The sequence below is a fragment of the Zalophus californianus genome, chromosome 4 (assembly GCF_009762305.2).
Source record: "Zalophus californianus isolate mZalCal1 chromosome 4, mZalCal1.pri.v2, whole genome shotgun sequence".
In the NCBI taxonomy this organism is placed as follows: Eukaryota; Metazoa; Chordata; class Mammalia; order Carnivora; family Otariidae; genus Zalophus; species Zalophus californianus.
The window spans coordinates 24,848,004-24,902,850 of record NC_045598.1 but is presented as its reverse complement, the minus strand read 5'-3'; the positions used below and the strand labels follow the sequence as shown (position 1 = coordinate 24,902,850).

At 45.3% G+C, this 54,847-nt stretch overlaps 1 protein-coding gene, 2 non-coding genes and 1 pseudogene across 6 annotated transcripts; 2 read left to right on the top strand and 2 right to left on the bottom strand.

Moving 5' to 3' along the window:
* Positions 1-2,459: 2,459 nt before the first annotated feature.
* Positions 2,460-3,234, bottom strand: LOC113926921 (annotated as a pseudogene).
* Positions 3,235-7,885: 4,651 nt separating this feature from the next.
* LOC113917232 lies at positions 7,886-7,990 on the top strand. The gene has a single exon (XR_003518172.1). It is a non-coding gene; the product is annotated as a U6 spliceosomal RNA (small nuclear RNA).
* Positions 7,991-12,354: 4,364 nt separating this feature from the next.
* Positions 12,355-35,521, top strand: RNF19B (ring finger protein 19B). Of its 4 annotated transcripts, XM_027607178.2 has the most exons (10): positions 12,363-13,164; positions 22,360-22,565; positions 23,744-23,888; positions 25,303-25,465; positions 25,908-26,022; positions 27,064-27,204; positions 28,168-28,375; positions 31,058-31,189; positions 31,979-32,480; positions 33,773-35,521. In XM_027607178.2, exons 1-9 carry the CDS (start codon positions 12,533-12,535, stop codon positions 32,439-32,441), a joined length of 2,205 nt encoding a protein of 734 aa, XP_027462979.1. In that variant the 5' UTR covers positions 12,363-12,532; the 3' UTR covers positions 32,442-32,480; positions 33,773-35,521. The 4 variants fall into 4 exon arrangements, with proteins under 4 accessions (XP_027462996.1, XP_027462979.1, XP_027462973.1 ...); XM_027607172.1 differs by lacking the exon at positions 33,773-35,521 and having other exon boundaries at positions 12,364-13,164; positions 31,979-32,798; XM_027607187.1 differs by lacking the exon at positions 33,773-35,521 and having other exon boundaries at positions 12,365-13,164; positions 23,747-23,888; positions 31,979-32,798.
* Positions 35,522-47,409: 11,888 nt separating this feature from the next.
* LOC113917783 lies at positions 47,410-47,569 on the bottom strand. The gene has a single exon (XR_003518355.1). It is a non-coding gene; the product is annotated as a U1 spliceosomal RNA (small nuclear RNA).
* Between the last annotated feature and the right edge of the window lie 7,278 nt (positions 47,570-54,847).

Sequence of the window (54,847 nt, the reverse complement as noted above, 5' to 3'; positions counted from 1 at the left end):
TCAGCACTAGGAGAGCAGGGATCCTTGTACTGTTCACAGAAGAGTGTGTGTCACATAGTGTGTGGTGAGTGTAGGTGCTCAAAAATATTTGTTGAATGAATATAAATAACTTCCCCAAGGTCACACGGCTGGGAGGCAGCATGGTTGTGATTTGAATCCAATTTTTTTTTTTTTTTTTGGCTCCAAAGCTATAGAATCTTCTTTCTAGGGTTGTTATGAGGCTCAAATGAATTTGCGTGTATCAGCCACTTAGCAGAGTGCCTGGTACAAAGGTTAATGTGCCATAAATGTGAGCTATCATCATCATCACCATTATTATTATTATTATTATTATTACTGTTGAGCCTCCCCCCATCCTGGGCTCATTTTTCTAAATTCCATAATAGTTAAGTCAGCTTTTTGGGATGGGACTTCAGGCGGACTCTGGCAGACACACTCACATGACCCTCAGGAAAAATGGGGTCATCTCTTGCCAGCCCAGGCAGCAGAGAGCCCTGCCCCTGCAGCACCCAATCCTCTATGTGGCCCTACCCACTTAGTAACAGACCTGAAATTGTTCTCCCACCATTACAAACAACACAGACTTCCTGTGTTTTCCGAAAGGGGAAGTCCAGTCAGCAATTTACCTTGAGTCATTTGTTTCGAGAAGGAAGCCTCCGCAATTGGCAGAAGGTAGCAGAAGAAGGAGGACTGCCAGAAAAGGGAAAGGAGATCTGATTCTAGGAGTGCCCCTACTTCTCAGCTGACTACACTGAACAAGTCCCCTCTCTGGCCTTGATTTTCTCACATGGAAAACGGGGCAATGATTTCACCTCACCTGCTTCTCTGCACAATAGTAGTGTGGATGCGTGTGCATGTGCCTGTGTGTGTGTGAAGAGCTGGGAATACAAAAGCTCTGTGCCACTGGGAGGGTTCTATAAAATGGATCCTTGGTTTCCTCAGCTGTGAAATATTAGCTTATCTCCTAATCTGGCTTTGAGGGTTAAGTGAGATATGCACATCAAGGGCTGGGAAGAACCGAGGCTCAGGAACAGTGGCTCTTGTTTTTAATCCTCGATGACCTCTCATTTCCTCCTCCCTCCCCTCGGTGATGTCCTGTCCAGTCCTGGCTGTGCTCAGGGCAAAGCTCCTTGTGAGATTGCTTCTAATAGACCCCCTCCCACACCTGTGAGGCCACACATGCTTGTTAAAATAGAGGATAATTTCATTTATATTTTTCCTGATTACAAAAATAGTAAGTCCATGGTAAAAAAAAAATTTTTTAAGATTTTATTTATTTATTAGAGAGAGTGCTAGCTGGGGGAGGAACAGAGGGAGAGGGACAAGCAGACTGGGCTGAGCAGGGAGCCCCACGCGGGGCTCGATCCCAGGACCCTGAGATCATGACCTGAGCTGAAATCAAGGGTGGGACACTCAACCACCTGAGGCACCCAGGCGCCCTCCTGATTTCTTTTTTAATGCATGTGTCCCAGGGTGTTAAATGCAAGTGTCCTGTCACTTTGCCTTTAGAGTAGAGGCAACAAATACCGAGGACCACCCAGGCAGGGCATGCCTACGGCTGGAGAAACTGGTTCTACCCGCATGAACCCATCACCTGCCTCTTGTCACCACGGAGTGTGTGTGTGTGTGTGTGTGTGTGTGTGTGTGTGTGTGTGTGTGCGTGTGTGTGTGTGTGTGTGTTAGGCAGACACAGAAAGAGACACAGAGACAGAGGAGAGGCTGCTTGGGAGGGATTTCTTTTGGAGAGGATTATTGATTATTGTCTGTTCCTATTGTAACAATCCCCTTCAGCCAGAGAGGAGGGATGAGGGTGTGTCTCCTCCTCACTTTAGAGCAGGAGGCTTGGAGACCACTTGGCAAGTTTGAGATGTGCCTCAGTGGTCCATGGGCCAAAGACAAAGGCAAATCTAAGGCAACAGCCCCTCTTCTCTCCCCCTGGCAGAGAGCTTGTCATGCTGAATCGTGTCCACTGAGTTGTCTACCTCCCCCACTTGACCTGGAAACTTCTTTCAGACTGCCTGGGTCTTGTATCCCCTGCCCCTGCAGAAGGCCTAGCACTTGGTTGATGCTTGATAAATGTTCTGGTGAATGGAGGAAAGACTGACTAGAGAGCAGAAAGAACAAGGTTTTGGAGCCACCCAGGTCCAAGTTCCAATCCTGCCTCTGCCACATTCCAGCTGTGTTCTCTTTGGGGAAGTCACATCATCTCTCTAACCTCATTTTCTCACTTGTAAAATGAAATCGAGTGTCTGTTCATAATGAAACAGAGCTTTTTCCCTGCCCCGAACCCTCATTTTATTCTGACACAGATCAGAGGTGCCCCCCAACATGCTGCCCAGCAAGCAGGACCCTCGTACCTTCCCTCAGCCATGGGTCCACTGGCAGGGGTGCACGGGTGCTAGGCAGCCCAGTGGGCACAAGCTTTTAGTAGCCAGAGCCAGGGACCTGGACCAGGCCTGTCACAGCTCCTTCTTGCAGGAGCAGAACCCCAGCTGCTCCATGCGCTCCAGCTGCTGGAAGGAGTGAACCAGGAGGCTGTTAGGGTCAGGCAGCCTGTACTCCAGGGCCCTCGAGGCCTGGCTGTACAGTGGGGACCAGCACCAGCTGCAGCTTCTGCTCCAGCACATCCAGTCTTGACCGAAGTATCCACACTGTCCATTCCTGTCGTGGGGTTCGGGGCTACCCTGGGAGGCCTTCACTTGGGCAGGCAGAGCACACCATCTGCAGATGGGCTGTGCCCTTCCCGACACTGGCACCAGTACCTACCCGCAGTGTTGACACAGTGCGGGGGACAGGTGCCCCCTCCAGCACCGCATTCGTCCACGTTTGTCTGGCAGGTGTCGCCCTGCCATCCTGCAGGGTGGTGACAGCGGCCTGGCTGGAACATAGCCCTGTCCATTCTGGCATGGTGGCTGACATATTGTTGCTCCACAGGCCCTGGGGAGCCTGCTGGTCCTCTTCCAGCCAGGGCAGCAGGCGGAGCGAAGCCCGGTGGAGGCCGGCCCAGGGCTGCGGCACTAGGCAGTCCTGTAGATGGTGCGGTAGGTGCTGCAGGCTTGGTGCCATCACAGATGGTGAGGGAGGGTTGGTACATCTGCTGCACGAAAGACTCAGACTCGGGGCCCCTGGGAGCCCCGATTGCGTACACCCTGCGGCCAGGCCAGTAGACATGCTCAGTGCCATCCACTGCCAGCACCAGAACCACACCAGAAGTAGTTCCCGGGACTCACACATGGCCCATGTCTGCAGGTGAGATGGCCTTGTCCTCAGCATGGCCACCCAAGCTGGGAGCACACTGAGACAGGGTTTTTAATGAAATGAGATCAAGCATTGGCACACAGTAGGTGTTCCAGCAATGATGAACGAATGAAGACACAGTAGTCTTAGCAACTGCAAACTGGCAGGGCCTCCTGAGAATTTCGCATCTGAGTTGATACAGGGCTGGTACTTCCAGATCCTGGTTTCCTTCCCTGCTCCTTCCTCTGTCCCCACCATCATCATCATCTTTAGCAGCAACAACAGCTGCGGGTTGTATGGCAAGTTACAGAAATTCTATGACTTGGTCTCGTGTAAATCCCACAATAGTCCTGAGGTCTGTATTATAATTCCCATTCCACAGATGGAACCTAGGCCGAGAGAGGGTGTATGATGTGCCCGAGGGCACAGAGATCTGAGACTTGAGGGCACTGCTTTTGGCCTTCCTTGGATGAATTGATTTAACATGTACTCAGCACCCACTGTGCGCATGGTAAGTGCTGACACTATGACAATTTCTTTTGGGGGGCGCGATCGGTTGGAGAGCAGGTCCAGTCCACTTTTTCCATCTCTGTGACTTTGGGCAAGTCCCTTCACTTCTCTGGGACTTAATTTCTTCATCTGTAAAATGGGCACCATGATCATAGTCTCATAGGAGAGAGTATGACCCTCTCATGCAATCACTGCAGGGAAAACAGAGATAATGTATTTATGTAGCACAGTCGTGCAAGCAAGCACTCAGTAAATTGTAGCTGATTCTTCGTTGTCACCTAGATGTCAGCCAGGGGCCTCCTGACCCCTTGAGATCTTCGCAGGATGAGCCCAAGTAACCACTACAAAGCCCTCTCCAAGATTACTGCAAATTCCTGGGCGATTTGATTTCTCCCAATCCAGCTCTGGCTTCAGCCTATACCGTCTTTGGTCAACACTATACCAAAATAGTTGTAAAACTTGGCCCCTTCTACTAGTTCCACAAACACCCCAGTCAAGGCAGCCTCAGTGAGTATTGGAGACTTTTTTTTTTTAAGGTTTCTAGGTATGGGAGACAGAGAAGGGGATCACATCATACCTACAAAAAAAAAACCTCACGGTGAACTAAGAGTAACCCAGTTCCCAAGATGGCCTCAGCCTGCTCTTCTGCTTCTCTCCCCATTGTCCCCAGACCCTCAGCCTTGGGACAGTTGCCATAGTTTGGCTATGGTTTCCAATTCTCTCTTCCTAAGGAGCTCTCCAATTTCCATTCCAGGCATTATCCCACTGTGTGAAGCCTTAGAGGTTGGGGGTGGGGGGCGGGCTGGTGGTGGTGTGCTTCCCCTCCTATCTCCCCCTCACCCACCCACCCCACCCCCACAAGTAAAACACTGCAGAGTGCTTCTCAGGCCTTCAGGAAGCCCCAACAAGGATGGGAAGAAATGTTTGCTATCATTCATGCTAGTTGATGCTGGTGGGTGGGTGACCCTGCCTGGCTGCTGGCTGCCACAGGGCTCTCCCATACTCCCCACCCTTGGTTCCTGCCCATTTCCCAAACCCAGTCCTCCAGTTTCTGGTAAATTCTCTTGGGCACTCAGTAGCTTAAAACATCCCGTGTCGTTTTAGGAACAAATTCAAATCCTAGTCCACTTCTTGTTGCCTCCAGAGCTTCAACAGCAAACCTTCACTTTCAACAGTTTTTCAAAGTGTTTTTTCAACGAAAGCCATTCCTTCCCTAGGACAGGAAGTCACGTGCTGAGGATCTACAAGCTGTATCTGGTCCACAGGGATTTTTAAAAAAAAAATCAAATGAACATTAAAAAATTGAGAGATTACATGTGAAAATCTGGATTTGTGCCTTTTCTTGTAAACTCATAATATCTGACATCATAGGACTCACATTTCCCCCCAAGGAGCATGTTGGCCTGAATGGAGAGCAGGGTCCCTGCCCTTTAGACAGGTTTTTCTTATGCTTTCACCCACTGGCCTTATTTCTCCAGCTTGATCCCTGTAGGCTTTGAACTTTGTGACCTTTGCTAAAGGGCATTTCGGGACCGGTTTCCGCCCTCCACTGCATCATTGCAATCAGATTGGGTCCATGAATTTGCTAGGTTCGCAAAGGGCACCGTAGGCAGAAGATACAGCAACAGTGGTCACTTAAGCACGTGAGCGGTGACTGTTCCTGGAAGGGCAAGGGTCCGGAGGGACTGGGTCTCTGGTGCGAGGGGGCGGTGGGGCTGGAAAGGGTTAACCTGGGGCTTGGTTCTGAAGGGCCTTAACGCTGTCTTACAGGACTCTGGGAGCCAGTGCGGTGTTGAAAGCAGCGGCACAGCATGAGGTGTGCGTATGACAAAAGAAGCTGGGAAGCTCGTGGGCAGGATGGATTGAAACCCTCCCATTCCCCCCCATCCCCCCCCCACCCCCCGCTATCCCCGCAGCAAGCCCAGCGAGAGGCTGAGGCAGTGGTCCAGGAGGGCCAGGGATGCTGCGGCCAGGCATGTGGCAGCGGCGGTGGGAATGGCTCGGAGGATGGCAAGGGAGGGAGTCCAGAGACTGGGTTGCCCAGGCATGGATACGCTTGACCTTGACAGAAGACACTGCGGGCGCTGCGGCGGCAAAGCGCTCGCCTCCCCGCCTTTCCCCACCCCCGCGCCGCAGCGGACTGCGGCGGAATCCCGGCCCCTCGCCTCTGCGCCCTCCCGCGCCGCTGCGGCACGCGAGGGGCGGGGGCGGCAGGGTGGCGGGGATGCCCGTCTTCCCTGGAAGGCCGGAGAAGGGGGTGGGGAAGGAGGTGGGGGAGGGAGGCCGGTCACGTGGCGCCGCCACCAGGCGCGGCCGGATTGGAGGTTCCGCAGCCGATCCTGCCCGGCTGCTCGGGTTTCCAGGCAAGGAGCAGCCCCTCCCGCGTTCCCGCTTGCAGGGGATGCTCTGGCCCAGCGCAGAACAGGGTAGGGCGGGGGCCGCGCTCTCCCCGCCCTGTTAAACGCTGCCAGATCCCTGGCTTCTCGCCGCGATCCTCACTGCAGCTTGGGAGGTCTGATTATTGTCTCCGTGAACACATCCCTTCTCTGCTTCTCTTCTGCCTTCCCCCATCTGTCCCTCTTCCTACTGTGCTACCTGAAGGCCAGCTTTGTTGGGACTGGCTGAAGCAGGTTTCTGTTACTCGCCAAGATTTTGTAGCTTTCGGCAAATCAGTTAACCTGCCTGGAGGTGGGGAAGATTCAGATAGAAATCTCACAGACACCTCAAGCACCACACATCCGAACCAACCACAGTTTCTCCCCAAACTGTTTCTTCTTTGTGTCCCCATCTCTGTTTTAAGCAAAAACCTGATAGCCATGTCCCTCTTGCTGTCCCCCATCAAATCTATGACCGAAACCTATTAAATTTACCTCCAAAATATTTCTTAAACCTCAATATCCAGTATTTTCCCTTAGCATTTATCCCAATTTGTAGCTGTATGTTTATTTGTGATCGTGTTTGTACAGTAAGCTCCATGAGAACAAGGACCTTGTCTTTTTGCAAGCCATTGTATCACCAACACAGCACTGGCACACAGTAGGTGTTTGATAAAATTTTATTAAATGAATAGATGCATGGCTAGTCCTGTGCTAGGTACTAGGTGTGGAGGCGGACACAGATTTTAAGATGGGACACACAGTTCTATCCTCATGAAGTCATCTATGTAACAAACATGCACCGAGGCCTTCTAGGCTAGCCCCTCAGCAGGACCGGTGCACAAGCTGAACAAGACACCATTTCTACCTTCCTCCTTCATCTTGGAGGGACCACACATGACCAACCTAGACAAATAAGACTCTGGGGTTGGAGGGGTCAAGTGTAGTAGTATATAATAACCTCTACAGTCAGAAGAGTCCAGGGTTTAGAATCTAATGATTCGGCTTCCCAGGCCAGCTTTGCCTACTTCTGGCTGTGTGACCACAAGTCCCTTCTCTCTCTGAAGCTCCATCTTTTCATCTTAAAAAAATGGGAAATAACAGTACTGTCTAAAAGGGCTGAGAGATATGAACAAGATAAATGAAAACACTAAGTGCCAGGTTTTACAACAATGCTGGGTGTAGGTGGCTGACCATGCCTCCTCCTTAGCCTGGAAGAGACTAGCTGACACCCGTTGAACCAGGGCAATTAATCATGGCATTCCCTTTCGTTCTCAGAAGTGTCCTGGGTTTGCACCATAAATTATGTGGTCATCCTAGCAATAAGTGTGACACTAGAGTTATCTCCATTGTGCCCTGGAGACACAAAGGTGGGAGGGTGGCGGGGCTGACTGGAGGAAGGGAGGCCGTGACCAAGGAAATGAGTCTGGAAGTATGCAAGTGATTACACCAAATGAAGAGAGATAGGAAAGGCATGAGAGGCAAAGGGACCAGCATTTGCAAAGGAAACAAAACTTGGTAATTTGGGGCATGTTTAGATAACATCAAGAAGGCCCAATGGTGCTCTCTTTGGCAGCACATACACTAAAAATAGAACGATACGGGGCACCTGGGTGGCTCAGGTGGTTGAGCGTCTGCCTTCAGTTCCAGTCATGATCCCGGGACCCTGGGATCAAGTTCCACGTGGGCTCCCTGCTCAGCGGGGAGCCTGTTTCTCCCTCTGCCTGCTTACTTGTGATCTCTCTCTCTGTCAAATAAATAAGTAAATAAATAAAATCTAAAAAAAAAAAAATGGAACGATACAGAGAAGATTAGCATGCCCCCTATGCAAGGATGACATGCAAATCTGTGAAGTGTCCCATATTTTTAAGGGGCACCTGGCTGGCTCAGTTGGTAGAGCATGTGACTTTTGATCTCGGGATCATGAATTCGAGCTCCACGTTGGGTGTAGAGATTACTTTAAAAAAAAGAAAAAAAGGCCAAATGGGTCTATTCTAAGAGGCATGGAAGGAGATGGGGCTGGCAATGGGAACTGTAGAAGGGATTGACATGAGCTGGTGGCTTCACAAAAGAGACCAATTGAGGAATTGGGGCCAAAGTCCAGGCAAGAGAAATAATGAGGCCTGTAGCCAGGTAAGATTCTATAAGCACTTTAGAAGTAAAATGGACTTGGATGTGGGAGTTGGAGGACAGATCGGGGGCAGGAGAACTTCCAGGTGAATGGGGAGGCCATTCACTGAAGCAGGTGGGGAGAAGGGAGGGCCAAGAAACCTGGAGACAGGAGGCGACCCAGGTTGGATTTGTGGCATTCACCACTCTTGATCCAGAGGGAAAGAGTAGGGGTCATAAGAGGTAGAGGTCACTTCTGAGGCCAGGGGAAGGAGCTGGGGGTCTAGTCAGTATTCAGGTGACATCTGATTGAAATTAGCTTTCAGAGCAACCTTGAAAGGCATGAGAAAGCTCAAAAATAGAGCCTCAAGTAAAGAAAGATCAGATTTTGCAGACCAACTACATTGCATATATTGCACTCCTTGATTATTATGTTCCCACAGTGCCCCACTACCTAATAGAATAAAAGCTGAGGTCCTCAGCCTGGTGCTCAAGGCTTCTAGTGACCTGGCCCCAACCTATCTCTGGTGAATGATTCATATTTCGTCTGGTCATGTTGGGCTCCTCCCTTCTTCTGGAAACACAAGAATTGCTCCTCCCCTGGTCCAACCATATGGTCCAGGTGGGGACTATCAATTTTGGCACCCCATTCCCCCTGATCAAGGGTGTGAGTGAGCATGTGACCAAGCCTGGTCAATCAGAACCCTCCTGAAGGATTCTGGGAGGTTTGGAGCAAAAGGAAGAGACTCTCTCATCTCTCTGATGAGGAAGCTAGGAGGCGTGAGCTGGGGATTGCCGTTGGGCACAGTTCCAGCCTGGAGAGGTAAGTGGTCTGAAAACATCAAAGTAGGGAGAAGATTGTTTCATAGGTACAGGGTTTCAATCTGAGAGATAAAAAAGTTCTGGAGATGGATGGTGGTGAAAGTTGCACAAACAATGTGACTATAATTAATGGTCACTGAATCCCACACTTAAAATTGGCTATAGTGGTATTTTATGTAATGTACACTTTACCACAATTCAAAGAAGAGGGAGGAGGAGAAGGTGGAGGAACAGTTGCCGGCAGACAAGCAAAGTTGAAAGCTGGAGGAGGGCAGGTGGCTCCCGGGTGTGGTTGGTCCTTGGGCCCAGTTGCTGTAGTACTTGTCTATAAGAGTTGCATGAGCCAAGAAACGTGCTCTTTTGGCATAGGCTAGTTCACGTTGGGCTTCTTTTCCTTGCATCTGATGGAGTCCTAACATAGGAACTTTCCATTCTCTCTTCTCTCTCACATCCTTTCAGACATTCTCTTCTCCTGTTACACCCTGCTGCTCACATTTCCTCAGACCAATCCTGTGCCTCTCCTCCAGGCTCCCTCTGCCCTTTCCCCTACTTATGAGTGTCAACTCCTACTCATCCTTGGAGACCCAGCTCAAAGGGCTCTTCCTCGGAAAGCTGTTCCTGACCACAAGGCTTACCATGCGTTCCTCTATATATGCCTTCCTTTTTGTACATGTCTTTGTCACCTAGGATCCCAGTGACCTGCTTTCTTGTCTGTAACCCTCATCAGGCTACGTTGTTCATCTCCATGACCCTCATGCCTGACAAACAGCCCAGCACAAAGTATCCTAAATGTTTACTGAACGGGTGAATAGATGAGTAAGAATCCTTCTTTCTCTCATGCCATCTCCCTGAGTCACTACTCAGTTTCTACCAAGTAGGGACACAGAAAAAAAAAAAAAGTGGGAGGAATTACTTTAGTCCCTCAATTCAAGGGTGAATGGATCCAGAAGGGAAGAAAACCCAGTAGAAATGGGGCCATTGCAAAGTTCAATGGCATTTATGAGAGGTCAGCTTTCTGCCAAAGTACCGATGGTGGCAGCTTTGAGCTGAGGCAGTTTGTTTGGGTGCCAGTGCCAAGACAAGCAAACATTCAGTGTGTTGAGCTTTTCAGCAAGCTTGGATTCTGACAGCTGCACCGGGAGAAGCACCTAAAAGCCATCTGGGTCTGCCTGGAATCAGGGGATCCCCATCTCCTTCAACACAATCTGACCCAAGGAACAAGGCAGCCCTCTCCCCCACCTTTTGTCCCCACCACAGGCACACACCTCCTCGAAGGGGGCCCTGCAGCTGATGAGGACATTTGGCACTAAGGATAGAATAAAAAATAACTACAGGGAACCGTGGCTTTGATAATACTGGGTACTTACTAGTCCATAGCTCCCCTCTACAATCCCCAGCCTCCCTTGCAGTTAGATTTGGCTCATATGACAAATTCCATTTCCAGGCTGGAGTATTTAATTGCCAGTGCACAACCCTCCAGCAATCTTTCCCTCACTGAAGCAATCCTGAAAGCCTTGTGTGCAGGTTGTGGAGGCGAGGATGGAAAAGCCTGGATCGCTGAGTTTTCCAGTGGAGTAGAGGATATGTATCTTGGAAAGTGCCTTGACCCATATCAGGCATTGCTTGAGTGAGAAAAAATAGACCATTGTTAGGTTAAGCCATTGAGCTATTTGGGTTGTTACCGTAGCAAAGCCTAGCCTATTCTGACCAATATATAGAAATTGTTTTAGCCATCCAGCATCAAACCTCCTTATTCGAAGAGAACATTCCCCCTCCTTATGGTTTTTGCCAAATCCAGTGGTCGCTTCTCTATTCTTTCCTGATTTCTCAGCAGCATTTGTCACAATTGACCACTCCCCGCTGGAAACATTTTACCATGGCTTCTGTGACATCACACCTGCCTGGTTTTTCTCCTCTGACAGCCCCTGTTTCTTAGCTTCCTTTGCTGGCTCCTTTTTCACTATTTTACCTCAAAAGTTTGAAGTTTCTCAGGGCTTATTCCTGGGGACCTTTCTCATGGTTTTACATTCCACCCATGAGAAAGACACCTGGTACCTTCCAGTATTCACTCTACCCTTCTCTGTTAATCACAGAGCCCCTATTTTTAGCTGAGCACGTTGTGTCCAGTTAAAAGACTGTATTTCTCAATATAGCCATGGGACTAGTTCTGGCCAATGAGATGTAAGCAAAAATGTGTGGGACTTCCAATGCAGTATCTTAAAAAGAAAGGGTGCACTTTTCCCCCTTTCTCCTTTCTACTTCCAAAGGTGGAACATAATGAGGTGAACTTAAGATTGAAAAGCAAGTGCTGAGTGTAGCAGAGCAGTCCTGGACTGCCTACCCCTGGACTTCTTTTTTTGAACAGAGAAATAAATCTCCCGGTGCTTGGGTAGCTGAGTCAGTTAAGTGTCTGCCTTCAGCCAGGGTCATGATCCCAGGGTCCTGGGATCGAGCCCTGCATCCGCTTCCCCTGTTTGTGTTCTCCTCTCTCTCTGTCAAATAAATAAAATCTTTAAAAAATAAATAAATAAATTTCTATTGTAAGTTTTTTTTTTCCTTTGGTTATGTGCAACTGAACCTAACCCTAACAGACCATTCCTATTGCTGTTCTAGTTGTGTGTTTGCCTCCCATCAGGAAGGCTGCCGAGAGCACAAGAATGACACATACGGGGGGGGGGGGGGGGGGAAGGTGCTAGGCCTCCTCCCACAAACTGTAAACAACCAAGCTACCAGGAGGATAGAGTGGGAGGTGGGCCTAGCAATACAGTTTATTAGCTCACAGAGAGCACTGAATGCTAGATTAAGGAATTCGGGCTTTATTCTGTAAATCCCTTGCAGATAGGGGACCCTGTCTGTCTTATCTAGTAATGCCTCCACTTTGTAGATGCTTAACGAATGACTGTATTCTTTATTAATTAATGCTGTTAACAAAAGAAGTGTCGGAAGGTGGACCAGTTGGGAATCACCATGTGATCTATCCTGGCCTATGTTTTAGAGATGAACTAACCTCAGTACCATTTGCTGTAAGGGGCAATCATCCTATTCGTGAGCAAAGGCAAACCGAAACCACCACCCTGGGGATGAAGGCGGTCGGGGTGACAGAATTGGGGGAGGGGGCCAAGAAAACCAGTTGGGTTAGCGCCTCCACAAGATGGCTGCCCTGGAACCCCATGACTGGCAGGAGGCGGAGCTCCGCCCCAGCACGCCCGGCCCCACCCCGCTCGGCCCCGCCCAGCACCCCCCTCTCGGCGCGGCGGTGGCGGGGGGCGGTGCGGGTTGTGAGGTGTCTCCGCGGAGCGCCTGCGCAGTGGGCAGCGGCGCGCGGGGCGGAGGCTTTATAATCACTTCGACGCCGCCGCTCGGCTTCTATCTCGGGGAGGGCGGCTGAGGCGGCGGCAGTCGCCGCGCCGGTTGAGGGGGCGCTGAGGCGGGAGCTGTGGCGGCGCTGGGCGCCCCTCGCTCCTCGGCCTCTGGGGGCCATGGGCTCTGAGAAGGACTCCGAGTCGCCGCGCTCTACATCTCTACACGCGGCCGCGCCCGACCCCAAGTGCCGCAGCGGCGGCCGGCGCCGGCGCCTCACCTTCCACGGTGTCTTCTCGGCCTCGGCCCGCGGTCGCCGCGCCCGGGCCAAGCCACAGGCCGAGCCACCGCCCCCGGCCGCGCCGCCGCCGCCCGCCCCGGTCCCGGCCGCGGCCCAGGCCCCGCCGCCCGAGGCGCTGCCCACCGAGCCGGCCGCCGAGGCGGAGGCGGAGGCCGCGGCTACCGCCGGGCCCGGGTTCGACGATGAGGAGGCGACAGAGGGCGGCGGCCCCGGCCCGGAGGAGGTGGAGTGCCCGCTCTGCCTGGTTCGGCTGCCGCCCGAGCGGGCCCCTCGCCTGCTCAGCTGTCCGCACCGCTCGTGCCGGGACTGCCTCCGCCACTACCTGCGCCTGGAGATCAGCGAGAGTCGGGTGCCCATCAGCTGCCCCGAGTGCAGCGAGCGACTCAACCCGCACGACATCCGCCTGCTGCTCGCCGACCCGCCGCTCATGCACAAGTACGAGGAGTTCATGCTGCGCCGCTACCTGGCCTCGGACCCCGACTGCCGCTGGTGCCCGGCCCCGGACTGCGGGTGAGCGCGGGGGCGTGGCCGCCAGGGCAGGGGCTGCGGCGGAGGGGACCCGGGTCGGGGGACTGGACCCCCACCCAGCGTGTGGCCGGCCCGGAGAGGCGGTCCTCGGTGCAGCGTGTGCGTGTGTGTGTCCCAGCACCGGGGGAGAGGTGAGGGCTGGAGGGAGGAGAAGGCGGCAACTGCGGCGGGTTGGTAACTGGTCACCGTCCGCAAGCCCAGACGAGCGGGGGAAGGCACCCGCCACCCGCCCTGCCCGAGGGCTTGAAGTGGGGGCTGAGCAGTCGGTGAGGGGAAGGGAGCTGTCCATCAAGTCAGGAGGCAGGGAGAGGCTTTTAGGTAGGGTGCACGCCCCTCTGTCCAGAGGTAGGGGCCATGTCTTAATGACGGCGGGGAGGCGATAACTGGCAAAGGAAGGGATGAGAATATTCTGAGGGCCTCACAGCGTTCGGAGGGGTGTGTCCCTTTGGCCAGGGGCAGACTTCGCAGCATTACGGGGGAAGGTGTGTTCTTCCTGACCACAGCTGCTAAAGTTGGGATGGAGGTGATGGAAATGGCACTAGGGGGAAAGGACAGCTCACTGGCAGCTCTGGGGCTCTCTGAGCGTTGTGTGCCTTCTGTGCCAAGCTGTTGGGAGGCCCCCTGTGGTTCTTACACTGCTGCCTTGGGCAGGGTGAGGAGTGGACGGACCTTTTCTTTGTCCAGAGAAGCAACGGGGCACTGAGAAGAAGGATGCCCAGAGGCTGACGCGGTAGGAGAAAATGTGTTATCCAGCCCCTCTGATCTTGAGTTCTTGACGACAGTCTTTTTAAGGCACCATGTATCCTGAATTTTTAAGGTCAGTGAGAAAATATGCAATATGTGCAGAGACAGAATACCACCAGATTTTACTGTCTAAAGTATTCAGTGGAGACCACCCTACCACCACTTAAAAAAAAAATCTGTTATTGTCAGTACATCCCATGAATGGTTGCATGCAGCAAAGAAGAGCTTATCTAAGTGATTGGAAGTCAAACTGTGCCATTTACCAGTTCTGTGACCTTGGGCAGATCATTTTATTCTTATGTGTTATGTTTTGGGGACAAAAAGACGCCAGGGACTCCTTGCAGTGTGTGAATGTAATGGTAGTAAAAAAGCTGCATGGGCCTTTGCTTCAAAGGAGTTAAGAAGGGCTTTTAATTGTAGCTTGTATACCAAGGCTGTTTTAAGTTTTCTATGATGCTGGGGCACCCTGGGTGGCTCACTCATTAAGCGTCTGTCTTCGGCTCAGGTCATGATCCCAGGGTCCTGGGATCAAGCCCCGCCATCGGGCTCTCTGCTCATCGGAGAGCCTGCTTCTCCCTCTCCCTCTGCCTGCCACTCTGCCTACTTGTGCTCTCTCTCTCTCTGTCAAATAAATAAATAAAATCTTAAAAAAAAAAGATTTCTATGATGCTACTATTTGTCCCCTTGAAAAGAAGCTGTCTTAAGAGTGTCTAGGAGAGTAAGAAGAGTTAACGTCTGTCTTTCTATTCTGCCAGACTTGTTTAGAGATGGGTGTGTTATTTAACCTCACTGAGATGGGGTTTCTAAATTACTTTGAAGTGTGGTCAAAGGTATGGTGTTTGTCTATGGTAGATCACTTTCACTTTGAATTACTAAGTGTTGGAAACAACCTTGTAGGCTCTTACATCTGGTGGCCTGGTGATCTCACTGGCCTTAGGAGGCTAATGTATATGATAGGTTTTATAAATACTATTGATCTATTTTCTGAACCAAAGGAATATTTACTTAAGAGAACACTGCATGGTTAATTTTGACATAGTATATTAACTCCTTTTTGAGATGTGTTTCCTTGAATTTTAACTGAGAAATGTGGCGTTGCTGATTATTTTTCTGGAAAAGCTCCCTTTTTGTTTTTATTTCTCTAAAGTCAATGACTGTTTTTGCTCACAACATTAAAAATGGACAGGAATTAATTTATAATCTTTATGGTGACAACTGTAAACCATTACTAAAAGTTAATAAAGAATTAAGGCCATTTCTTATTTTAGCCAAGTATTGGTTTAGTATCATCTAGAGGGTTTTTTTAACTAGTTAAAAGCATATAATAATTTTATATATTTTTTTTAATGTGTTATCTGTGGGTTTAAAGAAGGTGAAGTCGGCAGAAAGAAAGAAAGCTGGCATCCAAGTATCCCAGGTGCCAGGCGTACATAATTTAATTTGATCCTTACAACATTGTAAGATAGATTTGATTTAGTTTTACAGATGAGAAAACTGAAATTTAAATAAATTGAGTCACTGTTCAGGGTCATATAGCTAGTGGGTGGTGGAACCAGCCTTGAAACACTGGTCTTAACTCCAACCAAGGCCAATATTCTTTTCTCTCAACCTTTCCTTTTTTTAAAAAAAGCATGCACTTGTTGGCATTATTGGGGATGCTACTGTTTGTATCATTTTATCAAATGTGGCCTAAGGACAACTTTGAGAGAGCCATGGATCTGAAATCTAGTTTCTTTTCTGATTCTTTTTGTGAACAGCCTCTTATCTACTTTATTTTTCTTATCTGAAATAGGCCTAATCCTTTCCTGACTTGAGAAGCTTAATTGATGTTTGCAAAGTGTTTCTTTTTTTTTTTTAATTTAAAGATTTTATTTATGTCAGAGAGCGAGAGAGAGCACAAGCAGGGGGAGTGGCAGGCAGAGGAGGCAGAAGGAGAAGCAGGCTCCCCACCGAGCAGGGAGCCCGATGCAGGACTTGATCCCAGGACACTGGGATCATGACCTGAGCCAAAGGCAGATGCTTAACCGAGTGAGCCACCCAGGCGTCCCTTTGCAAAGTGTTTTGAGGTCTGCAATTGGAGATGTTAGATAAACAGGGCGTAACTTTAAAATTCTGTCATTTCCCAAACAGGTATCTGAGTTCCCTGGGGATGTGGCCAATGGTTTTGCCACCTCTCTTGAATGCCAGTAGAAAAACAGCTTGTTTTGTTTTGTTTTGTTTCAAACTGTTCTATTCTTCTGTGTCTGGTAAAAATCATGAATGAGCAGTAAGTGTAATCCCTAGTTCTCTTCTTCTTGTACCTGACCATTTTTACTTTACTCACAAATCAAGTTCTTGTGGCCAAATTTATCAAGTCCTCCCTTCACTCTGTGTGTGTATGTATATGTATTTAATAGGGTAGGGCTCCCTGCTCAGTGAGGAGTCTGCTTCTCCCTCTGCCCCTCCCCGTGCTCATGCTCCCTCTCCCTCTTTCTCTCTCTCAAATAAATAAAATCTTAAAAAAAAAATTATATTTGGCAGGGTGAAGGGGGTATGTAAGTGGTCTTACAGAGTTCTGGTCATTAGTTTCACTGTGATTATGATAATGAGAACACTATATATTAAAAGTTTTTTGTTTACAAAATAATTGTAGAGCAGAGTCCTGAATTTTTCTTTTCCCATACTTGAATATGATCTTATTCATAAATAAGAGAACAAGTTTCAGTGGGGCAACATTTACATTATTGTTTAATATTATTAAGTACAATATTACCAAGTATATTTAAAACATACTTTCAAATGAGATAAAACTAACTCAAAATATAAATAACTGACATTTTTATAGTTCTTTATAATCTTCAGATTATAAGCTTATTCAGGAATAATTTTAGTTTCATACAGGTGGATGGTGATGGTACACTTATTTTATAAAGGAGAAAACAGTTCAGAGAAGTTTAAGTTCAATGTCTCATAGCTAATAAATGGTGCAGTTGATACCCCTTAGAGTCTCTGCTTAAGCCTGAGTCTTCTCAGAAACCCCTACATCATGTAAATATATAATGTTTTCCTCTCAAGTACCCTGTTACCGATCTTTAAACCCTTTTAGAATCTCTAGAAGACTGAGGGATGAGCAAAGGAGGCAACAGAAAATTTCCTGGTGTGTAGGGGCAGATCTTCTGTACAGATGAATAGGAGATAAGGCTGTCTTGACCTAAATTCTTTGTGCAGGTTCACCACTCCAGCCTCTCATTGCTGGCTCTTTCTCCTGCAGAGTCCCCCTCCTACCTGACCCTAACAGGTAGTATCAGCTGTTGGCCTTCCTGGGCAACTGGGCTAGACCATCCCATAAATAGGAAGCTTCTGTTCATCTCTAGCACATTTATGAAGGAAGAACAAACTCCTTGAGCAGACAAATTTCTCAGTCAGTGGAAAGGGATTTTTTTTCCTCTCTGAAGCCTTCCTACATCTTTTATCTCTCTCTCTCTCTTTCTCTCTGGTATGACATTTTAAAAATTGAGATATAGCTGATCTGGACGTCTTCTCTTAATTTAGCTCTGTACCTTCTATATTCACAACTCTTCACTCTGTCCCCCACCCCTCACTTGCGCATCTACGTCCAACTCCATACATCTTTCCCATATTTGCCAGTGTATCATTCTAAAGTGGAACATTTTATATCACTCCCCTGCTTCAAACTGTTCATATTTGACCTATAAAATGACTTCTTATGTCTTTAAGTACTGATTATTTATATGATCTACCCTTATAATTTAAGCCCCTTTACAGTCTACTACCATCTTTTCATCTTGTTTGCTATTTTTCACTTACATCAATATTTTACAATGTATATTTTGGTATTACTGGAAAGGTAAACATTTTGTGATCAAATAAGCTTGGGAAGTATTGGATTTAACAAAATGTATTTCTGAGCTTTTTATACCCTTTAAACATGCTAATATACACTATATATTTTGCTAATGCTAATATACAGTATAAATCTCCAATGTGGTGTAATTTTCCCAAACTTAAATCAACAGGAAACATGTTTTTGTTTTTTCTATGGCATCTTAAACTGACACTTTCCCTGATTATTTGCAGTTTTCTAAACTCCTTTAACAGTTACTCTGTACAGTTACTCTGTCTTCTGTTAGTGTCCTTATTTAACAATGAATCTTGTGCTCTGAATAGATTGAGAGTTCCTCTAGCCTAGGTTATCCATATTCCAACTTTTTCTACAACTCTGAGCAAAATTTTTCATTAGATCCCAGAAGAATGGGATAGTTGAATTTTGATGAGGTAGATAAAGAAAATGAAGAGCCCAGTTTTTGAAAGAGACACAGATAATGGGAGTGGAGGGCAAGAAGAGGACAGACAGATGATCATTCAGTGGACACTTTTGAGAATTACGTAGTGTTGAACTTTCCTTAAGTGAATATTGGGTATTACAAAAAGGACTTAGACATCCTCTTTACAGGGAGTTTGGCCTGTTAGAAGAGATTAGATAGATAGATATAGATAACAGATTATAAATTCAGTGTAATACATACTAAAGAAAACACAAATGCTCTTAGAGGGTAGATGAAAGATTTTGCATGATGGTGTCAAGAAAGACTTCACAGAGGAGGTAATATTTGATCTGGGCCTTGAAGAATGTAAGTAGGAATTTATACCAGGCAAACAATGATGCGAGTAGAGAAAACGGCATCTTAAACCAGAGTGTTTTGAGCAAGTGAAATGCATAGAGGTATAAAAATACAGTAGTAGGTCTGGAATCTAGTTTGGTCAGCCTCTGGATGCACAATATAGAGAGCATGATCTGGAAAGTAACTAGAGATCAATCTGAAAAGGTAGACTGGACTCCAATTGATAGACTTACCTAAGCCATGCAAAGAAGTTTAGGTTTGAAGGACTTTTATTTTCTTTTTTGTTGAATGATTTTAAGTAAAAGAGTTACATAATGATAGATAACCTTCTGGAATTGGAACTTGGACTGGAGTGGGGAATAAGGAGACCAGATATTAGTCTCTTTCAGTTGTCTGGCCAAGAGGTGACATAAATTTAAACTAGGGCAAAAAAAAAAAGAGGAAGAGAGTAAGAGTACAAACCATGACACCTTGGCGCATTTCTCCTGCCCTCACACATGCTCAGGGTCCATTTGTAAATGAAGCTATGTGGCCTGGAGCTAGAAAGTTCAAACATGGTATAGGAACACATTTCTTTAACTACTAGGGTCTGTTAGAGCATAATCAAATTCATAATAATGGGATTTTTTTCTCCAGGGCCGAAGTTAGGTAATGCTGTGGTCTAGCCTGTCACATATTATATTTCTGAAGACTTAAGAAATTAGTAAATTTATATAAACATAAGGGGAGGGGGAAGGATACATCTGTTTTCTTAGCAGCACGTAATTTCCATCACCCTCTATTTAGCTTCTTCTTTCTCCCCTCTTATTTAGCTTCTAATTAGCAAACCTGAATTCTTGGTTAAGCCAAGAGCAGGGTAGGAGATAGGCTCCAGGGTAGGACATGGAAGAGAAGGAACAAGATTGTCAAAGCGGATTTGGTCTCAAGGATGAAGTTTTTTTCCGACTACCTGAGGAAGATTACCCTATTCAGAATTTAGGGGTTTGCTCCTAAAATGGGCTTAGACAAAATTTTAGGTCTAAGTTCTAGTACCTGGCATATAGTAAACCAATAGATACATGGATAACGTTTAAAGATTGCTTTAGGGTAAAGTAATAGCCCAGGAGAAGAGTTAGAATGGCCTGGGGAAAGTAAAAAACTAAACAGGAGAGGGTCTCAATCATTCATTCAACACAAGTATTTTGAGCATGAACCAGTATGCTAGACCCTGAAGATTAAAACATGGATGATACTTTTCGTTGAGTCTAGTCTGGTTGGGGAAGCACACATATAAACAGATAATTAATGTGATAAGTAGTATAAAGTAATTGTACATAGGCATAAAGTAGGCAGCCAGCCGCCTGGAGAGGTTAAGTATTAAGGAGATTTCATAGGGAAGATGACATTTGAGCTGGTTCTTAAGTGGATAAGTATTTGCCAGGGCAAGAAGAAAGGAAAGAACATTCTAGGCAGAAGGAGTAGATTATGCAAAGGCCAGGAAGTAGGATAAAATGTGCTATATATTTTTTTTAAAGACTTTATTTATTCACTTGAGAGAGAGAGAGAATGCGAGATAGAGAGCACAAGAGGGAAGAGGGTCAGAGGGAGAAGCAGACTCCCCACTGAGTGGGGAGCCTGATGTGGGACTCGATCCCAGGACTCCAGGACCAAGACCTGAGCTGAAGGCAGTTGCTTAACCAACTGAGCCACCCAGGCGCCCAAAATGTGCTATATTTTTATACCATACCTTTCAGGGCAAGATCTCAAATGCAGTTCTAGAATATGTTTGGTTACACTTGACGGTGGCAGGCACCTATATCTCCATTTTTGGGATAGAGGTTAAGGCTTGGAGATTTAAATTAGCTCAGTGTCATGCAGTATGAGTCAGGGACAAGGAGCCCAGACCAGGCGCCCAAAAACAGGAATGCCAAGTCTCGTGCCCTGAGTAATTCTGTGTCATGGTAATAGATTGTTGTGGGCTCATGAGTATTTGGGATTATTTTACTTCCTTGGAACCAAATTCCACACCCAAAAGTGACATTATCAATCTGGTCAAGTGTTCGTCTTAAAAGAAAAAAAAATCTGTTAATAAGTATTTATTTCCACCAGGTGAGGTAGCAATAGATCAGGAAATGATCAAGGCTTCTTGACTGTCTATGTAATTTGTATCATCAGAAGTTGATTTAAGGTACTGAGGTCATCCAGTACCTTTCCCATTTAACACAAAATAGCAAGCATGTCACTTTCTTTAGGAGAAACATTGTTTATCTGTAGTAGCTATTTTGCAGCTAGGTTGGGTAAATTTGCTCAGAACTCCTATAGGATATGAATCATTTGCATTCATACATTGACCTATTCTCACTTTGCTCTTTCTGAGAAGAGTTTTAGTACAGATTGTATTATATAACACAAATGATATGTCATTGATATTTTCAGTGTCATTCTCAAATCACCTTGCAGAATCTATAATAAATCTGAGAACTTGAGTTGCTGTTATGAACATCTAATGTACATTCAAAAAAACAAACAGTAGAATAAATCCAAGAAAAAGTTATTAGCTTTTTTTATAAGTTGCTTGAGGTCTTTGGCTATTGGAGGAGAAAGTGGAATAGGGGACAACAAAGCCCAACGGCAACACCTAAGCCTGCACTTACTGACCTGTTTAAAAATTGTTTGAACTTTCACAACTGCTATTTTCCCTTCTTTGTTTCTTTAAATTACTTTTTAAATTTTTTTTAAGTCTTCACTTGTTAGGGTAATATGAACATTTGGTTGACATATTTTGAACTAGTCAGAAGGGCTAATGGTTGTAAATATATTGGATTGTTTGTGAGAGAATAATTCTTGGAAAATAAATGTTAATTACAAGAAACAGTTGATGTTGGAGCAGATGGATTCTGAGTTGTGCATCTTTACTAAGAATATGTGTCAGAAGAGAGAAGGAAGGGGAGGGAGATAATAGCCTTATTATGTATTAATTAGTAAGGTAGATGAGTGGTATTCTTGGATTCTGGAGCCTGTCAAGGAAGTAGATATTTCAAGGTATAGATTTGAGCTAAAAAAAAAAAAAAATGAAAAATAAAATGAGCTTTCAGTAGAAGTTGATCCTGAATCCATCTGTGGCTATTGTCTCAGGCTGTATGCTCAGACCAGCTTCACTGTGGAAGTTAAAAATGAAAAAGTATACTTTAGTTTCGCTATACTTTCATTTTACAAACGTTCTGTCCTTTAATGTAAACAAATTCTAATCTCTCTAAATATAGCAAACCATCAAAACGATATAGTTTTGGGGCGCCTGGGTGGCTCAGTTGGTTAAGCGACTGCCTTCGGCTCAGGTCATGATCCTGGAGTCCCGGGATCGAGTCCCGCATCGGGCTCCCTGCTCAGCAGGGAGTCTGCTTCTCCCTCTGACCCTCTTCCCTCTCGTGCTCTCTATCTCTCATTCTCTCTCTCTCAAATAAATAAAATCTTTGGAAAAAAAAAAAAACGATATAGTTTTGTACCCTGTTATTTGTGAAACTTGCTGTGGTAAACTGCTCTTAAACTATGACTGAATCCAGGCTAAATATTATATTTTCCCCTTTTTCTTTAGAAGGTAAATGATTTGTGTTTTTAGAATCTCAAGACGAAATTTACTTTCTCACATCGAATATGTTTTACAGTTTGTTAGGCATGCTTGTGTGTGTGTGTTATGTGTCACATGTATACTCTTCTTTACATGGTGGGTAGTGGTAAGGAGTGTCAGCATCACCCCGCCAAAACTGGTGAATAATGTCTGTCTTTTTCCGATCATTCTTACCTTACTGATACCTCTTCCTATTTCCTTACCCAGTTATGCAGTTATTGCCTATGGCTGTGCCAGCTGCCCAAAGCTGACCTGTGAGAGGGAAGGCTGCCAAACGGAGTTCTGCTACCACTGCAAGCAAATATGGCATCCAAATCAGACATGCGATATGGCCCGGCAGCAGAGGGCGCAGGCTTTGCGAGTGCGGACCAAGCACACTTCAGGTCTCAGTTACGGGCAAGAATCTGGACCAGGTATGAGTTGGCATTGTCTCATTTTTCTCTTTATTTGATATTTCATAATGTGAGCCTAAAGCTGGGAGAGATTATTTTACTGTATAACCAAGTCTTTTCTGGGATCAGAGAGCAGAAAATACTTGGTAATACTCTCAATATTATATTTGATATGTAGTTTCTTTCTCTGACAACTGTAGGTTTTCCAACCTATAAATTGGTAAAATTGGAATGCAACAAAATTGAATTGTTTAGTTTCTACCTTTTTAATGATATGTCTTATACTGGAGAGTATATAGGTCCTTTTGCGAGGGACTTTTTCAAAACTTTAATTGTGAGCAGAAAGACAATTAGTATTAAACCTCTACTATCTTCCTACTAGCTTTAAGTGCATCACCACTTTTGGAAGTAGGGTACAGAGTGAAGGAAAGGAAATAATATTAGTATGGTTTAATGATTAACCTTAAAAGGAGGAACCTTGGCAAGTCAGAGTAAACCTATTTAAAAATGTCAGTGGGTTTATTGCCTTTTATAAATGTATTTTATTTCACTGATGTCATTTGGGAGAGGCTGGTAGGAAAGATTTTACCATTCACTTTTTCCTGGCACAGCATAACCTAAATTGTCATTTTAATAGGATAGTTCCTAGCTTGCTGTGAAAATTACTAGGTGTGTGCTACATAGCATATCCAATTATTTTTAGGTTTTGAATTTGAAAGTATCATGGGAGGGGTCTGTGGGTTGTGTTAACAGCACATCACAATGATACTTGCTGAGCCTGAGAAATGAATTTCCTGAGCTAAAGTTTTTCAAAACTTAAAGCCAATTCCAAGCTGCAGACTATTATTCCTGCAGAACTCTGCTTTGAATCCTGCCAGCCTATTGGCTGGTGAAATTCCATTTTTCTTGGAACCATCTTTGTCTCTAGGGAAGTCTTCTTGTTCAGAGTGTGGCTTAAGTGCTATGTAAGATGCCAGTTTTGGGGATAGGCAGCTCAGTATGAGACAGGATTCATTTTATGAAAATTCCTGAGGTCTAGACATAGCCAGCCTTCCAGTGAAGTGGGTTGCACAGTTTGGAATTCTCAGCCAAGAGTTCTTGACTGTCTCCTCACTTTTTATATATATTCCTAGGAATAATAAATCAAATTAGGTTTAACTGGGGGTGTTTTTCTGCCCAATCTTCCTTCCCCCCCTTAGCAGATGACATCAAGCCATGCCCACGATGCAGTGCTTACATTATCAAGATGAATGATGGAAGCTGTAATCATATGACCTGTGCAGTGTGTGGCTGTGAATTCTGTTGGCTTTGTATGAAAGAGATTTCAGATTTGCATTACCTCAGGTGAGATGGGAAATGTGTCCATTGCTTTATAGTCTTGTTCTTTTACTGATTTAGGGAAAAGGATGTCAAAAAGACACGGTTGTCTGTCCTCTCATTGCAGTATAAGGAAGCTATAAAAAGTTCTTCTCAAACACTCCTGTGACCATGTTTTTCTTCAGTTCAGCAACTTCCAGGGACTATTTTCATTACCTTCCAGATAGAGTTCAATTTCCCTAGCATGGCTTTGCCACAGTCTGGCCCTAATCTCCTTTTCTAGCTTTTTCCATGTTGTTTTTATACATGCTATATTCCGGTAACCTGGGCTTGCTATTCCCTGTGTTTCCTCTGGCTACCTTTCTTGTTCATGTTCTTTCATAATTGTTCATGTTCTTCCCTTTGCCCAGAATACTTTCTGATCACGTCACCCTCCCAGCAACCCCCTCTTCTCTCAACCTGTTCAGTTCTTATTTCCCCTTCAGGGTCCACTTAAATGCCATTTCATCTATGATGCCTTCCCCAACTTTTTCTGCCTCATTCTTCTGTATTGGCATTCCTTAAATGTTTCATTATAAACATCACTACTTTTACTTCATATACATATTGAATTTTGCTAAACTGCATACATTTATTAAGGCCAGAGTTACCTTTTTACAGTTCCTTGCATGTAATGACTTTACAAAGAATTCAGAGTGAATATTAAAATATTGTCCTGAAGGAGTTAATATTTACAAACTTAACATTCATTGTGTGGATGAAACATTACATTTCCAATATAGCAAACATTGAGTTACTTACACTGTACTGATTATCGGGAAAACAGAGGTGTGTAAGACATGATCCCTACTTTCAAAATTGCTTATCCTGTCTAGTAAGAGAAGACAAGACAAAGGGAGTGAGCAAAAATGGTTGAACACAGAAGGACTGAGTATAAAAGTAGCCAAACTCAAGAGTATGAAACTGACATAAAGGGTGTGACAAAGTCTTTTTATATCCTTCCCCAGAAACATAGTTTACAGTATCTATTGGCTATGGGTAGGACACATGCCAAGAAAACTATTCAAATCAGTGTTCATTAGCTGTAGGGCACAGCGCTTTTGAACGAGATGTCAAGCGTGTAGGTTGTGCAGGATCCCAAGTAGTGTATCAATCAAGGAAGCTGGATCAGTGTTGGGTTAGGGAGGACAGAGTTCAATAGCAAAGAAAGGAAAAGAGGTTTCAAGTCTGGAAGCTGTCTTTACAAACAAAAGTAAAGGGCCCAGAGCTCTAATCTGACCTTGTCTTTTGCTCCCCCTCATGTAATATATTCATTTCTTAAAACCTCTTGTAACCATTAATCATCTTATTGAAAAAGAAGGCTCTTGCTCTTATCAAGCCCTCTGTTGACAACAGCTGCATTTGTAATATTGATATTAACTTTAGCATGTTTCCTCTGCAGCCCCTCTGGCTGCACATTCTGGGGCAAGAAGCCGTGGAGCCGTAAGAAGAAAATTCTTTGGCAGCTGGGAACACTGATTGGTGCGCCAGTGGGGATTTCCCTCATTGCTGGCATTGCCATTCCTGCCATGGTCATTGGCATTCCTGTTTATGTTGGCAGGAAGGTAAGACATGCTGAGTTCTGTGTGTGTTCTATCCCCAGGTTTGTTGGTAAAGTTTTGAAGGAAATAGGGAGGAGCTTATATTTCAGAGCTTCCTGAAAACCAGCTGGTTCTTAGATAAAAATAACCTTAATTTCTTAAATGGATTTTCATAAACCCCAAGAGATCTGAAAGTTCTTATTAGCATCCTGGGCCTGGTTTGTCTCAGTGACTTAAAGGTGAAATACTTTCCTCACAACTCTGAGTTATTTTGTCTCTTCTTGGATTAACTTTTTCTGTATTAGTTTATGTCACCCTGGTCTGAGTTAGGTTAAAATTTGAGAAAGATGGCCTCTTGGTATGGGATATATTTTAATATAGATGGAATATTCACTTGTCTTTTTCCACCCCAGCAAAAAGACTGATATCCTAACCTGCTGACCTGGATTTTCTTTCTTATTCTTAGATTCACAGCAGGTATGAGGGAAGGAAAACCTCCAAACATAAGAGGAATTTGGCTATCACAGGAGGAGTGACTTTGTCAGTCATTGCATCCCCAGTTATCGCTGCAGTTAGTGTGGGTAAGCTAGCCCAGACTGCGACTCTTCTCCTTCCTTCCCTCTCTTTTCTTCCACCACACCCCCCTACCCAGCTTTCTGACAATAGCAGTTTAGCCAGCTGGCTAGATGTTTCACCTTGGAGGCTCCTACATTTTATGCCAAACCCACCTTGGAAGTTAACTCTATTAGGCACTGTTACTGTGATTAGCAGCCACACTAAATTGTCAGAGTTTGGGATCTTTCATTCCTAAATTAGTGCTTAGAACTCTGTCTGGCTCAGAGAAAAGGTTAAATTAAAGAATATTACTTTAAGGCCTAGTTTTTCACCTTTTATCTTCCTTCTCCACTTGCTAGGGAACCCACAAAATAAAATTACTTTTATTTTGATTTGGTTAATGCCTCACAGTATTTTGGGAGGCATAAGGGTTTGTTTTAGAATAAGAATATTGTAACTAACATTTATTAAGGCTCTCCATGTACCAGGAGCAGTTCTGAGGGTTTTGCGTGTATTAGTTCATTTAATCCTCACAGCAGTACCAGTTGTAATAGTAAGGTGCTGTAATTTGCCCAAGGTCACTTAGCTGGAACATGAATCAAGGCAATCTGACTTCAGAGCCTGTGCTCTTAACAGCTAAGCACATTCTGCCTTCACAGCAGTAAGATTTTGGAATTAACATCCTGTGGTGATCCTAAACCCCAGGAGTCACTTATTTAATGTTTGAGTATTGATTGGTTCTTGGATTAGCATGTCAGCAGAGAGTAGAAGAGGGAAAATGAAATCAACATATACTTACTGTGCTGGGCACTGAACATACCTTCTCTTTTGATTATTGACAACCCTAGGAAGATATGTGAGATTATACAGCTTGTAAATTGGAGCCAGGATTCTAATCCAGGCCTTTCTAATTCCCAAGACCAGTCATCATTCTGTTAGACCCAGCTACCTCTTCTGTCTTTCTTTGGCCCTTTATAAAGTGGTTTGTCTGTGCTCAGGCTGGGAAGGAGAATTTAGGGCAGTTGCAACCTGATGGCCTGCTGACTTGTTTCCTTCTCCTCCCCCAGGTATTGGCGTCCCCATTATGCTGGCTTATGTCTATGGGGTTGTGCCCATTTCTCTCTGTCGTGGAGGTGGCTGTGGAGTTAGCACGGCAAACGGAAAGGGGGTGAAAATTGAGTTTGATGAAGATGATGGTCCAATCACAGGTAAAGGGAGGATTTTAATTTCCCTTTGAATTTATGGTGCAGAAAATAAAAATCAGTAGAATTCAGCACATTTTACAGAGACATTGTCATTGGATTACTTTGGATAATGAGCTTTGTGGGGGGTAAAGTATTTTTAGCTTTTCATTTCTTTGTCCCAGAATTATTAGGTTAATTCCTCTGGTACTTGGCTCTGTGTGGCAGGTACAAACTAGTAGGATTCCAAGTAACTCCAAGTATGCTGGTAATAGTAGTGATTATAATAAAGTCTTATATCTGCACAGTACTTTATAATTTTCAGAGGACTTTACACAGTTATTATCTCACCTGGTTTTTACAATAGCTTTCTGAATAGGGAGGGTAGGGGCTATTATTATCCCCATTTAATGGGAACTTCTTTAAGCTTTTGTCTCAACGTCTGTTAAATGGGTTTAAGAGCTTCTGCAGAGCTGGGACTAGAGCAAGTCTTCCAGCTTCTTTTTTTGTTCCCCTGACTTCTACTTTGATGTTTTCACTTTATCATATTAACTAAGCTAGGGCACAGAGAGTCCCACAGTTTTTGAAGCTTCAACTAGAATCAACACCTAACATGACCTAAACATGTTTTGAAATCTTCATGTTTGATTAGATGGCATCTGTGATATAATGGACGGAATAGTGGACTTAGAATCGGAAGTGTAGTTTCATGTGACCAGCCGTGACTTGGACACGTCATTTAGTTCTAGACTTTCATTTTCTCCTCTAAAATTCAGTCTGTTATTGCGTAGTTATTGGGAAGATTAAATATTAACAATATGTTAAAACACCTGATGTGTGGTGGCTGCATATAGTATCTGTTCATTAAGTGAGTAAATGAGGATTTTTCTACATGAACATTCTCCACTCTGAAGAATCATTACAGGAAAATAACAGACTCTATTTTGATGCTGTGTTATCTTGAATTGATGTGTTTGGTTCCATCCCCAGTGGCCGATGCCTGGCGAGCCCTCAAGAATCCCAGCATTGGGGAAAGCAGCATTGAAGGTCTGACTAGCGTACTGAGCACCAGCGGAAGTCCTACAGATGGACTCAGTGTTATGCAGGGTCCATACAGCGAGACAGCCAGCTTTGCAGCTCTCTCAGGGGGCACTCTGAGTGGTGGCATTCTTTCCAGTGGCAAGGGAAAATACAGCAGGTAAGCAAATGGATAATTTCTTTTTTTTTTTTTTAAAGATTTTATTTATTTATTTGAGAGAGAGAGAATGAGATAGAGAGCACGAGAGGGAAGAGGGTCAGAGGGAGAAGCAGACTCCCTGCCGAGCAGGGAGCCTGATGCGGGACTCGATCCCGGGACTCCAGGATCATGACCTGAGCCGAAGGCAGTCGCTTAACTAACTGAGCCACCCAGGCGCCCAGCAAATGGATAATTTCTGACAGAACCAGTTGGAATGATAAGAAGTAACATACCTGTATTGAGCCATGTCTCTATGCTAGGCACATCTCATATATCATCTCATTTTGATGTAATCATCAGTGGTTTGTGGGGTTTTTTGTTATCTTTTTTTTCTTTTAATTTTATAATAAGAAAACAGGCTCTGAAACGTTAAATGACTTACAGAAAGTTCAGTGTTTTTTCCACTGCACCATAGTGGATCCATATAAAGAGCAATCCTGACTTCAGATTTTCCCTCTAAACATTAGGCTGCCTGCTTCTAGAAGGGAAAGCATGCATTTTTGTAGAATTCCCAAGGCTGTGCTACCCATTAGGCTTGTCATTGACTTTCAATTGAATAGCATTTATACTGTGTCTTGTTGGCTTACTGGTGCTGTATTACCTTCTTATTCTTATTCCCATTTGATAGATAAGGAAAATCAGTTCTATGAATTTGTGTTGAGAAGCTGTAAAGCTTTATGACTAAAAATGTTATGACTTGCTTAGTCATTTTACCAGTTAGATAAACCAGAACATATTCAGAGGAGCATAGCAGGCGTTATATGAGAAGCAGTTAGTTGAATGCACTGGAGAAGAGAGACCTGCAGATGGGGCAGAACAAGGTAGGCAAGTAGGAGAAATGGTTGCCTTCAGATATCTGAAGGACTTTGAACAGGAAGAAAGGATTCTGACTCATGCCAAGAGGTAGATTAAGACAACTTGGCGGAAGCTAGAAGGAAACTTAATTTTGTTTCATTATAGAGAATATTGGGAAAATCTGTATAAAAGGTCAAAGAAGGATTAGATTACTTTAGAAGATACTGAGCTGCCTATCCCTGGAAGTGTTTAAAGTAAGACCAGATGGCCATTTGGCTATTAGAAGGAGTCAAGCAACAGATGACAGATGGACTGGATCCCACACCTGAGTGCCTGTCAGTCACCTGGGAGCCTCTTAAAAATAGATTGCAGGGCCTTATCCCAAAATTAATAAATTGAATCTCCTGGAGGTAGGACCTAGGGATCTGTGTTTTGAAAAGGTTCCCCAGGTGATTCTAGCAGAGTCATTGCACAAGCTAGCATCTGGGAAGCGCCTAAGTGATGACATTTGTGAAAGGCCTCTTCCAATTCTGAGAGTCTATGGAAGAGCTGAAACTAGAACGCGGGTCTCTGATTCGACACACTTTCCATTCCACTGCCTCATTTTCCTGGGCCATGGCACATTCTTGAAGGGTATCTGAGGCTGGAGCTGCAGAGTGAAGGTGTGGGCAGTAGGATGGGGGTTGCTTGACTGTGCAGCTGAAAGCTGCTGCTGACCTGTCTGTGCCTCATGACTCTGGTCGTCTCTTGTTAGGGGATCCCGCCCCCACATGCCAACCATCACCCTTGTAAATAAGCAGACAGACATAATTGGAGACTGACTTGCTGAAATTGCAGCTTAGCCAGTCCAGCTGTTCCAGTTCTGTGAAAGCCTTTTATAGGAAGTGAATGAGTCAGATGGGTTTGACTGTGAAACCTATTAAGAGGAAATACTTAGGTGTGCAGCAAACTGGTGTTAGAGCCAAGGAGGGAAGTAGTTATGGGTTCTCAGCTTTGAGACACCATCGGGAAAGTTTGCTGCTCCTGTGGGAGGTCAGATCCTCAATGTCCTTTAATCTTGTAGCCTGGGGGTAATTTGATTGCTAAGTGTTTTGAGTTCCTCTGTGCAAGACACGAAGGGTAAAGTGTGAATGAGATGTGGTCTCTCCTTTTTTTGGAACTCACAGATGAGTGAGGGAGAGATGCATAAATTGATTTAATAAATAGGTAGATGCTGTGGGAGCATTTAACAGGGAATGACTGGTTTGCTGGGAGAGTGAGGGGGATGATACTTCCTCTGCTGTTAAGGACTGAATATGAGTTTGTCACATAGAGAAAGGAAACTTCCAGAGAGAGGGAATAGCATGTGCAAAGTCATGGAGGTAAACAACACATATAGGTGTGTAAGGAAAGAAAGAATTCAGAGTGATTATGATTTGGAACCTATGGTGAGAGATGGAACTGGAGAGAGCTTGGAGGCAGATCAGAAAACCAGGAGAGGACTGTTGGCAGTAGAGAGCCAAGAGAGGACTGTTAAAGTGATCAGGACTTTGTCCACATTGGCACTGATCTGGAAGGTGTTGGACTTGAACTTAGGGCTGCTGGAGAGAGAACCCAGTTGCAATTTTCCAGGCAGGAGATGTTCCAACGCCTAAAGTTAAGTAGTAGCACTGGGGGTAGAAAGGAGGGGACGATTGCAGTAGATATTCAAGAGAAAAACTGTGTGGGCATCTACTTGAGCTATTTGACAATTGGAGAAGATCAGATCAACTCAATTTGCAAGAGAATAATAGAGATGTGGTGCCAGGAAGCAGACTGTCTTGGAATACCCAGGTCTCGTATTAACTTGATCGTCCCCTCTTTACACAGGTTAGAAGTCCAAGCCGATGTCCAAAAGGAAATTTTCCCCAAAGACACAGCCAGTCTTGGTGCAATTAGTGACAACGCAAGTACTCGTGCTATGGCCGGTTCCATAATCAGTTCCTACAACCCACAGGACAGGTATGTGAACAGTCAGAGTTGCCCAGGAGAGGTTACAGTTTGTGGTCGGGTCCTAGGCCTTCAGAAGCTCAATGCCTCATGTTAGGGCTGTGAGTACCATCAGATGGGATATAGAGTGTGTGCCCTGAGTGCACTGGGCAGGTTCTTGTTATAAGAGTGTTTGGGATCTCTTGATTGATTCTTCTTCTTAGCACTTGATTTTTAGGGGTTTCTTTCTTCCTTTTCTTCCCTTCCCCCATTTTTTGGGTCTTTTTTGGCTATCGTATAATTATTCTCATGAAATGTAAGGAGCTAAATTGCTGTTCACTGATGTCTGTGGGTCTGTGGCTTTTGCTCTCATGTCACCCTTTGCCTGATGTGACTCCTGTCACCTAGTTCTCTTTATTTTTGAGAAGCTAGTATAACTGATAGGGTGTGATTGCAGCACTCCCTACTGGAGAGGTTCTGGTTTCTCTTAATTGTGACACAGTAGTAAAACAGTAGGAATCTTCTTCCACTTTCGTATTTAAGTAGGATAGTGTGAGGGTCTGACCCTTAGTTGAATTTTGAAAGCTCTTTTTTGGTTATGTGAAGAAATTAGCAGAGGTGTGTGTGTGTTCTTAATCATCAAAAGGGATCTAGTTCTTCATCTTATTTGAGAGGTTAAATTTTTGTTTTTGCTAAAAGTGAGCTTTAGTCTACAGTTTACCTATGTTTTGGACTTCCTAATCCTGAACCCACAAACTGCTTGTACCAACAGGTATAGCATGACCCATACATGACTCAGCAAAGTGGATTTTGTCTCCACAGAGAATGCAACAACATGGAAATCCAAGTGGACATTGAAGCCAAACCGAGCCACTATCAGCTGGTGAGTGGAAGCAGCACGGAGGACTCGCTCCATGTTCATGCTCAGATGGCAGAGAATGAAGAAGAAGGTAGTGGTCGTGGCGGCAGTGGCAGCAATGAAGAGGATCCCTCCTGCAAACACCAAAGCTGTGAACAGAAAGACTGTCTGGCCAGCAAAGCTTGGGACATCAGCCTGGCCCAGCCCGAGAGCATCCGAAGTGACCTGGAGAGCTCTGATACGCAGTCAGACGATGTGCCAGACATCACCTCAGATGAGTGTGGCTCCCCTCGCTCCCATACGGCAGCCTGCCCCTCGACTCCCAGAGCCCAAGGTGCACCGAGCCCAAGTGCCCATATGAACCTCTCTGCCCCAGCCGAGGGGAAGACTGTCTTGAAGCCAGAAGGTGCAGAAGCCGGAGTATGAAGTGGAATGAATGCTCCTGTTCTGAGAAGCACACTTGTTGTAACTGCATCTTTTGGAATTTTTTTGGGGGGAGGCGGGGATTTATGTATTTTATTTCAAAGATTCTCTGGTCACAGGTTTTCCCCAGGGAAATGCTGAGAAATTTGCAGTTTCTTACCAGAAAAAACATGGAGATTTTTGCCCTTAGTCCTGCCCCCACCCCCTCCCTCCTTTTTTTAGTTTTAATTTATTGGTTAAAGTGATGGTGGCAATCCGTGAGGTGTGTCAAAGAGTGTACAGATGTATGTGTATATGTTGTATGTATGCTAACATATTACCGAAAGACACATTTTAATAAAGATTTCTGTCATAATTCAACCCAATCTCATTTTCCTTGGCTTGGATAGTTCTACAGAGCCAAGTGTTTGCATAGACCACTCACGTCTTTAACAGTCTCTAGATCGGAGTTTTCCCAATCCCAGGAAAGGGTTGTATTCTAATTAGACTGTGGTGGAGTCCTCTATAAACCAACGACTCCTAGCCTGACAGGAAGCAAAGGTAGCTTGCTTTGGACTGCGTGGTCAGACTGAAGACTTAGCGGAGTCAGCCATATGGAGAAGCTGTAGATTAAAATGAACCTTGTTTGCCCTCTAGAGGCAGCTGTGCAGTTTTGCTGTTAAAGCTTTACTTCTCTGCATTGTAGTCGCTTGTAGAAATGTACTTCAGAGGAGGGAAGAGGGGTGGCTGTTCAGTGGCTCTTCAGAGAAAGCCCAGTGAATGGTGCAGGGTTACAACTTGGGGACAGAGTGTTCTTACTGGAGAAGGAAAGGTACTGATTTTGCCTAATCACCAAGCAATAACCCAGGTGTTTGTTATATTCTCTGGTATGCACTCCCTGTTCCAAAAAGCTTTCTCGTTTTGCCAATGTAGTTTAAGTAAGAGGGCCTAAGGAATCTGACTAAAATTTGTAATAAAAGGAGAGAGGAGACATGCCATCAGAATCTCAACATTTAATTTTATCTGCTCTTATAAAGTCATCAGAATTGAGCTAAGTTGGTACTACTCAGGGTTTTGGCTCTGTCTAGAATAATGACCTTAGCAAGAAAGCTCATACATAGTGTAGCAGAAAACCTAAAAGATTCATGAAACCTGGTGTAAGATTCTAAATCTGGCAGTAACTTTGTGACTGTGAATCAGTTTCTCTCTCATGCCCCTAATTTCCCCAACTCTTAAACAATATTTAAGGAGCTTCCAGTGCCAAACTTCTCTAGCCCCTTAGCCCTGGGCCCACAGGAAGAGTTGAAAACATCCTTTCCCTGAAGGACCAGATGGCTTTCTGTTTCCTTTCACAGATGCACCTGCTCCTTGTCTTCCTGGCCTGTGCTTTACCACAATGAGGAGGATGAGTCTGGACGACAATTTGGAAGATCCTTATCTCTTGGGCACTGCAGCTAGACTGAGCACATTTCCCTGCACCTAGGACAGGAAGTGCTCTTAGTGGACTTCGGGTCTCTGGAAGAAAGTGCCCTAGTGTTCTTGTGTGAAAAGGGGACTTGTTGGAAAAAGGGGCAGACAGTCTGGAAATCTCTGAAATGCAAATAATCAACTCAAGATTGCAATTCTCTGAAGCCTCACCAGGACAGCCGTTAACTTGGATAAAATCAAAGAAGTCTTTTGGAGGGGCAAGAGTCAGCAGCCAAACCTGTGTTGTTATCTAGGCTCCGCTTCTTCCCACTGTGAGACTTGGGCAGTGGCCTCTGAGTCTGTTTTCACTTAGCCAACACGGGGAAAACAATCCTTAACTATGGGGTTGTAAAGATTAAGTGAGATGGTGTACTGAAATGCTTTTGGTGAAGACCCATGTTTTTTTCCTCCTGCAGGAATAAGAGGAAATAAGTTAAGGGAGATTATGGGTGCCATCTAAGAAAAGCCCGGAACTCTAGACCAGAAGCTATGAAAAACTAAACTTACTCTAATCCTTTGCAACACTCCTGTTGTAGATCCTAGACATTAGTTGATGAAAAGGCCCTTCAGCGCCGCCTGGAGGAGAGCATGAGTAATGCATTGGGAAAGTTCTCCCTTTAGAAAATGGGGAAAGTTTAACTTCCTCTTTGTACAGCATTCATTCATTTTGAAATGCCTACCGCATTTCAAGTGTAGAATACAGCAACGAAGAAAACACAAAATTATTGTCCCCGTGGAACTTACACTCTAGTGGGGAAAGACCATCAGGTCTATAACCTGGATGAGGATTAGTGCACTGAAGAAAGCAAAGCAGGGAGAGGGAAGAGAGAATGGTAGATGGTGTTACTTCAGATGGTAGTATAGGCCTCCTTGATAAAAGTAACTTTATCAGAGTCCTAAGGGGAGTGAGGAAGAACCAAGTGAATATCTAGAGGAAGAACATACCAGGCATTAGGAATAGAGTACAAAGGCTCTTTGGTGGAACATCCTTAGTCTGATTAAAACACGTGCACACACACACACAGCTTAGAGACCTATGACAGGGGATGAGAGTATGTAGTTTAGCAAAACAGCTCTGAAGACAAGGAAATTTTAAGTTTCTCTGAGGCCAGGAAGAGAGGTAATCTTCAAACCAGACAGATGGGATGCTTGCAAGTCAACTTTCAAAGGGGCTAAAACTGGGAGAGGGTGTGTCTGGTCACCAGTCCTACTTGGATGGGCTAATGTAAAGAAACTCATGGATATGGTACTTATTCATTCTGACCCTAATATACTTTCTTGTACTCCAGAGCCTGGAAAGCTAAAAACTACATGTCTTAAACTTTCTTAAACCAAGGTTCTGAATATAATTTAAGTTTTGCCAATTAAATGTGCAAACAAGATGTGGAAGGAAGAAGTGACTGAGGGGTCATCTTCAGCTATTTTGATTTTTTATTTTGATTTATTTTGCTACTGCAAGGATATAGAGGCTGTGGGTTTCTCTTCAACAGTATTCCAATATCTGTCCATAGTTTTGTGAATGAAGGGCTTCCTGATCCATAAATAACAGTGATATGTGTTCTTATAGTCAGCCTGTGGTGGCCTCCTGATGCCTCATCCTTTTTTTTTTTTTTTAAAGATTTTATTTATTCATTAGAGAGAGAGAGAGAGAGAGAGCACATGAGGTGGGGGAGGGTCAGAGGGAGAAGCAGACTCCCCGCTGAGCAGGGAGCCCGATGCGGGACTCGATCCCGGGACTCCAGGATCATGACCTGAGCCGAAGGCAGTCGCTTAACCAACTGAGCCACCCAGGCGCCCTGATGCCTCATCTTGATGGTCGCAGAGGTCTACCAGGGTAGACCAGTCAGTTTTTCCTGGAGGTCCGTCCTAGAGCCCACTTGCTCAGGCTTTCCAATCCTTGCAAGCACCTAATTTATTTGTATTGAATCCTTTTCTACTTAAAATAGGTAGAAGGGTTTTGTTTCTTACAACTACTAAACGCTGATAATGGTATTTGGTTCCAAAAATGGTTATAGGCAATAGGCCGTCAAACATGGGACTCTTAGATTAGTTGTGACTCTGTTGGACTTGAAGGAAATGAGGATAAAATTGCCATTGGAAAGCAGTAGACAAAGATTACTTATATTTGTGGTCACTTGAAATGTCTTTTGGAGGACTTTGGCAGATCAAATGGCTGCCACTACAGACCATCATGTAAGAAATGAGGGCCTAGATGGTGGTGGCTGTGCTAAAGAAGTAAAGGAAAGAGGGGTGCCTGGATGGCTCAGTCGGTTAAGCATCTGACTCTTGGTTTCGGCTGGGGTCATGATCTCAGGATCTTGGGATTGAGCCCCACATTGGGCTCCATGCTCAGCTGCGCTGTCTGCTCGGGATTCTCTCCCTCTCCTGCTGCCCCTCATCCCCTCCCCCACACACATGGGTGCACTTGTGCATGTGCGCCCTTTCTCTCAAATAAATAAATAAATAATTTTTTTTTAAAAAGTAAAGGAAATAAAACCAAAGGCTCAAGAACTTTATGTTTTCAGCTGAAAGCTTGTATAGGAGAGCCCCAGAAGAATTTCATCTCTTGCAACTACAAGGCTGGTATACATGAAAATCAGAAGGAGATTCTGGGTTATAGAATTACAACATAAGTTGAATTCATAGCCTTACCATCTCTCTCTTTTTTTTTTTTTTAAGATTTTTTATTTATTTGACAGAGAGGGAACACAAGCCAGGGGGGCGTGGGAGAGGGAGAAGCAGGCTCCTGACTGAGCAGGGAGCCTGATGTGGGGCTCCATCCCAGGACACTGAGATCAAGACCTGAGCCGAAGGCAGATGCTTAGTGACTGAGCCACCCCCTTATCACGTCTCTTATGTGAAAATTATAGCATTGTTTGGGAGAGAGTGGGACCCTGAAATGAGAAATGAGGACATTTGAGTGGATTTGGATAAACTCCAGTGTTCTGAATCCAGAGTCCACTTACCTTCTCTGACCGGCAGAAACAGCCTTTCTTCCCCTCACTGATGTGGCTGGTCCTGTCTTACTTGGAGACCCTCGGGTACTTGCCTTGAAAGGGAATGCCAATACTTATATCCCACCCACTACCCCGTATTGCCACCAGATCTGTAGAGTCCCATCCCAGTATGCTTTTGGAAGCAAACACAAAGTGTGATCTAAGGGAAGTCTTACAGAATTGTAAGATTTTGTTGATTTGAATCAGCAGAAGCCTGGATTTTAAAAGTTTAGACCAGGAAGAAAAGAACATTATTTTCATTTGGGTTGAATTTATTAATATGAAAATCCTAGAGATACTGGATTCAATATATTGACTTTAGCAGCTAAGAGTCCTTAGCTGGTTGGTTAGATGAAGCCTGGACTGAACAGTGGTCTACACTCAAATTGAAATGCCAGACATTCCTTAGTATAGCATTAAAAGATGAATCCAAAAACATGAACATAGAAATGTTGATGCAGATTTATCATATGTGTGACTTATTCATCTAATTTTGCCCTCCAGAATTGCTCAGAGGATATTCCTTTCACGAAGGAATTGGAAAGTACACAGATAAGGGGAACACCTCATCTGGAAAAATACTATAGTTTGTATCCTCCATAGGCTGGGATTGAAGCTCGGAGATGCTGCTGTTGAAATGGAATCCCTGATATCAGTGAGGATGATGGGATCCTGGGGTGGCAGGGGCCAAGGGGCAATCCCAAGGCAACAGAGCTGGGGTCGATGGTCCTATTTGGTTTGTATAACCCAAAGCAAGACTCCAGATCTGGCAGAAAGAGGCCTATTTTGAGTCACCAAAATGGAGTTACAAACTCTCACTGAATTCTCAGACCCAAGGCCCTTGAATAAAGGGGTGCTTAGTGCCCTGGAGGGAGCACCCAACAATATCACCATAACTGTAATTGTAAACCTTTTAGTCTTCCCCAAAGGAACCTTAAGCCATTTATCTATGTTCCTGTGCTTAGGGAAATGGAAATACCCAGGCCTTTCGGGAATACTTAGAAACTAGGACTATGCTAGCAGTAATCCTAAGGGACCTAAAAGGTCTTTGTGGCCCACTACTTAGAATAGAGGTTTATGGGGTGTTACGGGTTGAATCGTGTCCTCCAAAAATGTATGTGTTGGAGTCCTAACCCCTAATACCCCAGAATGTGACCTTATTTGGAAATAAGGCTGTTGCAGAGGTAATTGCATTAAAATAGGTCATATAGGAGTAGGGTAGGCCCCTACTCCAATATGATTGGTGTCATATGTAAAAGGAAAAATTTTAACACAGAGACACAAAAACGGAGAAAGCCATGTGAAGATGAAGCCAGAGATCAGGATGATGCAGCAGAAGCAAAGGAATTACAAAGATTGCCAGCAAACCACCAGAAGAGGGAGAAGCCTAGAACAGAGTCTCCCTCACAGCACCTCAGAAGGAACCAAACCTGCCAACACCTTGATCTCGGATTTCTAGCCCAATCAGCTTGTGGTGTTTAAGCCACCCAGTTTGTGGTACTTGTAATAGCATATCTTGCAGACTAATACATGGGGATCAAATACTTTAAAAGGAATTTTGGCCCAGATCTATCTCACATATTCATCCTGTGGTTATTTCTCAGTTCTGGTAGGAACAGTTGTAACAGACATACTTGGCAACTGGCAGAATCTTCACATTGACCTCTAGAGTTAAAGCTATTGTGGTAAGAAGAGCAAAAGAAAGCCCTTGGAACTGTCCTTCCCCAGCAGAATCATAATTCAAAAGCAGTAAGTGCATTCCTGAGGGCATGCTAGATATCACTGCCACCCTCAAAGACTGAGAAATTCAGGAGTGCTGATCTCTATCTTATCCACATTTAAAGTATAGGTTTGCCCTGTACAGGACTTGACTCACAGCTGTTATTTCAGATATAATCTCTTCATGAAGCAGGTCAGCACCTGCCCCAGCACCTGGGGCAGTGACCTGGAAGATGCTTTCTTCTCTAGCCCTATGAGCAGAAAACATCACAAGCAGATGACTTTCACCTGCCAAGGTCAACAGTCCATCTGACTGTCCTACATCTGGGTTATATCACCTCTCCAGCTCTGTTGAAATCCCATTGGTAGGCACTTAAATCATCTCATTTCCCAGCACACCACTCTACATGTGATAACATCATGTTTTTGGACCTAATCGGAAGTAGCAGGTGTCTAAATGTCTTGGTAAAACACATGTGTTCTAGAGGCTAGGAGATAATCCCTGTGGAGATTATGAGCCTGCCACCTCCAGGAGGTTTGTAGGAATCCAGAACAGTAGTCTGGAGCATGGGAGGTTATCTACAGTGAAAGATAAACTATTGCACTGTACACCTGCCACCACTGAGAAAAATCCTGAGAATTTAATCTTTTTTGATATTGGAGGTAACCTACCACATTTGGTTATGCTGTGCTGACTTGCTTACCAAGTAACTCATACAGCTCCTGACTTTGATGGGTCAAGGAAAAGAGAATGGTCACCAGTTGGAATAGGCTGTAATGTAACCGGCTTGGATTTTATGACCCAGCAGATCCAGTGGTGTTCAAAGTCCCTTGGCAAATGAGGATACTGTGTACATACACACCAGCAAACTTCTATAAAAGAACCACAGCACTGGGCCTTAAGATTTTGGAGTCAAGTCGTGCTAATTTTGGCAATGCCTATTCTTTTGAGAAGCTGTTGTTGGCTTACTACTGAGCCCTGCTCCATGCTCTGGGGGGACTAACTACACACTTACTAGCAGATCAGATCCCTTCCATCACCGAGAACACAGGGACTTTTCTCACTGGAATAGACACACATTCAAGATATGGATTGTTTCCATGAATGTCAAACCTAAAATATTCACAAAGAAACGTTAAATAAAATTTCAGTTATTATGAAACTAAAGACATTTCCCCCTTCCCATTATTCTAAATTTGATTGTAAATTTGATTGTACATTCACTTTGAGAAGCACAGTGGTTAAGATGATAGACTCCAGAGCCAGAATACCTGGATAGGAATTTCTAACCCCACCATTTAAGTAGCTTATGACCTTGGGCAAATTATTTAACCTCTCTATCTCATTTTCATCATTTGGGACTGTGAGAATTAAGTGAATACATATAACAGAGCCTAGCCTGTAGTTAGTACTACAGGTATTAGCTGATATCATTTTCCTTTATCATCATCCATGAACTTACTGAACCATATTCATCGTGTAGTATTCCACACATTGCCCACCTAGGTGAGCTAAGCAAGCTAGGGCCAATGGGGCTAAGACCTGCGGCCCCAGAGAACAGTAAAACAGCTTACTGAAGACTACTGGAAAACAACATCTTGTGAGGTTGAAGTTCTGTCCCACAGGATGAGTTACATGTTCTGAAACAGTGACCAATATATGTTCTGCTGCTTGTCCCTGTGAATTTGGTCTTTGTTAGTTTAGAAGTCTCAATACCCAGGGACACCTGGGTGGCTCAGTTATTTGAGCGTCTGACTCTTGATTTCAGCTCACATCATGATCAATCTCAGGGTTGTGGGAATGAGCACCCCGAGTTGGGCTCCGCACTGGGCATGGAGTCTGCTTAAGATTCTCTCTCTCTCCCTCTGCCCCTCCCCTGCTCTTTCTTTCTCTCTCTCTCAAACAAACAGACAAACAAACAAAAGCCTCAATATCCAGAGGAGAAATACTTCCACCAGAGCACACAACAATGAGTCCATTGGACCAAAAGCTTTCTGACCAATTTGGGCTCTTCATCCCCTGAACCAATAGCCAAAAGGGGGCCATCGTGTTAGGTAGATTGATCTTGATTACTGAGGGAGACAGGTCTGCTGTTGCTCAGTGGGAGCAAGAAGGGGTATGTCTGGAACCTAAAGGACCCTCTAGGGCTACTTCCAGTCCTTCCATATTCAGGACTCAAAGTTCTAAAAGAAATGTATGAGGGCACCTGGGTGGCACAGTTGGTTAAGTGTCTGACTCTTGATTTCGGCTCAGGTCATGATCCCGGGGTCCTGGGATGGAGACCCGCATCAGGCTCCCCGCTCAGCTGGGAGCCTGCTTCTCCCTCTCCCTCTGCCCCTCCCTCTGCCCACCTCTCCCGCTCATGCTTGATCTCTCTCTCAAATAAATCATCTTTAAAAAAATTTTAAAAATGTATGAATATAAATAACTAATTCATGAAAAATTGAGAAATGAGGGCTATGTTGGTGTTTCATATTTTTTCCTTGCTCTATTGTGTGTACATTTATAAGTATCAACCCATTTCTTCCTTACCTCCCACATTTTCCCTAGTATTATAAGGTGTGTTATTGTTGCTAACTTGATCATGTAATCCTTAGGTTGTTGAGGTAGAATTCCGACTGAACTAGGATGAACATCACCCAGAGGTGGATACACGACTAATGGGACTTTGGATATCTCCTTTTAGGGAGCATGTTTAGATCCCTAAAAGATCAAAGTGTAAACTAGCGTAGATATGGCGAATTGGCCATCAGGATCTGTTCCAATCTCTTCCTCATACTGCCAAGTTAAACACTGAAAAGTTAAACACTGTCTTTCCCAGAATCCCTTATGGTCGACATTCTGCACGCAAATTAGGGTCTATATATTGCATCCATTTATATAAGAGGTGGGAGGAAAAGTAAGGCCAAGGTCACCTCCCAGCTGTATGTTATTGCTGAATGTTCAGCAGCATTCCAGGGTCCAGTCACTAGCTTCATGAGGTTGAAAGCAGCAGTGGCAACGGGGGGGGGGGTTGCAGCCACAAGGGGGTGTCTGTGTGTGTTTAATCATCCTTTTACCATCTTACACTGTACAATGCAGCAAAAAATAAACTGTCCAACTCAGTAGTTTTTAAATATATTCATAAAGTTGTGCAACTATCACCACTATCTAATTCCAAAACATTTCCATCACCCTCAAAGAAACCTGTTAGTGGTTAGTCCCAATTCCCTTTTCCTCCTAGCACTGGCAACCACTAATCCCTATTTTCTGTCCCTATGACCTTGCCTGCTCTGGACATTCTGTATAAATGGAATCATACAATAGGTAACCTTTTGGTCTGGCTTCTTTCCCTTGACACAAGGTTTTCAAGGTCCATCCATGTTGTAGCATGTATCCGAACTTCATTCCTTTATATGGCTCAATAATATTCCATTGTATATTGTACAGATATACCACATCTTGTTCACCCATTCATCAACTGATGGACATGTAAGTTCTTTCTACTTTTTGGCTAGTGTGACCAATGCTGTTGAATATTGGTGTACGAAAATCTGTTCAAGTCCCTGCTTTCAACTCTTTTGGGTCTACACCCAGACATGGAATTGCTGGATCATATGGACATTTTATGTTTAATTTTTTGAGGAACCACCATCCTGTTTCCACAGAGGCTATACTGTTTTACCCACCAGCAAGACACAAGGGTTCCAATTTTTCCACATCGCTGCCAATCCTTGATATGATCTTTTTCCTTGTACCCATCCTAGTGGGCATGAAGTGGTATGTGGTTACGATTTGCATTTCTCTAATGACTGATGATGTTGAGCATCTTTTCACTCACTCCTTGGCTATTTGTATGTCTTATTTGAAGAAATACCTATCCAGATCCTTTGCTTATTTTTAAATTGGGTCATTTGGTATTGTTGAGTCAGAAGACCTTTTTATATATTCTAGTTAAAATTCCTTTAACCAACATGCGATTCACAAAATCTTTCTTCTATTCTGTGGGTTGTGTTTTCACTTGGTACATTCTTCAGGGCAAGAATTCTAGTAGTGGGGCACCTGGGTGGCTCAGTTGGTTAAGCGACTGCCTTCGGCTCAGGTCATGATCCTGGAGTCCCGGGATCGAGTCCCACATCAGGCTTCCTGCTCAGCAGGGAGTCTGCTTCTCCCTCTGACCCTCTTCCCTCTCGTGCTTTCTATCTCTCGTTCTCTCTCTCTCTCAAATAAATAAATAAAATCTTTAAAAAAAAAAAAAAAGAATTCTAGTAGTGGCCTCCTGACTCATCACCTTCATGCTTGTGCCAGAGTTAGCAGCTACTCCGGGATCTTGTTCTAGGAGTCATTCCTGGAGGTTTATCCCAGAACCCACTCCTCCAGCCCTTCCAACTATTTCTTTGAACATAGGATTCCCTGTATTAAGTCCTTTTCTGCTTGAAATAATTAGAGCAGTTTTTCTTTCCTGCAACGGAGCCCTGACTGATAAATAGCACAACTTGAGACCTTCCAGCAAGGATATGACATAGCATTTTGCCAGACCTGATGGGCAACCACGCTATAATAATAATAAATTCCTGGAAAGTCAGATTTGGAAGCACCTTTGAAGATCAACTGGTCCAACCCTTTCATTTGTCAAACAGAGAAGCAAATTGAGACATAATGTGGAAGACATACAACCCATGAAGCTGAGTGCCCACAGTTCCCACAGCCTTCTCCCAAGGCCAGTGGACCTGAGCTGATCTTGCTTCACAAAATCTGTGATCTAGGTCATGTAAATCCAATGAGGCCAGCCCTGCCAACCTTCCTGCCGCTGACTGGACACAGGATTTGGGCCCAAGCCAAATGCCGCCATGAACAACCTAGATGCGACAGAAGCCAACCGCCTGTGTGAGACTGCCCAGTATGGGAGACGTAAGTGCTAAAGGACACCCAGAGCACATCACCACGTCATTGTTCCTGTTCTCCAGGGACCTAGTGGGCTGCTAATGTGGCTTCCTCCCTGTCCTTTCCCTAGCCCCCATTACTGAAAGTCAGCTGAGCTTGGCTCTTCCTTGCCCACCTGAAGAAGCTCATGCATATACACAAACATAGCCACTGGTTTTCTGTGGATCACAGCTAGATTTAAAAAAAGGGCGGGGGCGCCTGGGTGGCTCAGTCGCTGAGCGCCTGCCTTCGGCTCAGGTCATGATCCCAGGGTCCTGGGATCGAGCCCCACATCGGGTTCTCTGCTCAGTGGGAAGCCTGCTTCTCCCTCTCCCACTCCCCCTGCTTGTGTTCCCTCTGTCACTGTGTCTCTCTCTGTCAAATAAATAAATAAAATGTTAAAAAAAAAAAATCAGGCCACAAACGCAGATCTGGAATTCCAGACCTTATGCTCTTTCCACTTGGACAAGACTGTGCAACATGAGAGCGGGGGGCCTCCTGAATGTGGAGGGACTAGAGGAGGCTGCTGGCTCTGTGGGGTTGAATTCTGAGGCCCAAGTTGTCATCAGAGGGATCCAGCAAGAGCAGGATAATGGCCCCTCGTCTTAGCCTGCACTGGAGATGCTGCTTCGCTTTTCTTCAGTGGGTCTGCCTTTGCGAGTGGCTTGGGATAGAGTTCTAGATGCATGTACTGCTTGGCCATTCCTGAGGCCCCTGCCTTTGAGGAAGTCCATTCGTTGCTCACTCTATGTGGACAGGGGCTCTGCTCAGACTCTGTGCTTGGATATAGAAAGTGACACCCAGAGACAGACCCAGGCCACGGGGATGGGAAATCACCAAGGAAAAAATGGCACTGGAAACCATAGATGTGAATGAGAGGAGAGCTGGCTTTCTCTTCCCAGAAACATTTCACTGATGAGAGCAGCAAAAGGAGCAACCAGAGAAAGGGGAGGGGAGCCAGGAGGGAACAAAACACGGGAAGCCAAATGCAGGGAGAAGTCCAGGAAGGCAAGCATGGTGAGCTGACACGTGGGGCAGGTCAAGCTGGCCGGGACCTGGGTTTGTTACATGGGAAGTAATTGCTAACTTCAGAGAGAGCCATTTTGGAAGACAGCGGTGGTAGAGAACGGATTTCCTTTAGTTGACGTGTGTGTGAGTGGCCAGGGAGGAGGGAGAGATGGTAGACAATTCTCTCCTAAGAAGGGGAGATTTTTTTAGTAGAAGAGACTCGTGCATGTTTGGAGGCTCAGGAGAAAATAGGGAGAGAGAGGAAACAATTTCATGGCGCTCTGCCTCTAGAAGCCAGAGGGACAAAATCAGGCGCAGGCAGAGGGTTTGGCTGTGGACACAGAAGGGGCACCTCCCCCCTCAGCTTGGAGGGACATGAAGACGACCATGAGATTGAGGGTCCTTCCTGAAGGGGCTAATCTTCCCCCTGAGAAGATATACAGTGCCTTCGACAGAACAGGTGGCTGATAAATAAATACCAGTCCTTCCTGCCCTCCTTCGCTGCGCGGCTCCAGTCCTCTGAAGCCACACGGGACGTCACTTGGGGCTGTTACAAGGCTAAAGAACTCAGCCAGAGCTGGAGAAATTCAAGGCAATCCCGGACTTTTCTGGAATTCAGAGGAGTAGAGGCTGCTTTCTCCCAAGGCTCCTAAGCTGGGAAAACGAAAGAGAGTGTGGATCTTCCCCTATGGGGACAGATTTCCAAACAACTGAAACCAGACAGAGGAAGGCAGAGCGGAGAAACAGAAGGCAAGAGACAGGGACACCGTGTGAAGAAACACCAGATGACATCGTTTTAGGGCCAGGATCAAACCATGCCTGAAGCCCCTGAACTTTCCTGTACCCTGATGTGACAAATTCTTTCCCCCTATCTGAAGCCCATTTCTGTTAGGTGTCTGTCACCTGTAACTGAAGGAAGTGGGGTGTTGCTGGTGATGATCCTTGACCCACGGAACTGGCAGGGTTGAGGTGGGGTCCGGACAGTGAGGTTTTCCTCACCCCAGGCCAGGAGGTCAGCATGCCCTGCAATGTAGCTGCTCCAGAAGCTCAGACCATGTACCTAACACAGGTGGGAGCTCAGGGACTTGGTAGAAATCTGTCGGAGGTTGTACGTGTCAGCTGTTTTCCCAAACCTTTAGTTTGTAGTCAAAGATACAGATTTTGCAGACAGAATAATGAATAATAAAAGCTAATATTTCTGAGGCACCCATCCTGTGCCAGGCTCTAAGAGCTTTACACATAGGAATTCACCGAGTCTTCACAGTAACACAGAGAATTAGGTACAATTGTTACTCCCCCATTTTACATTTGAGGAACTGAGGCACAGAACCATTTGCCCAAGGTCACGAAGCTAGACAGGCAAGAGCTACCACTTGAATCCAGGCAGCCTGGCCCCTGATCTTGCGTGCCTACCGCTTTGCCAAGACAGACTGCCTGCAGCCAACACCGTCTGATGGTCATGTGCTTTGCAGGATTGAAAAAGCCTATCTCTTCATGTCAAAGCTAAAGTGAGTGGGAACAAAGGCAGGAAGGCAGGAAACACAGCCGCACCTAAGCCCTTCCTGCCTGTCCCCGCTAACAGGACAGTTACCCGATGTAAAGAGCCTTCCACTGGGATGCAGCCTCATGGTCAGGGTTGCTCCAAGGCAGAGGTGAAGAGGGAGGCCCTGGGCTGAGGACTGGGAGGTCCCGTTGCTGACAGACTCCCCCGGTCTAGATTCAGAGACCACAGTTCACAATTCTTCTGACTTGGTTTTTAACTTGTAGAGTTATCCAAATATGAATAGTCAGAAACCTCCCGCATCTTCTAAGGGAGTGGTTTTGCCAGAGAAACCCAAATCCTGGCCCAAGGAAGCCTGCAGCGATCCACCCCCAGGGCAATGTCTTGGTTCCCAACAATACTAACAGGACATCTTCACAATCCTTCTAAGATGTGGCCACAAAGTTACAACAAATAGGGGAGACACCCCCCCGCCCCGCAACATGGCAGAGCAGACAGACTGGCTTCATTCAACCAAGGCAGGGAATCCTCGCTGTTCTCCCCCTCCAGGATGCAACACACACCGCCGACCATTGGGTGCTGTTTTGTCTCCTCTCCTTTTCCAAAAAAGGGGTGTTTATTTAGAATTCCCTTGTGTTCCCTCCACCAGTGCACCAAGGTATTACGTATGCAACTGATTCACGTTATTGTTTACCTATAGTAGTGTTTCCCAAACATTTTGGTCTCAAGATCCCTTTACACTCTGAAAAATTGAAGACCTGAAAATGCTTTTGTTTATATGGGTTACATTACTGATATTGGCCATATTCCAATTAATATTAAGAGTTTTAGGGACACCTGGGTGGCTCAGTCGGTTAAGTGTCTGCCTTCGGCTCGGGTCATGATCCCAGGGTCCTGGGATGGAGCCCCACATCTGGCTCCTTACTCAGCGGGGAGCCTGCTTTGCCCTCTGCCTGCCACTCCCCCTGCTTGTGCTCTCCCTCTCTCTCTCTGACAAATAAATAAATAAAATCTTTAAAAAAAAAACCCATAAAAATAAAAAATAAAATTAAGAGTTTTAAAAATACATTTATTTATTTAAAAATAAAAATAATAAACCCACTAGTGTTAACATAAACAATACCCTTTTCAGTGAAAAATAACTACATTTTTGAAATCAAAAAAATTAGTGGAAAGAATGACATTGTCTGACAGTTTTGCAAATCTCTTTAATGTCTGGCTTCATAAAAGGCAGCTAGATTCCCATATCTGCTTCTTTACTCAATCTGTTGAGATATGTTGTTTTAGTTGAAGTATATGAACAAAATTCAGCCTCATACAGATATAAAAATGGAAAAAGAAGGATTATTTTTAAAAGCCTTTTCAGATAACTGTGGATATTCCTCTTTCTTTTTTTAAGGGAAGAAAGTGCACACAGTCCCCCACTACCATAAATTATGCAAACAAGTCTCCCACATTTGGGGAAATCAAAAATGTCAGCACACCCAGAGTGCAATAGATGGGTCTCACCCTGGAAAGTCACCTTCATGATCATGGTTTTCCCCTGCTGGGTCAGTCTGGATATTTCTCTTTGATATTATACCAAAACTTAGCAAATGATAGTTGTGTAAAATTTAGTTTCAGTGTGGAATCTGAAACCAGTCAATTTTTCATTAAACTAAAATACATTGGTCTGTCTTGCACTTTGAATGCATCTTTTATCCATGAATGATTTTGTAACACTTGGAACATAGGGTTCAGTGAGCTATACTATACAGAGCTTCCAAATGTCGACATGCTATTTACAATATAAAAAAAATCATACTCGTTAATGTCACCATTGATCTTATCAGAAAATCTTTAAGTGTTGGGAAACTACTAAGCTCACAGTGGTGGATACAAATATTCCCAAAGGCTAATTTTCACTCAAAAACTGAAATTTTATTATTAGCAGCAAATATTGTCCATTTCCCCTTGAATCGATCAGCTCACTTCTTTTAGAGAAAATGTCTGCAAAAATATATATATATATATATTTGCATAATCATGGTGTGTCTTTTGATCCTTCTTTTGAGTAGAAATGGTATTGAACTTGCAACTAGCAGCTAGTTCAGCTTGCAACTCAAACAATACAAGTGCTTTTCCTGAGACAACCATGCTACTTAGGCATCTAGCAGAATTCTTCCCACTCTGTCAAAATATTTAAAAGAAGTATACTCAAGGGTAGAGATTTAATACAGTTAATAGTTTTTACTGTTTTATCAAGTCATTCTTTTTTATGATTTTATTTATTTATTTGAGAGAGAGTGAACACAAGCAGGGGCAGAGGGAGAAGCAGGCTCCCCACTGAGCAGGGAGCCCTTGGAGGGGGGGCTCGATCCCAGGACCCTGGGATCATGACTTGTGCTGAAGGAAGACGCTTAACTGACTGAGCCACCCAGGCGCCCCTTATCAAGTCATTCTTAAGCGAAATTGCTGTATTTATTTCCTTTGCTGTGTGGACAGGGCAAGGAGGAATACACTGACCACAAGTGTAACTGGAGCTGTGCCTCAATTTACCCTAAGGGGCCAGCTATTCTACCTGCCATCACTTTCCCACCACCAAAAAGGGCAAAATAACATCTTAGTATATTATGAAAATAGTTTTGACTTCACAGAGCCTCTGAAAAGCTCTTGGAGATGCTCAGGGGTTTATAGACCACACTTTGAGAAGCACTGATTTTTTTTTTTTTTTTTTTTAAGTAGGCTCCATGCCCAGTGTGGAGCACAATGCAGGGCTTGAATTCACGACCCTGAGATCAAGACCTGAGCTGAGATCAAGAGTCAGGTGCTTAACCGACCAAGCCACCCAAGTGCCCCACTGTTTCTTTAAATCGCCTTGGTACCCTTGTCAAAAACCAATTGACCATGCACATATTTTTATTTCTGGTTTATTTCTGGTTTCTTTATATGTTTTTACTCTCACATCTATCCCACTGACCTACATGTCTATCTTTATGCCCAGTCTCATGTTGTCTCGATTATTGTAGTTTTGTAGTATATTTTGAAATTGGAAAGTATGAATCTTCCAACTTATTTTTTTTTCAAGATTGTTTTGGCTATTTTGGATCTTTTGCATTTCCATATGAATTTTAGGATCCTCTTGTCAATTTCTGCAAAACAAGGGCAGGGAAACCTTGGATTGTGATAGGGATTGCAATGAACCTGTAGATCAACTGGGAAGAAATGCTATCCTAACAATATTAAGTCTTACAATCCATGAAATCGGGATGGCTTTCCATTTATTTATATCTTTTAAATTTTCTTTATGTTACCGATTTTAAGCAGAAGAGGGACATAATATGATTTATACTTTAGGAAGATTACTCAGTAGTGTGTGGAAAAACGATTGGGGGCTAAGAAATGCTACATGAGCAAGGGCAGTAGTAGCAGGGACAGGAAAGCACTTGTTACAGAATCATTTATGATGTAACTCAGCAGGACTCCATGATTGTGTAGAAAGAGGAAAGTGTAAAGAATGACTCCCAGGTTTTTGGCTTGGGTACACTGTGATGTCACCAACTGAGACAGAAAACACACAAGAAGCAGTTTGGGAGAAAAGAGGAAATGATCAGTTGGTACATGTTGAGCTTGAGATGACTGGGACACCCAGCAGAAAGGTCAAGCAACTGGATATTTGACTCTAATGCTCAGGGAGCGTAGTCTGGCGGTGGTGATTTGAGAATCATCATATAAAAGGAGAGCCAAGAGATGACATGAACCAAACAATGTGAACAATAAAGGAAGCAAAAGCGGGGCGCCTGGGTGGCTCAGTTGTTAAGCGGCTGCCTTCGGCTCAGGTCGTGATCCCAGGGTCCTGGGATCGAGCCCCGCAACCGGCTCCCTGCTGCTCGGCGGGAAGTCTGCTTGTCCCTCTCCCACTCCCCCTGCTTGTGTTCCTTCTCTCGCTGTGTCTGTCAAATAAATAAATAAATCTTTAAAAAATAAAAAATAAAGGAAGCAGAAAGGATGCAAAAGATTACCAATATGTAAAATGTAGAGCACGGGGCACCTGGGTGGCTCAGTAGGTTAAGCAACTGACTCTTAATTTCAGCTCAGGTCATGATCTCGGGGGTCCTGAGATCAATCACTGCATCTGGCTCTGTGCTCAGCAGGAAGTCTACTTGGGATTCTCTTCCTCTCCCTCTGCCCCTCCCCCTGAGCACACGCGCGCGCGCGCTCTCTCTCTCTCTCTCAAATAAATAAATAAATGTTAAAAAAAAATAGGGGTGCCTGGGTAGCTCAGTTGGTTGAATGTCTGACTTTGGCTCAGGTCATGATCCCGAGGTCCTGGGATTGAGCCCTGCATGGGGCTCCCTGCTCCACAGGAAGCCTGCTTCTCCATCTCCCTCTGCCCCTCCCTCTGCTGCTCCCCCTGCTTGCATTCTCTCATTCTTGCTTGCTCTCAAATAATAAATAAATAAGATCTTAAATAAATAAATAAATAAATAAATAAATAAATGTAGAGCAGATCACAAATAGTCCACAAAGGACCATCTGCAACAACATGGATGGATCTAGAGAGTATAATGCTAAGCGAAATAAGCCAGTCAGAGAAAGACAAATACTGTGTGATTTCACTCATATATGGAATTTAAGAAACAAAACAAAGAACAAAGGGAAAAAAAAGACAAACCAAAACATAGATTCTTTTTTTCTTTTTTAAAGATTTTATTTATTATTTGTCGGAGGGAGAGAGAGAGAAAAAAAACAAGCAGGGGGAGTGGCAGGCAGAGGGAGAAGCAGGCTCCCTGCTGAGCAAGGAGCCCTTGGGATCATGACCTGAGCCCAAGAGAGACTCTTAACAGACTGAGCCACCCAGATGTCCCCAAACCACAGACTCTTAACTGCAGGGAACAAACTAGTGGTTGCCAGAGGGGAGATGGGTAGGGGGCATAGGGGAAGTAGGGGATGGAAGCACTGAGTAACGTATAGAATTGGTGAATCACTATATTGTACATCTGAAACTAATAGAACACTGTATGTTAACTATACTGGAATTAAAATAAAGTAAAAAAAAAAAAAGTGCCCAAAGGAGACTGAGAAGGAACAAGCAGGAAGAAGCAGTGTGCTGAGTGCAGGGGCAATGGCTAATAACAAGCAGCCACGCGCTGAACCGCTTCCGTTGGATTCACCGAGTTAGAAGGCGCTGGTGGCCTACACAGGGATCTTCCAGCAGGGGGCTGAGCCACGTTGCTGTGGAGGGGGTAGCTGAGAAGATGGAGGCAGCACAGAAGGATAATTCATTCCAGAAGTTTGGAGGGGAAGGGAAAGGACGCGAAAAAGAAGTGACTAGAAATGTAAAGGGAGTTGAGGGGAGGGGGTGTGGGCTTAGGATAGAAGAGACTTGGGTGTGTTTACGGGCTGGTGGGGGGCACTAGCTGAAAGGGGGAGGTTGAGGGAGGCAGCGGGGTCCATGTGGAGCTGGGGGCGAGCCTGGGAGGAGGAGAAAGCAGGTGAGTGGGTTTGGAATAGTGCTTTTCAAATGTGAATGGGTGCACCCGTCACACACCTCAAATCTCCCCTTTCCTCCCCAAGTCCAAGTCCCGGCTTCAAATTCCTCACCCAGACCACGGCACCGGCCTTCAGATGCTCAGCCTTGTGGTGCAGGCTCACTGGACAAGCGGGAACTGAACTGAAGGAAAGAGAATGAGCCAGCAGCCTCTGTGAAGTCAGGGGATGCACCGGGAGGCAGAAGCCAGGCATGCTGCAGGAGGGGCCCCGGTGGGACCCTTGAGGCCGGGGTTTCAGAGGGGTCCATTCAAGCTGTGGCCCCGGACAGCACGATGGGGTCCCGATGAAGGTCACTGAGGAGGTCGAGGAAGGGTGTCACTTGCACGGATGAGCAGGACATTAGGACAGATCACCTGACAGAAATTCTGAAACCCAAGTCCTTGCTGGATGGAGGGGGGTGACCGGGAGGGCACTAGGTTAGCGAGACGAGAAGGGCTGGCAGAGTAGAGCCAGGTGGCAGGAGTCTCAGAGAGGGAGAAAATGACATACGTGCACAGGAGAAAACCCTCCAAAGTGTGAGTGGTGGGCGTCCGTGAGGGCAGGGAGGACGGTGGGTCGTTCTGATTTCTTCTTTACTCTTTCCTGTTATTTCCTCCAAGTTTCCTACAATGGTTTTTTTTTTGTAGAAATGTAAAAGATGGGGGAAAAAATACAAATAACAAACGCCTCCGTTCACAGCATCTAGAATCTGCCATCGTAAACATGCCCAAGTCCCTGTGAAACCCCCCTCCCCTCAGACGAGCACGATCAGCTGTTTTTTTTTTTTACACACATGTACACACACACCTATAGGAGGTTTGTGCACGTGTGTATACACGCGTAAAACAGAAGACAGTAGGTTTGTGCCTGATTGATTCTTTTCCATGGGGGCAGTGTTCGAATAATCAGGGGAAAGGAGCTTTTTGAAGGTGAGAAGGACACACAGGGACAGGGACAGAGGGGCCGGAACCCCCTCTCTGGCGGAGGAATCCCCAGCCTTCAGTGCCGGGCCGCACCTGGCTGTTAAATGTTCCAGGAAGAGGGGGATTACTACTTTTATTTCTCTGGCCAGGTTTCTACCCATTCTCATGTCTCCCAAGTCATTTACACCTCAGAGGTCCGGGAGGCAGGGATGGCACCCATTATCCCCATTTGACAGATGGGGAAACTGAGGCCCAGGGAATGGCAGGGAGTTGCCAGGTTGTCACAGTGAGTTGGTAGAGGACAAGGGACCAGAGCTTGGCCTATGTTTCTTTTCAGAAGCCCAGGCCGGTGCACAGAAGGGGGGGGTAGAGGCAAGGAACACTGGGTGGCTTGGACTTTGGCCACTTGGCAATAAGGAAGAAAAATGGAAATAAATTCAGGCAGCTAAGGCTGGGCCAGGTCTGGGGAGAAACAGATGGGCAATTCACCTCCTCAGAGGTGAGAGCAGGCCCATCCCTGGAGGCTGGGGCTCCCCTCCCCACTGCCCCACTCCCACGGTCCCTTCCCCCACTCAGGAGCTTTCTTCACAGGTACACAAGGCTCAGCCCTACCACTGATACATGCTGTGTGATCTTTTTTTTTTAAGATTTTATTTATTTATTTGTCAGAGAGAGAGAGAGAGAGCACAAGCAGGGGGAGGCGGCAGAGAGAGAGAGGGAAAAGCAGACTCCCCACTGAGCAAGGAGCCTGACGTGGGCACTGGATCCCAGGACCCTGGGATCTTGACCTGAGCCAAAGGCAGACGCTTAACCGACTGAGCCACCCAGGCGTCCCTGCTGTGTGATCTTTGAAAAGACTTTTACCTGTCAGGGCCTCAATTTTCTCATCTTTAAAACAGGGTAATAACCTTGAACTTAGTATTGTTCCAAGGATGGAGAGAGAGAACCCTCATCTATGCATCTGAAAGGAGAGACACTTAAGAGGTCTGGGTCCCCAGCCTAATTCCCAGAAGGCCCAGTTGGACTCAGTGTCAAGGGAACTGCCTGACACGGGTGGACAGGCCACATGCGCTCACACACAGGAGATTTGGCATTGGCTTTGCAGGGACCACATGGGCTCTCCAGGGCAGCCCCTGGGAGGTGGCCTGTGTCAGCAGAAAGTTTTTGTGGATCAGGGCAGGGTGGTAGTGGTGAGGGGGCCTTTTCTTTCTCTCTTTGTAACAAAAGCTAGACCTGAATCAATGTGCATTGTACGACCCCATGTAAAACAAAAAGCAAAAATCCTTCCCTCCCTCTCCTTGGGGCCACCCCTCTCTCAGTTGTCACTTTGGTTTATTGCTTGCTATTCGGAACAGATCGTCCATAACCATCATTAAATGCATATCCATCTTTGCACTTTTTGGTGTGTCTGATAAAGACCTAGAAATTGAATTGCTGGGTCACAAATACAAGTGTTTGACCACTACAATGCGGAACAGTACTGCCCAACTGCCCTGCTAAAATTTTTATGTCTAAGGACATAAAAATTCAAATGCCAGCCTGGGAGGGTATCAGTCCAAGGGCTTCCTGACCTGCTCGCATCTTGCCTTCTGCCCTGAGAGTCTTACTCCCCACTCTGCCCCTACTGGGCACAGTCCCCCCTCAGCAGATAACGGTGAAGCATGTCTGCTGAGGGGTTATCAAACCAGCCTGCGGGACTCTGGCCATCTGCCAACACCCCAGGCGGTTCCCCAGCCCCAGTGTCAGATGGCTCCGCTCCCTCCTTTGGCTCTGTGTGCTGCCCAAGATGTCCGACACACAGGGTATACTGTTGGCACCAGTACGGATGTGCAGGAAGGGCACATTCAGTGGACATCGATGCTCCCCGCAGCAAGCCCCCCCCCCGGCCTTTAAGGCCATTGCCCACTGGGCTGGGGGTGCGGACCATGAACTCATGCTACCCAGATACCACAGAAGTGCCTCCCAGAGGCCTGCTCCGAGGGCCAAGAAAGCCCAGGGAGACAGCCACAGCGCAGCCACACTGGGGAAGACGGGCTCTGGGACCTGAATGGGAATCTGGATGCCCCCCTACTCCAGCACTTCCCCAGCTGGGTGTCCTTGGGTGAGTCCCCTTCTAGATGCTGAGGAGGAAACAGGGGAGGGCAGGGGTTCATCCTGACACATTAAAGCCGCTCAGTAACCAATAGCCAGGATAAGTAAACCTCCCAGTATGGGTTCCTGCGAGGTCTGCACTTGAAGGTAGAGAACTTCCCAAGTGTTTTCCTATCTCATTTTTTGTATCTCCTTTTGTCTCACCACAGCCTTAAAGGACAGCATTTGTTATCCCTGATTTTTCAGTGAAAGAACAGAGACACACACACACACACCCCGCCCCCACGCCCCAAGACAGAGAAATAAAGCGC

Coding starts and splice junctions, on each gene's coding strand:
- RNF19B (XM_027607178.2), top strand. CDS start 12,533: ATGGGCTCTGAGAAGGACTCCGAGTCGCCGCGCTCTACATCTCTACAC. Junction 13,165..22,359: donor TGCCCGGCCCCGGACTGCGG/GTGAGCGCGGGG, acceptor TTCCTTACCCAG/TTATGCAGTTATTGCCTATG. Junction 23,889..25,302: donor TCAGATTTGCATTACCTCAG/GTGAGATGGGAA, acceptor TTTCCTCTGCAG/CCCCTCTGGCTGCACATTCT.